This window comes from Sceloporus occidentalis, unplaced genomic scaffold (genome assembly GCF_023333645.1).
Source record: "Sceloporus occidentalis isolate IW3139 unplaced genomic scaffold, rSceOcc1.0.p SCAF_49, whole genome shotgun sequence".
NCBI lineage: Eukaryota > Metazoa > Chordata > Lepidosauria > Squamata > Phrynosomatidae > Sceloporus > Sceloporus occidentalis.
The window spans coordinates 4913851-4977703 of NW_028317029.1; the positions used below are offsets into that span (position 1 = coordinate 4913851).

The following is a 63853-nucleotide window of genomic DNA, read 5'->3' on the forward strand; positions in this document are numbered from 1 at the left end:
ACCCACTCACCTGTTTCACCCCAGGGCAAAGCACCCAAACACTGTCAGTCTTAGACGTTTGGCAGCAGACTTCCAGAGCTCAGACACTAGGTCCTAGCGTAAGCTGGCCACTCCGGCGGAGGTAGCAGGCGTTGCCACACCGCAGACAGAGGCAGCCAGGGGGGAGAAACTGCCCTTACCATTAGGGACATTTGATTCATGACACTAGCCAGGAAGCGAACTGGCATCGAAGAGACACTGGCACCACCACCAGCAGCAGCAGCAGCAGCAGAATTGGGAAAGGCGAATGAGTGGGCAATTGGCGACCCACTCACCTGTTTCACCCCAGAGCAAAGCATCCAAACACTGTCAGTCCTTGGCGTTTGGGAGCGGACTTCCAGAGCTCAGACACAAGGCCCTAGCGTAAGCTGGCTACATTGGCGGAGGTAGCAGGCGTTGCCACACCGCAGCAAGTGCAACCAGGGGGGAGAAACTGCCCTTACCATAAGGGACATTTGAGGCATGACACTAGCCAGGAAGCGAACTGGCAGAGAAGAGACACTGGCACCACCACCAGCAGCAGCAGCATTGGAAAAGGCGAATGAGTGGGCAATTGACGACCCGCTCACCTGTTTCACCCCAGGGCAAAGCATCCAAGCACTGTCAGTCCTTGGCGTTTGGGAGCAGACCTACAGAACTCAGACACAAGGCCCTAGCGTAAGCTGGCTACACCGGCGGAGGTAGCAGGCGTTGCCACACCGCAGCAAGTGCAACCAGGGGGGAGAAACTACCCTTACCATCAGGGACATTCGAGGCATGACACTAGCCAGGAAGCGAACTGGCATTGAAGAGAGACACTGGCACCACCACCAGCAGCAGCAGAATTGGGAAAGGCGAATGAGTGGGCAATTGACGACCCGCTCACCTGTTTCACCCCAGGGCAAAGCATCCAAGCACTGTCAGTCCTTGGCGTTTGGGAGCAGACCTACAGAACTCAGACACAAGGCCCTAGCATAAGCTAGCTACACCGGCGGAGGTAGCAGGCGTTGCCACACCGCAGCAAGTGCAACCAGGGGGGAGAAACTACCCTTTCCATTAGGGACATCTGAGGCATGATTTCAGCCAGGAAGCGAACTGGCAAAAGATACTGGCACCACCACCAGCAGCAGCGTTGGAAACGGAAAAAGGTGAATGAGTGGGCAATTGACGACCCACTCACCTGTTTCACCCCAGGGCAAAGCATCCAAAGACAGTCCTAGGCGTTTGGGAGCGGACTTACAGAGCTCAGACACTAGGCCCTAGCGTAAATTGGCTACACCAGCGGAGGTAGCAGGCATTGCCACACCGCAGCAAGTGCAACCAGGGGGAGAAACTACCTTAAACATTAGAGAGAAAAAATTTAACTTTCCAAGCTAAGAGCTGGGTAACCCAATTTGGGCAGATTGAATTTAAGAAAGGCAATCTGCTCCATCAGATGAGGTGCCATGCGTGAGCGCTGTGGACTCAGTATGTTTCCAGTCATAGAAAACACGCGCTCACTTTGAACAGTGGTTGGCGGACATGATAGAAGCTGCTGCGCAACCCATGAGAGTGCAGGCCACACACTCTTCTTTTCATCCCAGTAGCTAAGAGGATCAACATTAGGAGCAGAAGGAACTTCACAGAGGTAAAGTTTGACCATTTCAGCAGCACTACTCTCCTTTCTGCTGCTAGCTCTGTCAGATGGTCCAACTATACTGCCAAGTGCCTCTTCCCAAAACGCAGCTGCTCCACTCAGCTGTGTTGTGCTGCTTGTGGCACTGCTGCTGATGCTGCTGCTAGGGGTAGCAGACCACATCATCTCTTCCTCCTCCTGCACCTCACCCTCCTCGGACAGCATTCCCATTTTACGCTGCCAGTCACGCACCTTGTTGACCAATTGCTCCCGGTAGCTACTGAGAACATTGAATTTCAAAGCTAGCTTTCCCTTAATTCTTGGATCACAAAGGCACGCTAGCATCATTTCGGGACTCTCTTCCATTCGCTTGCGAAGGTGTACTTTTAGCAGATCCTTCAGCTTCCTGACTATGGCTGCTACGTCAGGATGTAGAGTGCCACCTTGAACAGCCTCACGGTTTCCAAGGAACACATCCATCTTGCTGCCTAGATGGGAGAACACTGGGATTACCTGGGCCAGACTGGCAGTGTTTGAGCTTAAATTTTCTGTGGCATCCCTGAATGGTTTAAGGACTGCCACTAGCTGGGCGATCACTGTCCAATCCTCCCTATTCAATGGAGAGGTAATCCCAATATTGTGCTCTGAGGCAAGATTATGGATTGCCCTCTGCTGCTCCAAAATCCTCTCTAGCATGTCTAACGTGGAGTTCCACCGTGTACTGACATCCTGACGTAGGCAGTGTACGGGAAGACCTGACCTCTCTTGCTCTTCCCTCAAAAGTTGGCTAGCCTTAACACTATGGTGAAAGTGCCCAGCGATCTTTCTGCAGCGGGACAGAACTACTGCTGCCACATTAGTTCCTTCTGACATTGCTGCCTTCACTACAAGATGGATGATGTGGGCTGCACAGCGCACACCAACAATATGACCATCTCGCAGCGCTTTCACCATATTGGCACCTCCGTCAGTTACCACAAAACCAACTTCAACATTGGTGCCCGCCTCTGCTCCCACCCAAAGGCTAAACATTTTCCTAATCGCATGCAGAATATTTTGGGAAGTGTGCTTTTCATCCATCACTTCTGCATGGAGAAGGAATGATCGGTAGCCTGCTGCAGCAACTTCCTTAGACACACCGGGCTGCCACCAGTGTGCTGTCAAAGAAAGAAAGGCATGCTGGGCGCTAGGTGCACTCCACAAATCTGTAGTGAAATGAACACACTGACCAGCAGCCTTGGAAAGCTCCTCTTTCACTGCTGCAACACAGGACCGATACAGCGAGGGGACAATGTTCCTGCTGAAAGTGGAACGTGACGGAACTGTGTATTGTGGAGCCACAGCCGCCATCAATTGTTTGAAAGGCTCCCCTTCAATCATGGAGAAGGATGCCCCTCCAACAGCAATGAACTGACCAATAAGTCGCGTTACTTTATTGGCCTGCTGTTTGGGCATCGTTCTCTTGGAGTGGAATGCCCCAAATTCTTCCAGGGTGGGCTGGGCATGCAGTGCTCCAACCTGCCTTGGTCTCTGGCTGCCAGCACTAGTTGCTGCTGCTGCTGCTGCTGCTGCTATTGGCTCAGAAGAAGAAGCTGTTGGGGTTTTTCCACGGCCACCAGCTATGCTGCCTGCACTAAGTTTTACCTCTGCATCTTTCCCCAATAGCACAGCGTTGTGTTGAGTGCTGAGGTGATGCTTCATGCTAGCACTGGTAAAATGGCCAGACACTTTCCCTCTGCTTATTAGCTTCCCACAATGTTTGCACTTTCCATAGCGCCCTTCTTCAACATTTTCAAAGTGCTCCCAAATTGGGGCGCGCATAGCCTTGGAGTGTGCCTTGGGTGCTGCTCTTACTGCTCGGGGTGGATGAACAGAGGCAGAACTAGTGGTGGTGGGACTGGTGGTAACAGTACTGGCCATAGTGGGACTGCTAATTGCTTTAGATTTGCTAGGTTTTGCTGCTGCTGCTGGTGGTGGTGATGGTGATGATCGTAGCGGAGAAGGTGGAGGCTCAGGGGAAAATTGTGCACTAGTCATTTGGACACTGCTCCCTGAGGAATCTGATTCCTGACCACTCATCTCCTCTACTTCCTCTGGCTCATAGTCTAGCTCTTCATTAGCCAGATCGAATGGAATTCCTGCTAGGCTGGAGCTAAGACTGATATCGTCGTGAGACTCGTGACTAGTAGTAGTGCGAGCAGGAAGAATAGACTCTGCACTTGGCCTCTCAGTCTCAGGCTCCTCTGCTACCTCGCTAGGTGGAGTTCCACTATGTGTAGCCCTCTCTCTAACTGTCTTTACAAAAATTTTGTAAGGACTTGGTGGCTTGCTAGAGGTACTAGGAGGACATGGCGTGGCGGTACCAGTGGGAACAGTAGGCGCAGCACTAGTGGTGGTAGAGGCGGGGGTGGTGGTGGTGGTGGTTTTCCCTACAAAGGAATGAGATCGCTTTGGTTTGGGACCCCTCTGAGTCTTGCTGCTAATTTGGCTCTGCTTGGTACCTTGCATGCTGCTGGTGGATGGGGAAGATGCTGCTTGGGGAAAAAGGCACTTCTTTTTAGTCACTGGGCTGGTACTACTTGTGCTACCCTTTAACTTTGAACGTGCTTCTGGTGCTTTAGGCTTTCCGTAAAAAACCATAGAGCTTGTGGGCCTAGCCGCACTACTACTGCCTGCTTTTGGTGCCTTTCCTTTACTTGATGATCCTTCAAGCAATGCTTCCCCAAATGATAAGCGAGAGCTTGGCCTACTTGGCCGACTAGACTGACGCAAAGGCTGCATCTTAGAGCTGGTGGTGGTGCTGGTGGTGGTGCTGGTGGTGGTGGTGGTGGTGGTAGATGGAGCTTGTCCCTCCTTAGTCCCAAAAGGAGGATCCATTTCAAATTTTGTGTTGTGTGTGTAGTGTAGTGTAGTGTAGTGTAGTGTAGTGTTTAAAAAACTATAAAAAAAAAAAAAAAAAATTAGAGGAAGTTCTCTTCAGTGCTACTGCTTAAAAAGTAAAACTATGCACTACTGCACTGTGCTGTGTGCAATCTGCCAAAATCCTAAAGTTATTGAAATTATTAACTCAAGATTAACTATTTAATAACTAGCAGTATTTTATTTTTAATTTGAATTTACACGGGCCTAAGAGCTTAGCCTACCACTATGCTAGCCTAAAGCTATATTTCCTTACTATAAGTCTACCTCTAGGCAGACGCTCTCAAACCCACTAAGCTAAAGTGAGGTTAAATCAGATTCAGTATATGATTTATTAATTAATATTAAGTTATATAATATTAATAGATTAGAACTAATTTACTTATATATTATGTATTATAGATAGAAGAATATAGATTATGAATTAGAATTTAGAATTAGAATTACTTATATTATAGATTATGAATTAGAATATTATTATTTATAATATATTATAGATTAAGATTAAAGAAGATTAGAATTATTTTAGTACTACAGCTAGTAGCTTGAAGCTTTGCTTAGTACAGCTCGTCACAGTCAATTTTTCTTGAAAAGAATTAGAAATAAAATAAAATGTCACAGCAAAACGGTTATCTTCACTGCTTGCTGCACTCACTAGCCCAACAAGTTCACTTCACTGATGGACTGAGGTGAGCAAAACACTAAGGATACTTTTAATAAAATTGAAATAAAATGTAAAATAAATGAGAAAATCTTTGCAAAACAGTTAACGTCACTGCTTGCTGATCAAAAAAAAACACAGCACTTATGCGGCTGCACTCACTAGCCCAACAAGTTCACTTCACTGATGGACTGAGGTGAGCAAAACAAATGAAATAAAATGAAAGATTAATTAAGAAAAATTGACTTGGTCTCTTACTGTTGCTAAAACAAAGCACAAACTATAGAGCTGCAGCACCAGTACTAATAAGATTAGCTGAACTATACGCTAGTAGTAATTAATTAATATTATTACTTTTATTTATAGCTAATTTAATTAACTATTAAGATAAGAAAGAATTAGAGAATTATTGATATTACTGATTTTAGATTAGACACTAGTAGATGTTCTGAATGTCTACAGTACACTCTACACTAGTATACTATTACTAACTATAACTGACAAATATATATATAATTTTATAATGAATTCAATTATTAATTATATTAATTAATATTACTGATTTTAAATTAGACACTAGTAGATGAATGTCTACAGTACACTCTACACTAGTATACTATAGTATATATATATATATGACTGACAAATATATATATATATAATATTATAATGAACTATTAAATTATAGATTCTATTAAATTGTAATTTATAAATTCTATTTAATTTATTTAAGCAGGACAGGCAATAGGCACTAGTGCCAGCCCAGGGCAAGGGCACCCCAGTGCCACTGAGGCACTGGGTGCACTGTCAACTCAACAGCACTTACACTAAAGTTGATGACAAATTAATTTTAAAAAAATTAAATTAATCAAATTATTATTATTAAATATATTAATTAAGTAGCACTGAAGTGAGGATGAAGTACACAGTGAGAAATGGCAGGCTAAGGCTTACCAGTCTCACACAGAACAGAACAATCTCTCTCTGTAACGCTCGGATGCAGCACAGCAGTGTTGCCAAAGCAGTCACAGCGAAAAATGAATGGATCTCTCAGGCAAGCTCTGGTCTTATAAAGGCGCCTTCAGAATTCAAAAAACAGCAGCACAAGCATTGGACGAGACCCTTAGCGTTACGTCACAAGAGTGAGCTGATTGGACAGACGAGGATCAGCTCACTCCTGTTTGAAATTTTGGCGGTTGCGCGGCAAAAACGAAGACGATCACGAAGAATCTTCGATTCTTCGTGATTGTGAGTCTTCGTCTTCGCCTACGGTTTGCCGGCACTGTATTCTGTTCTACGTTCCTTCGGAACGAACAAAAAAACGGCCTCTTCGTGCTCGTTTTCATGTTCGCCCGAAGACGAATGCACAAGTCTACTTTACACCCCTTTGCTTTAAATAGGGATTTGGATTTACAAGCTTTTTTATATATCTATTAGTAATTATTATATTAACTTATATATAACATATATTTAAGTATTTACATTAATATTTTATTATGTGATATTACTGGTAATCTATGACATATAGTATATATATATATATATATATATATATTATATATTATATACCATATTGGCTCGATTATAGGCTTTAGGCTTATTGCTATTTGAAAGAAAAATGTATTTTTTAAGAAAAAATGCACATTAGTGGAATGATAAAATAGTATTTTACCTAATAAACAGGAATACATGTAGTTTAACATTTTTGGTATCTATTATGCAGTTAGTCAGCATATGTTATATACAATTTTAACCCCATTAATGACAAAGCAGTTTTCAATAGGTTTAGGGACCGCCCATTGTCCTTTTTAAGGTCCCCAACCCCTTAATTCATAATAATCCTCAAGATTGTAAACTTGCAAGCCGGGCTCTCTCCACCTAATGTATCGGTTTGTCTTAGTCTGTCAATTCTCGTCTTGTCATACCTGTTGAATTTATGTATTGTATTAAGCTGTTGGCACTAAATAAATAAAACAATAATAATAATAATAATGCACCTTACTTATAGATATGCCACTCTGCCCCCCTGCTATGCTTTATGCCCCCCAGATATGCCACTGTGACCCCCCAGACCTACCAATGCATCCCCAGACTCCCTGGTGTCTAGCGGGGGCAACCGCTGCTGCTGCTCGACACTTCCGCTGGGGCTTCTATTCCGGCGCTCTGTCATAGAAGCCCCGGCAGAAGTGCCGACAGCAGCGGAGGTTGTCTATGCGCATCACACAGACGTTCACCGGCTGCCAGAGAGGAGCTATTTTAATGCACCTTACTTATAGATATGCCCCTCTGCCCCAGATATGCTGCCACTCTGACCCCCCCCCACCGATTTACCAATGCTTACTCCTGGCTGCCCGATACATGTACACAACTTCTCGTGCCAACAAGGGAGGTTGTTTAATCGCATCACGCAGACAACCTCCGCTGTCAGCAGTTCCACCGGGGCTTCTATGACAGAGAAGCACTGGTGAAAGTGCCGGCTGCGGAGGTTGTTTATGCACATCCCCGCAGGTGGTGAAGTCTGCGCCATGTGCTTCGACAACCTCCTCTGCCAGCACTTCCCACGGCGGAAGTATCGGAACTGGAAGCTGTCTACGCGTATTGCGCAGACGTCCAATGGCTGCAGGAGAGTAGGATCCAGTTCCCCTGCAGCGCTGCGGGGGATCTGGATCCTAACCCTGCTGCCTGCCGGCGCCCGGAACTACATGTGCCGGGTGTCAGGCGATACGAATTATACGCCTAAACCCCGATTATAGACCCACCCCCATTTTAAAGACTTAAAGTGTGTGTGGGGGGGTGCAGCCTGTGACAGGGCCAGGCTAGCTGGCTCATATGTCATATGAAGTTTAGCCGGGTCACGGAGCACTTTTGTGTCCGGTTCTGTATACTGTGACCCGGTAATATATTATATTGTGTTTATTGTGTAACCGGCCCAGAGACTGATGTGGATTCAGCCCCAGCCTTCAAAGAGACGATCCTATAATCTGGCTGGGGCTCTTAATCAGCCAACACAGCCCTGTCTGCCCAGACGGCCCCCGCACTACAGGGGGGATAACACAGGTGGGGGAACCCATTGTATTCTGTAATCCCCTCACCTGATACATCCCCTGTATACTGATGGGATTTGTGATGGGATGTGAGTGATGGGATTGGGGGTTGGGTTCGGTACACATTGCATTGAGATTGTATAAAGTTCTCTGTGTTTGTAATAAAGAGAGTTCTTCTTGTTTTACTACGAATGGTGGTCTGGATGATCCGTGGATAGCTGAGTGCTATCCGTATGAGGGACTGACTGGTGATTCCTCAGCCCTCAAACAGGGGTACCCAGCCTTGGGTACGGTGACCCTGTAACATTGGTTGGCAGCGGTGGGAAGAATCCCACGACTTGGGTGAAATCCAAACCACCAACTGGGATTGCAGACGAGAGACACCGAGAGAGCTCCTGGAGGTTTGTAGCAAAGGAAAGGCTACTCTGATTGCGGACTGCAGAGAGATGGACCGGCACCAGGATGCCCCAGAGGAGAGCCTCGGACTGAGTGCTCTACAAAAGAACATTCTATGGCACCTATCCCTGTACCCAGGAGGGGCTACATCGGAGCAAGTGACGGCGGTGATTAAAATGTGTCACCAGGAACTGAGCCAGAGTGGGTCTGTATCTCCCAGACTAGGGGAACAGACCACCAAAATATTGCACCAGGATATCCAACCCTTCCGAGAACCAGAGGGTGAGACAGACCGGGTTACAGCCGAGGTGTGTGAGCTGGAACACCAGCAATGGCAGTTAGAGTCTGCGCCCGCAGACTGGAGGGATGATTTCTCCCATCCCCACTTTGAAACGTACTGGGCACAGTACTGGACAATGTGGGATATAAGAGTTCCACTCCTGGGGGAGAACCCGTTGCCGGAGTGGGAAGACGAATTGAGGGGTCTCATATATGCAGAGCTCGACCTCCAGAGCCGCTACCAGGGATTCTCCCAGCAGTTAGCAGGTGAAGACCACAGCGACCCTCTGATGCTGTATAGCCCTGTCGACCCAGGACTGATATATGATGCCTTCCAATTTGACTCGTCCTTCGGAAGCCCCTGCCAGTACCGCAGGGATACAATCTGGGACAACCGTGCAGAAGTCCTGGTTTATGCTATTCCCCCCGAGCTGGAGGCTGTTATGGATTGCCTGGTCCAAGAGGAATGGCAGCTCGAGAGGGACTATAAAGAATTGCTGCGGAGAGTGGAGCTCCAGGAGTTACAAGGAGACTGGGAGCATGGTACTACAACTTGCGGGAGTGGGACCGAGGTCCTCTTCACCTACTCCGCGGCCCCTGCCCTGGCGAGAAGAACCGAGGTCCTCGCCAGCAAGAAGAAGCGGAGGAGGAAGCCAAAAGCTCCGACCCAAGTCCTCACCAACAACCCTGGCTGCTCTACCCCGGCAGAAGAGATGACTGTCCCCACCGCCCGAGTAAGTGGCACAATTCCCCTCACCAAACCCCTAGCTATGCCCGTAGAAGCCAGTGCCCCAGACTGTCCCCCTGATTTCCCGAGTGTCCTGGGAGAAGCCCGGGTCACTGCCCCAGAGGTTCCCACTGAAGTCCCCGGTGACCCGGTAGAGGCACCATTCCCTAACCTAGCGAGGACGCCAGAGGGGCTGCCGAGTTCCCTGGGTCCTCTCAGTAGCCTGGCGCAGGCCCTGGTTCCTATCCCTGTGTTCTCCGAAGTGATCCCTGGTTCCCGAAGTGTCCTCCTAGAAGCCCAGGTCACTGTCCCAGAGTGTTCCTCTGACTCTCTCCGTGCCCAGGCAGAGGCACCTGTCCCAGAGAGGAAGATCGAGGGTCTGCTTAACCCTCCCGGTGGTCCAGTATTGGCACCTGTCCCTGCCCCGGAGTATTCCCCTGGGTCCCCTGAGTACCCCGCAGAGCTGCTTAGCTCGCCCAATAACCCTGTAAGGGCACCTGTTCCTGTCCCAGAGTGTCCCCTAGGTCACTCCAGTGTCCCGGTAGAGGCCTCGCTTACTACCTCTACGTGTTTCCCTGGTTCCCCGAGTGCCCCCGGCCCGATCAGCAGGGCTTTCCTTCCATGTAACCGCCCTGGCCTGGCAGCTGCCCCAGACTCAGTTCCCAAGACTAGGGAGCAAGAGTCCCCACGTGCCCCTGTTACCCCGGTGAGGGGGATAGCCATGTGCCCCCGGCTGAGCTGGGACCGTCCTCCAATTCAAAGAGGACTACTGACTATCCTTTTGGGCAACCAGGGCCCTTGCCCACCTTCAATGGATGATTCTGACAAAGGGGGCCATGAACTAAGGCCTGCACCTTTGAACTTTGTCCACTCGGACAGCCTGCAGCAGACCCGTGTGGATCTGCCTGGTCTGCCGGACCGTTGGTCAAGGGGGAGATCTGTGACAGGGCCAGGCTAGCTGGCTCATATGTCATATGAAGTTTAGCCGGGTCACGGAGCACTTTTGTGTCCGGTTCTGTATACCGTGACCCGGTAATGTTTTATGTTGTGTTTATTGTGTAACCGGCCCAGAGACTGATGTGGATGCAGCCCCAGCCTTCAAAGAGACGATCCTATAATCTGGCTGGGGCTCTTAATCAGCCAACACAGCCCTGTCTGCCCAGACGGCCCCCGCACTACAGGGGGGATAACACAGGTGGGGGAACCCATTGTATTCTGTAATCCCCTCACCTGATACATCCCCTGTATACTGATGGGATTTGTGATGGGATGTGAGTGATGGGATTGGGGGTTGGGTTCGGTACACATTGCATTGAGATTGTATAAAGTTCTCTGTGTTTGTAATAAAGAGAGTTCTTCTTGTTTTACTACGAATGGTGGTCTGGATGATCCGTGGATAGCTGAGTGCTATCCGTATGAGGGACTGACTGGTGATTCCTCAGCCCTCAAACAGGGGTACCCAGCCTTGGGTACGGTGACCCTGTAACACAGCCTGTATTTGGGCAAATACAGTATATATGTTATGGTTTAAATAATGTTCATTTTTTTAACCCCTTCAATGCCAGGGGTTTTTGGTACCTCAAAGCCCGGAGCCATTTTTGCGCTATGTCGGTTCAGCGATTATTCACTTTTCCTGTGAATAGTGTACCCATGTAAACTATATATTGTTTTTTCAAGGAAAGATAGAAATAGGTAAAGTGACAGAAAATTCCATCCAAATTTATCAATTCAGGTGTCCTGATTTCAGAAATACCTAATTTATATAGAATTTTCATACTTTTCCAGCACATAAAGCCAACATACTATAAGGTGTTACAAAGCCGTAAAATTTTTACATTAGGTATGATGGGACTGTAACTCTAATTTTAAACAAATAAAACAAAAACACCCACAAAGGTATATATTTCTGTAAAGCAGACAACCCAGGCTATCCTATCAGGGGTATTTGGGCATTCTACATGCAGCTATTTGGCCACCAATCACTGTCAAAGGTGGCCACAGAAATTAGTTCCTGCACTGTTTTCAACAACGCGTCTTAGTATTTTGTAGTATTCTTAGTATTTTTTGCACAGGGTATGTGTTACGGCAGAGAAATCTATCTGATTACCTGATTACGGAAATACCCCACATGCCTAGTTTTTTTTTGGTTTTCTGGACATTACAGGGCACAAACAGGACCATGCGCGTTATAGATTCCAAACGTGAAATTTTCACATTTTGCTTTAGTAGACCTATGTTTCATTTGGGGCTGTTTAGCACCCCCCTAATTATAAATATCCCCATAAAAGTATATATTTCCGTAAAGCAGACAACCCAGAGTATCTCATCAAGAGCATTTGGACAATTTTCATACAACCATGTGGCCGCCAATCACTGCCAAAGTCAGCAGTAGCAATAATTTCATGCGCTTTTTTCGCCAACACATCTGTGTTGCCGAGGATATTTTTCACATGGTATATGTTATGGCAGAGAAATCCAGCCTAAAGTGTTCAGCCGCCTCTCCTGATTACGGAAATACCCCACATGCCTAGTTTTTGTGGTTTTCTGGACATTACAGGGCATAAGTTGTAACGTGCCGGCATACTGGATCACCGATTACGGAAATACCCCACACGCATAGGTTTTTTATGCATTTGGTTATTTATGGGTTTTTTTTAATTTGCAGGGAAAAAACTTATGGAATTGTGCCAATTGAAAATACCCCCCTGTGGCTCACCCTAACACAAAAAAAAAAAAAAAAAAAAAAAAAAAAAAGAAGTATAACGGAAATTTAATAATCTACTTTGGTGTGGTAGATCATGAAGCAGGAAGGGCAGTGGTACCTGGAGTCCTTCCTAATACCCTTTTTGTAACAGACTCTGCATCTTTTCTGAGGCTTCTGTTTGGCACCAGTGGTGGGGATTGTAGAAGGAAAATGCCTGCCGGTAAGACGCAGGACATTCTCATCCTGCACATGAGGGATTGGCTGCTCAAAGAGGATATCCCTCAGGATTTTGAGCTGGAACTCTAGGAAGGTGTAGATCTTCCCAGTGGCACATTTCTTGTACAACAACCAGCAACCTGGGTGAGGTAAATGGCCACCTTTTTGTACCAGGTCTTGGTCTTACGCAGCACCAAGTACGGCTGCATACACTGGTCAGAAAGATCTACACCCCCCATGTTCTTGTAATCGGTGATGCACTGAGGCTTGAGCCCCTGAGCATCACCTTCCCCACGTACACTGACAGGTACCACCTTCTCGTTGTGTATAGTGGAGAGGATATACACATCCTTCCTGTCAGTGTACCTGAGGGCCAACAGCTCCTGACTGCGCAGAGCACTGGTAGTGCCGCACTTCTGCTTTGGGTATGTAAGGTTTTTAGGATAACCCTTGCGGGTTGGCCTAACAGTGCCACATGCCGGGGTCTGCTGTAAAAATAAAAAATGAAACAAATCTGGGCTGGTATAAAAGTTATCCACCCAGAGGTGGTAGCCCTTATGTCCTTATTCAAATAGGGGGACAGCAGGTCCCACACTATCTTCCCACTAGTACCCAGAGATTGTGGGCAGCCAGGGGGATCAAGGTGACTGTCCTTCCCGTAGATTCTGAAGGAAACAGTATATCCCGTCCCACTCTCGCAAAGTTTATATAACTTTACACCGTACCTCGAGCGCTTGGACAGGATATACTGTTTGAAGTTCAGTCTACCCTTGAATAGGACCAGGGACTCGTCTATAGCCACATTTTTATCGGGGGTATAAATTTCAGGGAATTTACTTGAAAAATAATTAATAATGGGCCTCAATTTATATAAACGGTCAAATTGGGGGTGCTCTCTAGGGGGGCATTGGGAATTGTCACTAAAATGTAAAAATTTTAGGAGCCCAAAGTACCTTTTCCGGGGCATTATTTGGGAAAAAGCAGGGGTGGATATTATGGGATCTGTGCTCCAATATGATCGTATAGTGGGCTTTTTCACAATGCCCATCATAAGGGTCAGGGCCCAAAATTTTCTAATTTCATGGGGGTCAGTGGGGTGCCAGGTCTGGCTTCTGTCTCCTTGGTCAGCTGCCCGACACTGGGCTGCCTAGATGTTTGTTTGAGCTGCTAGCAGCTCAAAAAACTCGGGGGCAAACATTAAATTGAAAAATGACTTTGGCTCACTAGCATCAATGTCACATCTGATGCCAGGAGTCCCAGTAAAAGCAGGGATTACTGGGTCTATCATATTTGGGGGCACCCAATTATATTTAGAGTCAGGCTCTCCACGCCTGGCTTTAGCAGATGGACCCTGGCCATCATCTTCTTCCTCTGACTCGTCATTATCTGACGCACAGCTAGATTCATCAGATATTGGATCAATATCTGACGCAGTCAGAGTGGCTTCGTCATCAGACTGAGTGAGGAAGTCATAAGCCTCCTCAGCACTGAAGACAAGGTGCTTCATTGTACACGACACCTACCTACCCAATTTCTAAAACACTACACTATCCCCAATTCCCTCTAACCACCCACCAAACTAAACCCAATTTTTTTTTTTTTTTGAGGATTGTGGGGAGGAAAGGGTGGGTTGATTTTGGGTAAGACAGGTATTTGGGGGTTTATATATGATGTAGTTTAAACACTGCAGCTCTGCAAGATGATCTCTCTCTCTGATCACAATAATGGAGGAGAGAGGAAGAGCATCTGCAGTAACGGTCACATGATCGCTGTGATTGGTCATCACAGCGATCATGTGACAGCGACGTGGGGCAGTCCCCCAAGGCTAATGACACACTGGAGGGAATGTATCTGTAATAGTTTACCGGCATTCGTGCCGGTAACTGTTACAGCTCCCTCATCGGAGTGATCGGGTAGCCCAGCAGGGTCTAGACAGACCCTGCAGGGATACCCTGTCCTCCCGTGAGCTACCAGGTCACGTCAGTAGTGACGTGACCCGGAAGGGAAAGCGCGATCGCGCATTTCCAACTGTAACAGTTTACCGGCATTCGTGCCGGAAACTGTTACAGCTCCCTCATCGGAGTGATCGAGTAGCCCAGCAGGGTCTAGACCAGACCTGGGCAAAGCACGGCCCGCGGGCCACATCCGGCCCGCTGAATAGCTCGGACCGGCCCGCAAAGAGTGTCCTGGTGACTCACCAATGAGTCCGATGTCCCCCCCCCGCCCCGGTCACTTACCTTAAACTCCTGTGTTGGAAGCGTTTGTCTCGGGTGCCGGCGCTTTACGCTGGGCGCCGGCATATGACGTCAGACGCCGGCGATCAGCAGTGAAGCGCCGGCACCCGAGACAAACGCCTCACGCTTCCAACACAGGAGTTTAAGGTAAGTGACCGGGGCGGGGGGGGGGAGATCCTGAGAAGGGGGGGTTAGGGAGTTAGAGGGGAGATACTGAGAAGGGGGGGTTAGGGAGTTAGAGGGGAGATACTGAGAAGGGGGGTTAGGGAGGGAGGTCTTACTGTGTGTGTGTGTCTTACTGTGTTTGTGTGTGTGTGTCTTACTGTGTGTGTGTGTATCTTACTGTGTCTGTGTGTGTCTCACTGTGTCTGTGTGTGTCTTACTGTGTCTGTGTGTGTCTTACTGTGTCTGTGTGTGTCTCACTGTGTCTGTGTGTGTCTTACTGTGTCTGTGTGTGTCTCACTGTGTCTGTGTGTGTCTTACTGTGTCTGTGTGTGTCTTACTGTGTCTGTGTGTGTCTCACTGTGTCTGTGTCTCACTGTGTCTGTGTGTGTCTTACTGTGTCTGTGTGTGTCTTACTGTGTCTGTGTGTGTCTCACTGTGTCTGTGTGTGTCTTACTGTGTCTGTGTGTGTCTTACTGTGTCTGTGTGTGTCTTACTGCGTGTGTCTTACTGTGTTCATAGCTTATTCAGTTATTGTAATAAATATTTTAGCCCATTTTTTAGCTCAAAATATTTTTTCCTTTTTTTTCTCCTCTAAAATCTAGGTGCGTCTTATCAGCAGGTGCGTCTTATAGAGCGAAAAATACGGTATGCACTCCGAAGCCTTGTTCATTTTGTTCACTTCTGTGCTGTGCTAATAGTTATTCAGGCCTTACTTATTCAAGCACCTCTACCAATGACGTAGGCTTGAATAACTTTATTAAACAGCACATAAGTTAACAAAATGGACAAGGCTTCGGAGTTTGTAGTTTGTAGAGGTCTGGCCCTCTAAAACCATTCCAATTTCTCATGTGGCCCCATGGGAAAATTAATTGCCCACCCCTGGTCTAGACAGACCCTGCAGGGATACCCGATCCTCCCGTGAACTTCCAGGTGACATCAGTAGTGACGACACCTGGAAGGGAAAGCCCGATCGCGCATTTCTATCTGTAACAGTTTTCCGGCTTCGCGCCGGAAGCGGTTACAGGAGATCGGGTAGCAGAAAGCCAGCGACACTGGCTTCTTCTGCCAGGGGGGAGTCCAGGCTGTCAAACGACAGCCTGGTCTCCCGTGCAGCGGCAGGGATGTGTCCCTGACGCTGCACGAAGGGCTAGACGTACCGGTACGTCCATAGGGGTTTCTTAGTGGGCGTTTTTTGGACGTCCCGGTACGTCTATAGGGGATTGAAGGAGTTAATATGAGTACATTGGTAATTATATATGTTATGTTTGAATAAAGTTTCTTTTTGATAGCTATTTATATTTTAGATTGAGTCCAGCATCTGGGTTAGTCTGTTTATTGTGTCGAGTCATTGGTTATTGGTCATGAAATAGTGTATATCACCCATCTATTTAAATGTCTTCAACTCTGGTTTTTGCCACCGAGGAAGCTTTCTTGAGACAAAGTTTGCCGGCACTCCGTTCTCTTAGGATACCGAAACCTTTCCTCTGTACTGTTTTCCCGGGACTAGTACAGCTGAGCAGACGGAGGAGGTTCATGGACGTGTTCAACAAGATCTGTCTTTTGTTCCAAGACAAAAAAAATTATTGTCTGAATAGTTTTTGGATGTATAGGAGTACATTCTATTACTTTATACTCCACCTTTGCTGGATGTTCGTTTAAGGACTTGGAGGTCCTTTGGGAGTTTATTTTCCTCTTCCACGTCTGCTGTGAGGCTTTATTATCTACCACGCCTCGGTAAAGTAAAACTGCGTTACATTACATTTAAACTCCTCCTAGTTTTTGACTATTGCCCCTTGTCTAAACATTTCTCCTCGTTTGAAAAATCCCTTTAAGTGTCTAAATGTTTGTTTCATCTCCCCTAACCGTTCTTTCACCCAAGCTGTTCATATTAAGATCCCTTAATTTTTCTTGATCATTTTTATCCTTCAAACCACTTAGTATTTTAGTAGCCCCTTCTCAACTTTCTCCAATATGTAAATATCCTTCTGGAGATGGTCTCAAGAACTTTAAGCAATACGCTGAAATCCAGGTTCGTGATATCTACTTTCAGCACTGCGGAATCGGCCGGCGCTTTATAAATAAATATAATGTAATGTAATTTATGTAATGTAATCTACTGCTCCTCCCTGGTCCATTATGTTACTCAGTCAAATTAATTTGGCAAGATCTCCCATGCCGTTTCTAATCGTGCAACCCACTTGCATCCAAATACTTTTTAGCATGGTTTCAATTAATTTGCCAACAACTAAGTGAAACTTACTAGTCTGTAGTGAGCCGGGTCTTCCCCGCTACCTTTTTTGTGACCACGATCGCCAACCTCCAATCCCCCCCAACCTGCTCACGCCAAAACAGACCAGTTAAATACCAAAGATTTTGCCTGGACACTCCAAAACTCAATAACTTTGGGTTTATCCCAGCAGGACCCATTGCTTTGTCTGCTTTTATTTTGGCAAATTCAAGTAGGTCTACTTCCTCTATAAACTCTCCAAGACATCTCAAATATTTCAATATTTCTTGAAATCCATTTAAAGATGCCCATGCCAAAAGACTCATTTACATATCTTCCCATTTTCAAAAAACAAATACCGTATTTGCTAGATTATAAGACGACCCTATAGGAAAAAAGTTTTACCAGTAAATGTTAATTCATGTAAACTATTACATTTTTTAATAAAAGCTATGATTGAGAAAAATATTTTTTTGTTTTTATTTCCTTGTATTTTCCAACCTGCCCCCCAGTTACGCACATCTGCCCCCAGGCTTGCCACTCCAATATGGCACTGTGGCCCATGATATGCCTTTTAGCCCTCTATATGCCACTCTGCCTCTGGCATTTAGGGGGTTAAAAGGGGTTAAAAGGGGTTAAAAGGCATATCATGAAGCAGAGTGGCATATAGGGAGGTATAAGGCATTTCAGGAGGCAGAGTGGCGTTCAGGGGGTTAAAAGGCATTTCATAGAGCACTCTGCCTCCAGAAATGCCCTATGCCCCCATTTAACACCCCCCCACACACACACACTTACCGGTGCTTCCAATTTCCTGCTGTATACTGGGGCAGCAGTCTTCCTTACGCTGCAGCTGGAAGGAGGTGTGGCTAGCAGCAGGGGTTGTCTGCAGACCTTCCCCGGCTGTCAGAGATCAGGGTTCCCCGCACCGGCACCGGTGCGGGGAACTCTGATCTCTGACAGTCGGGGAAGGTCTGCGCGATGGACGCAGACAACCCCCGCTGCTAGCCACACCTCCATCCGGCTGCAGCGGAAGTTGTCTACGCGGATCGCGTGGACGTCAACCCGCTGCCCCGGTATACAGCAGGAAACTGGAAGCACCGGTAAGTGTGTGTGGGGTGGGGGGGAAGTGTTAAATGGGGGGGGGGGGGAGACAGAAGGATCCAGGTCCCCTGCAGCGGTGCGGGGGATCTGGATCTTAGTCTCATAGTCAGACCTCTATTTGAGGTCTGATTATAAGACGACCCCGATTAGAAGACGAGGGGTATTTTTCAGAGGATTTGCTCTGAAGAAAACCTCGTCTTATAATCGAGCAAATACGGTAATCTAAAATCTGAAAACTTTAGTTTTAATGCAGCGCAACACAACCTCTGCCCGTATATTAAACCACACTGTTTGAGGATCTCCGGAGCCCAATCTTCTATATTGTTATCCAAAGGTAAGTCCCAGGTGCAATGCCAGATACCTCCCTTTTCTGGTGGCCCACGCACAGAACTGCAAAAGATCAATGCCAGAGTAGGCAGTTATATGTATCTGAACCCACTACACTAGACAAGAACTTGAGGGAGAAATTGTTAGTTGAATGGAACGCATTTAATTTCATGCGGACTAATCCTGCCCAGAAACCATGGTGAGGCACCGCCAGACAATGGCATCCAAGAACAGCGGCTGCAAAGAATGAACAGGCATTCTATACCAGGGCACTGTAGGTCAGAAAAACGCGGAGACCCTTTATACAAAAGGACCATTGAGAAAGATGGCTTGTTAAAGGAGAGTAGGGTGATCACGCAGAGACCATCCACAGCAGTGATAAAGTATTGTCTACACAGAAGAGCAGCTGATAATTTTGGGTGATTCCTCGGTTGATCATTTGGTAGCTTTTTCCACAGTGAAAAGGTCTACTCATCCCAGCTATATGTGGACTGACCTAGCCCCCGAGACACGAACAAGGATTAACATTTGCCGCAGCTGCTTCAAAGGGCTTCTTCATAGATTCAAGCTTGTAAAGCATCAGAAAACGAGAGCCATATCATAAAGCGAAAGGGTGTATATATTTAGCAGCAGTGCCAGACACCATGTGCACTTCAAAGTCCAGGGAGGAGGACAACCCCAAGTACAGGAACGGCTGAAATCAAGGTATTTAAGTCCACAATAAGATTGATTTGAAGGCTTTCTGGACAATTAAGCTGGATATAATCATACAGGTTGCAAAAAGCACATTTGAAAAAAAGGTTCATGTGCCCCACATCATTGACGCCATTGCCCAAGATTATCCACAGGCTCCAAAAACATACTATAACCTGTGATATTTAATATTTTAATAAAAATGGTACACACATACATATGGTAAAATTCTATGTCGTTCTATCACCCTTCACTGGATGCCCGTGAAACCAGTTACAAAACTGGATTGGTCTTTGTGGTTGAAGGCGTTTTATTCCCTGCAATGTCAATACTATTTTTTGGATTGTTTTTAAAGTAGAAATTTCTCTATACAAACATAGCGGTTGGTGTTTACACTGTACATTTTATACAACTGTTAAAAAAAAACAAAAAAAAAAAAACACACACACACGGGAAACATCTGACAGTACAGTTAGCATAATGTTCACCACCTAATGCCTCAACTCAATAAAATAGTGTGTGTAAATTGGCAGCCACCCTCCCTTTTGGCTCCCAAAGGGTTAATTTGTATTGCTCAAACTAACAGTCCAACAGCGGGGGGGGGGGGAGTCTGGGGTTGTGCAAACAGAATTTCAAGAAGTACACTGATGTACTTGCATCAAGATTACCCCAGGACACAGTGGGTTATGATGTAGCTCCTACATGGCAGGGATCCAAGAGACTTCTTGTTGAACATTAAAAAAACGTGTTTTGGGAGGAGTACCAAAACCTTAGAATATATACACATGGAAATAATTTTTAAGGCAATGAAATGGTGACAATTCCTAAGATTCGTTTTAAGAAACGAATATAATATTTCACTTTTTGGGCCCAAAAGTAAAAAAAAAAAAAACACCAAAAAAAAAAAAAACATGCGAAGCTTGGTTCATGTAGACAAAATATTTGCACATTATTTCCTTTCTTAAAATGCCATAGAACGTAACCCTGGAATCAGAAGCGAAGAAAAAGTGTAAGGGGAGAAAAAAAAAAAGTGGTACTTAGAATATTCAGTCTAACAGGACTTTCCATATATAAAATAGGGGGTTGGATGCAAAAAAAAACAAACAAAAACAAACAAAAAAAAAAACTTTCAGGCAACGTGGCTATGCTTCTGACCAAGGGGTGGGGAAAGGCACTGCAATTCATTAGAACAGCGCCTATTTGATAGCAGGTGTATGGAAAGTTGTTTAAAAAATACATTTATCCATTCATCCAATAAAGCACAGAAATTGTGCTGCAGATATAGTCATATAGCTGAATTTAGCTCTAAAGTCCCCTTAGACACTTTTAAAACCACCCCGAGGATGCGCCTACAGGGCCTGCGAGCAGGTAGGGGGACCGACGGCTGTCAGCTTCTTCAGTGCATTTTGCGGAAAGGGCCTACACATGAGCCTATTATTTGACACAGAGGAGGCCCCCGACGTTGGCCATGAACTCTTCCAAGCTTTTGAGAAAAGACATCTTCTGCTTTCGGTCGAGAGTCGGAGGAGTACTGCTGGCTGTTAGTTTGTTGAAGGCATCTGCTAGCCGCTGGTAAATGAGAGGATCCTGCTGGCTCGACAATAACGTTTCTACCAACTCCGCATACTCTGCCTGCAAAATAAAGAGATTAATAATGAATTAATAATTCCTGCGCTTCTACCGCAATCGCACGCGCACAACTGTGGACAATCAAAGCATTCCTTGTAAGACGGATACAAGCAAACTTTTCCATGGTAAAAACATGTATTTCTGGGAAGCAGTACTGAGAATGTTTCCAATGTCTTGGTTATAAGATGTTTCAGGTGCTGTTCCACCTTCTCTGCTGAAGTTTCAAGAAGTGTGTTTTCTCTCGATAGATTTGCTCAATATGTTACCCATGCGTTGTTTCCAATAGTTTGGAAATGATTTATGCAGAAAAATGGCCGCCTTTGATTTCTATCCATCCAAAATATAGTTGAGGTTAAGAACTAAATCTTTATAACTACACTAAAAGTTGGGTTTGTGTAAGAATATTAGATTATGTTTCATGTAATGTAATATGGTCCCCTTTCTATGGATCAAATTTTTGTCACGCGCTCATCTACTTCTGCATTTCTTTTGATATTTAGACGGTAAAAGATCAAGGCAAACCGTGTCCACTTTACACTGCGGGTGATATTCACCACCTCGGCATAATGGGATGTGATAAAAGGTCAACGGGTTATCCGGTTAAATGCTACCAAGCAAAAATAGTGTAATATTTATAGCCCGGTTTAGTAGTCTGATTTAGTTGACGGATACTGCGCAGGCTCATTTTCCATCAGCGCTCGGGCATGTAGACTATTTGACAACCACCACCGAAATGCGTCTGTCATCCATATAGCTTTTAACATTAATTTATTAAAACAAACTATATGTGCTTCAATCGGTGTAATGCTTTTAGGTGTACTTGGTTTAGATCAGCAAAACATAATCCAGACCGGCTTCTATCAATGGAGATGGATGATTTAAAGTGACAGTAAAGTATCCAGTCTGGCATGGCTGCCGGGCATCTGGGAATAAACAGGTTCCTAGGATCCTTTGGGGACCAGTTAAGTTGTTGTGTGTGATTTACCCACTGGGATAATGGCATGTTACCCCCCCCCCATAAGCATATGTATATTGTAGGGCAGGTAGAAATGTGTGTCAAGTTAGCAGAATTCCAGAAAACAAAGCTTTACATTGTGTTCGTTATTTGCGGTTTTCCAGTGTGATTTACCACTTGAACCCAACACATTTTACTCTTTTTGCAACAATATGTGGCTTGCGAGAGGTCATTTTGTAGCATAAATATTTATGTACGACACATTCGGTGCCATTTTCTGATCCCCAAAAGGCTTCCTGGCTGTGAGAACTGAGTTCTTAAATATTAGAGGATCATAAGTAGGTCAGAACTTGCACGAAACATATTAACTTAGAAAGTAGCTATTTATGCATTATTTTGTGATAAATATTCCTTACAACCATAGGACAACAACAAGAGGATATGAAAGTATGGTGGGAGCCCCCTTAGAGAAAGCCAACTTTAACACGCCTACCGATTGGAAACAGATAATGAACTGCTCTAAGGTTTATGATGTTTTATATGATATTAACAATGGAGCAGATTTCTTACGTTGCATGAATAAAATGATTTTTTTTTTTTTACCAGAAATACTTGTTTCATTGTAATGTGATACGGTTTCATAACCAAACAGTAAAAACATTTCTTTAATAAAAAAATAAAAAAACTAATTGTTACCGGACTGCTAACGTCATTGTTAAACAATAAAGAATTCCACCCTGAGCGTAGTAGTTCATAAAGAGATGTACCTGATTTAGACACACAAGTGTGTAAAATGCTTCCCCCGCTGCCGTCGTCATCTCTGCGTTATGTTTTTGCAAGACGAGCATATCAAAAACCAACTGAAAAGGTGAAAAAAGCCTTATGAATATTATGAATACAGGCACCAGGCTTTTTCAGGAGGCCGATCACTGCGATTAGGACTCCTTTGCGCTTACCTTGAGGAAGTGCCGTGTTGCCGCCAGCAGAGGAGAATCATTATCTTGGGCTTTGGCACATTGTTCAGCCAACGGTGTTAACGCTTCAAGGCAAAGCTGGGACACCTCTGAACTCATTCTTATACGAAGAATTAAGGATCCGCAAACTAATCCCCGTTCAACAGGCAGATTACTTAATATTTAACAGGAAATTAGAGAATTCAACAGTAGCATCGCTTGTCGTTCATTATGATGGCACCACTGGCTCACCTCTGAGTATTGCCCTCTCACACATTTAGCAACAAAAATGGCACATAACTCCCCCCTCTAAACAGAGTTTCTCCCAAGTAAAAAGGATACGAAGTCATTCCTAGCTCTAAGGAATACATGAGGCTCTTGAATAGGTCTTCAGGAAGTTGGGGAATCTTCTCAGGAAAAATTTCACATATAAAAGTGATAAGCTTGTAGTACTGATTACATAGTGAAGGAAACTGGGGAAAGAAAAAAAAAGACGTGCTTAGCAGAAAAGTAAAAAAAAACAAAACAAAACAAAAAAACATTTTCTATGATGTTCTTATATATGGACTTGGGTTAGAAGCAGAGTAGGAAAACCCTAGAAGACTAGATGGGTCGAAGGTTCTTATCCACTATCAAAGTCTGTATGTCTGATATATTATTCTACAGATGCTTGACTGCAAAGGTGAGCTGAGGAGATCTGTCTGGAATGGAACTACTTGAGCTTTTCTTCTTCTTTAAAAGGACCCCCTAGTTTAAATGCCTTCTCTGCTCCTATAGAAATGTTCCACCAAATCCCATTACTATGCAAGATCAAACCAGCCTTGAAGGTTTATTGTATGTAGATGTGTGAAATAACCTTCCAGCAGACAAGGTAGAGGTTAATACAGCAAGGAAAAAATGGCCAGACTAGAAGGGATTGTATATATTCCATGTTTCTGTGTCACTAAATAGGTCAAAACTAGATCCAACAAGCAATGAAGGTTACAACGATCTCACAAGAACACATACCTTTAGCAGGTCTTGAGACATTAAGGGCAGCACGATGTTAACTCCATATAACACGACATCAGCTGCAGATACTGGCCTGTTGGTAGCTTGTCCTTGCTCATGAGGTCTAAACACCTCATCTAGAAGAAATCAGAGGATTAATATACAGGAGACAGACATTGAACATGTAAAAACATATTTTGCTGTATCTCAATATATGGATACCTGTATCACTAAAATCAATAAACTCTTTAGAGAGAAGGTTGGTGAGAAGCTCCATGATGAGCAGAAGGTCCTGGTACTGGTCCTCCTCGGCTGTCACGTCAATGCGTTTCCTGCCCAGGTTATTTTTGGAATATACTTGCAGCAGAGTCAAGCAGGCTTCATACAGGTTCATGGCTTTGGACTGAAGAATAATTAGAAATATGTTGAATGTTACTTTGAACAAGAAAACACTTTGACTTCGAGGATTAACTATTTCCTGGTAGTAAATGAGCTGTGCATTAGAAATTTAAAAAGTAGACGCATGCCAAATACAGACGGCGGAGTACCCAGGGACAGCAAAAGAATTCTATCAGAACCCAACCTATTACCTGAATCAAAAGACAAAGGACCACAGAGTTGCCAAGTTTAAGCATAAACATTTTCTAGAAGGTAACCAATGGCATCTACAAGCCTATTACCCATTTTGGAGAAGTTTGACCATTCTGGGTTAAAAGACCATTTTTTAGTTTAATAAAAGTTATGCCTACTGAATTTCCAAATAATTTGTAAAATAAGACATACGATTATCAGCTGTTTCATACAAACTGCAAAAGAAGTAAAACTGTAAACATATGTATAGGATGTAAATATGTTTTTGGTGTACCCCTACACTAGGTTTATGCCCCACTGTATATGCTTAGTGTGTTTCAACGGCCCATAAACAGGGCTCTCTCTGGCATATGCTTCATTGTTGCAGCGTGTGAAAGGAGCTTGTAATGACCTATAGGTTATCCTTAAGTTCTGTTGTATGAAGAAATCAACTATCTTGCTGTAAGTTGATTCATTTTCCCCTGACACTTGATACGGGGCACGGAAATGATTACATGTATGTCACTGTTACACACCTCTCCCAGATAGCAGATCTGTTTATGGGCAACTTCTACAAACACTTCTATAATTAGGTTCACAGTCTCTGGTGTGTTCTTGTAGACTTCCATTAAGCCGATGCAGTTCGTTAGAAAGTCCATTAGGAAATTGAAAAGGATTGCTACATTGTCTATCTGAGTGGCCTCTGCAATACCACAGAGAGCTTCCAGTGTGGCTGTGATCTCCTGCTTCACTTCTTCTTCTTGGCAAATCTGCTGGAAGTTCTCTTGATTTATCACATTCAAAAACCTCTGCTGAAGAGGCTGTAGGACCTGTTAAAAGAAAGGAGCCATCTTCAGTGAATTGGTTCAAGGTAAAATATTTGTGCGTTTCAGTGCTAAAAAGCAGGTAAAAGTGCTAATAAGAAGGAACTGTTTAAATTACTGGTAATGGTATAACTTAAGCCCCAATAAATGTGACCGATTCACTTCTGACATCTGCGTGCAATAAAGGATTTTGTGTGGTCTACAAAAATAACCAGTGCACCAAAACACAGGAAAACCCATTACAGATCAGTTAAACCATTTTCACGTAGGCGTAGAAGGCACTGTATACGCATGTTTTCTTACCTCTGTCCAGTACTGTTGTTTTGTGTCGGAGTCCATTTGAGCAAATCCTCCAAGTACTAGAGCCTTCATCAGGGTCCTCTGCACCGAGCTGGACAGCAAGTGGAGGGGTGGGCTTCTCCGTGCAAACTGTTTGGCCAAGTTCCACCAATTCTCACACTGAATCACCACATTGGCCCTTTAAAACCATAAGTGTCAAGCACATTAGAGAAATTAAAAAAAAAATTGCCATGGCAACAAGACCAAAAATGGATGTTATCACACATCTGCAGCCACTCATACTTACTGCACATCTTAACATTATAAGCATTTATGGCACAAAAACAAATATATAGCGCCTCAAATCTTTTCTATGGGCTGGATAACAAAAGCTGTATATGAAAGAAGCGTATTTACAGCATCTATTAGAAAGTACCCACTAAAATACAGTCTGTGGAAACATTCTTACCGTTCTCTCCTTTCCACCAGAGTAACCAGTAACTGGACAGTGTCATTTGCCAGTTCCTGCTCCGAACTCCACACGGAAAGATTGCTTATGACTTTTTCTAGAAGGTAACCAATGATCCACTGAGAGCCTTCTGTATCTGCCCCAAACGCTGTATTAAATGGTAGGCTGATCTGCAGTAATTGGAAAAGTAGTCGCATCCGTGAGTGGCCAAATGAAGTAAGCAAGGGGAACTCATCCTTTATCGCAGGACACATTTGCTAGGGTAATCGCTCATAATTCACAGTCCTCCATTATTTAATGGATGAATAAACCAACAACATTGCCTCAACCCTGCCGATCACACAAACGTTCAATCTCATGGTTGACATGGTCCCATATTTCGCACCTACAGCTCTAAACCCCATTCGCATGTCAGTTCCAGTCACATGTGGTAGTTCATAGGGGAGGATGATAATCCAGAAGAATTGCCAGGATCCCCAAGAAAACAATAAAAGGGCAACTTTATAGCTTGTAAACGATGAACTTTGGATAGTGTTACAGTAAAACACAGGAACTCATCAAACAGCAATTCACCCACAAACTGTAAACCTCCAGAAGAGCTGTGCCATTAAGTGAAAGGATCCTCTATATAATCACAGATCAGGTAACTTGTTGGAGGTTCCCATCAGATGTCAGGAAGGTGCAATAGGTGTACACTTCCTTATACATTTTAAGCCCAACAGTGCTTATCTACGTGTGAAAGTCTGAATATTTTGGTGATCTTCACACTATTTGATTATGTGTTTAAGGTAATTCTTACAAAATGTTAACATCTGCATCACAATACTTCTGCTAAAGGAAACTACCGTTTGAGGAAGGAAGAAAGCTCATGTACGTTACCTGGTCATACAGCTTTTCATCAACAAGAAGGTAGGTCTTTGCCCATCGCTTCAGGAACCATACAATATCTTTTCCCATCTGGGGGCTTAAGAGGTGCGTTAAGTCTGCCCGTGTGGCTCGAGACTCTACTTCGGATACCCTCAGAACCGCAGATACCAACCTGTACAGTGACAATGGTGTACAGTTATTCATCTAACCGCTGTTGCCGCTATAGGGCTTCACATCCAACATCGTACACTTAAAAGAATTAGTTTCTTCCTACCGGCTCATATTAAAAATAACAGATGAGTCCTTAAATAAAATCTGAAGAAATAAATGCCCTGTGAGATTGTTTCAAATGTTATATAGGGACTATATTGCCCCAAACACCAGAGATGAATGAATACTAAAGAATTTGCTAACATAACACAAAGCGTTCTGCAGGCTTACCTGATAACGGAATCAGTTCTATTACACCCTGGTATAGATGAGGCTTTCTCTCCAGGAGATCCCAGAATCTGCAGGGTTGTATTGATATCCACCTCTGTTGACTGCTTGATTGAATATTCCATTACTTCTGGAGGTATTAAAGGAGTCTCTCCCTGAGTATCATCTGCTAAGAGGTAGCCTAGTTTGGAAAGGGAGGAAAATAATAAATAAAACATTTGGGTGCCAAAGGGTTGTCACTAGCATTCAGCACATCAAAAGAACTAAGAACTATTATCATCAGCAGTGATACATCTCTATCTCAATACACCAAGGCCTAATTAGGAGAAAACTGATTTCACATTAATGGCCCAAAACATTCATGTGTTAATGGCCCAGTGTGGCTTTGGATGTGGGTTCAATGCAATATTGGGAAAGTGAAATGGTGATGGATTATTGTAAGGTCCAAGAAGTAATCAAGGTTGTCGCACTTACCTGTAACTAAAATAAGCCAGTGAATGTCCTCGTACAGGTCATCCAGCACGTTATTCTCTGAAGAGCCTGACCCAGGAGAGGCCAGTATGTGTTGCTGGTGCCTTTGCAGCTGCCCATGAAGTCTGGTCACTCTGTCCTCTAACAAGCTAAAAGTGAGACACGACAGCTACGAGTTATCTCCCACATCAGATTATCTTCAAGCAGACTTCTATTAGGCGTTAACAGCACAATAAAGGAGCTGAACCCTGTCTTCCCCAAGATGGTGTCTGACCCATGAAATGCATCTCTTTTAAACTACAAATACCACGGTCAATGATTTCAGAAAGTTACCCGATTACATATAAAGGAAGGTCAATCCTTTCTGGAAAGATTCTACACATGAGTTGAACATGAAGGAAGAATCTACCCTTGTCTTTGAGGGTACAGGAGGATACCACCAGTACATTAGTTTTGTTTTAATAGTTGCATTAACCTAATCTCAAATGTAACCCCCACCCTGGACTGAGTATGGTACATCAGGAAGCCTTATATCTGCCTTTCCCTTGCCAGCATGCAGCTACACCAATAGAAAGTTTCACTGATTTCGATGGGATTTGTTGATAGGATTGTCCTCTAAATTGCACACTGCCTTTGTACACAACAATCATGAGATTAGCCTCAAATGCATCAAAAGGATACTCAAATCTAGGGCTGCAACAACTAATCGATAAAATTGATAATAATCGATAATGAAAATCGTTGCCAACGAATTTCATTATCGATTAGTTGAATCGATTTTTATCGATTATTAAATGAGGGTTTTTTCAGAGCAAACGCTCTGAAAAATACCCCTCATTATATAAACCGTTTCAGTGACTCACAGCAGCAGCTCTTACTTACCAGCCCCTCCCTGTAATCACTGTGACAACTGGCCCCGCCCCCTTCCTTCTCCCAGAAGGCCAGAACCACATGGCTGTGACACTCATCTAACTGTAAGTATCAAATTAATATTTGGGCTGCTGAAAGTTAGGGGAGGTGGGGTTTAATTTAGGGGCAGTTATGGTTAATGGGGTGTTTAGGGTTAATTTAGGGGAAGATATGGTTAATGGGGTGTTCAGGGGCAGCTATGGTTAATGGGGTGTTTAAGGGCAGCTATGGTTAATGGGGTGTTTAGGGTTAATTTAGGGGCAGCTATGGTTAATGGGGTGTTTAGGGTTAATATAGGAGCAGCTGTGGTTAATGGGGTGTTTGGGGTTAATTTGAGGCAGTTGTGGTTAATGGGGTGTTTAAGGTTAATTTAGGGGCTGTTGTGGTTGATGGGGGTCTTTAGGGTTAATTTAGGGTAGTTGTGTTTGATGGGGTATTTAGAGTTAATTTAGGGGTAGTTATGGTTAATGGGGTGTTTAGTGTTAATTTAATGATGAGGACTGAGGGTTAATTTAATAAAGTTAACTTAAGGCGCAGTTAGAAGTAAAGGGGGGCAGACTAAGGGGAATCTAAATCCTGGGGGCAGTGAAGATTAACCCAGTACTTATTTATAAAAGTATGGTCTGTGACTCTGAGGGGACTATGAGATATCTGGGGGTATAAGGCATATACGATATATAAGGCATATGTGGGGAGGGCAGCGTGGCATGTCTGGGAGGCAGTGTGGCATGTCTGGGGAGGATGGAGTGGTGTATCAGGGGGTAAAGGGCGTATCATGCACAGTGGCATATGTGGGAGGCAGCGTGGAGTGGTATATGTGGGAGGCAGCGTGGAGTGGTATATGTGGGAGGCAGCGTGGAGTGGCATGTCTGGGAGGCAGCGTGGCAAGCCTGGGCTCAAATGTGCATGTGGGAGGCAGCGTGGCATATGTGGGAGGCAGGGTGGAGTGGAATATGTGGGAGGCAGGGTGGAGTGGAATATGTGGGAGGCAGGGTGGAGTGGAATATGTGGGAGGCAGGGTGGAGTGGAATATGTGGGAGGCAGGGTGGAGTGGAATATGTGGGAGGCAGGGTGGAGTGGAATATGTGGGAGGCAGGGTGGAGTGGAATATGTGGGAGGCAGGGTGGAGTGGAATATGTGGGAGGCAGGGTGGAGTGGAATATGTGGGAGGCAGGGTGGAGTGGAATATGTGGGAGGCAGGGTGGAGTGGAATATGTGGGAGGCAGGGTGGAGTGGAATATGTGGGAGGCAGGGTGGAGTGGAATATGTGGGAGGCAGGGTGGAGTGGAATATGTGGGAGGCAGAGTGGAGTGGCATATGTGGGAGGCAGCGTGGAGTGGCATATGTGGGAGGCAGCGTGGAGTGGCATATGTGGGAGGCAGAGTGGAGTGGCATATGTGGGAGGCAGCGTGGAGTGGCATATGTGGGAGGCAGCGTGGAGTGGCATATGTGGGAGGCAGCGTGGCATGTCTGGGAGGCAGCGTGGCAAGCCTGTGCTCAAATGTGCATAAATTGGGGGGGCTGGTTGGGAAATAAAGACAAGAAATGCATTTAACATCATTTGTTTATTAAATTATTTTAAATAAATGAAAAATGTACATTCATTTTTTTATCCGATTAATCGATTAATCGAAAAAATAATCGGCCAACTAATCGATTATGAAAATAATCGTTAGTTGCAGCCCTACTCAAATCATAAAAATAGTTATATGAAAGGTCACGGAAAATGTATTTATCAAACTTAGAGTTGGGACTGAAGTCTACCTGGTAAGCAGGGGTATGCAGTGTTCTGCTGCTATCCGCCCAAGCATTCCCACGCTTGCCAACTGGTCGGAGAATAAGTCGCGGTCATCCTCCTGGATTTCATTTATTTCTTCCTCCTCCCGGGAGGCTACACCATTTGCAGTCTGAACATGGAAAAAGGGTAGAAATCGGGTATGAATTGCATGCATTTAACTTAAAATTAAACATGTCATAGGAAGTAATACTGAACGAAAAGATAATCCACTATAAGAATAAATAGACTCAACAAATTATATATTATAACTCAGACTTCCAGGAGATATCAGGTTTATGGAATTCCACAATGAAGCATTTAACATCCCAGCTTAAACTGTTAATAACATCCTAGAATGAAATAAACTGAGTTAAAAAAATAAATAAATATTATATATATATATATATATATGTTCTAGGTCTGTTATATCAGCCCAGTCTTCAAAACAAAATACATTGACTTGTGGGTAACTGAGCTACGTTCCTTTCGCAACCAACCTAAAGGATGACTGTTTCATCTGAGAGGCACAAACATTTTTCAGACTCCTAAATCTAAATTCTAAATCAAACACTGAGAATTAAGTTAGGAACCAACACCACAATTGTAGGGGCTCCGGCTTAAAGGATTTGCGAAGCCCTGCCTTTATGAAGCGGAAGAGGGGCTAAGTATGCTAGAGGGGGCTGCCACACACTTTAACGCGGCTTGCTAAAACACACTTTCCAGATTCCGAGCTCTCCTTAATCTAAACCACCAAACACTTCTCTTTTGGCGACTTCAAAGCTGCAGCTGGCGCTGCCTACAGCTTCACATCTATCCTTAAAGCTCTGACCACCGCTTTGAATCCAAACAAGTAGAGAGCTGGAATGTCAGCTGTGCTTTAATTTGTTACTTTGAGTTAAATATCTTATTCAGATGAGATAGGCTTGAGCAAGCTATGCCTTGTGTACAATAACATTGAGAGTTAATGACGGTAACATCTGATTTTACTTTTCGTGGGTATGTTTTTCAGGGATAAAAAAGCCCAAAACAGAAAACTTTGTATTTCAGATAAAAATTAGATGAGAGATTCGTTGGACGTAACCGACAGCGCCATTACTGGCTGCTCATTTTCACCATTTTTCCCTTTGTAATTTGTTTTAAGTAATTGATGTTGAAATCAGGAGATGGAAGGCTTGCCTCTTTTATAGTGTGAATCGCTGAAAGTCTGAACGAGGATAGAACAGCTAAATTATTTAAGAATTTAACTATAAGTCATTGGCTTATTGCAAAAGATACCCCAAAGTGGGATTTCCTCAGGATACCTACAGCCCTGACATTTTAGACAGCCTAGAAGTATTGTCCTCTTCAACCAAGCAAGGTACAGAGCTGGAAAAAAAAAGAGCCTCTCATGCCAATCTTTATTTGGTGAAGTTCCTTACGTACATACCTGGATGGCATACCAGATGAACATAAAATGAAAATAGTCCAGAAGAACATAAATATTACTAGGTTCTAGGAACATTAACAAACTTACCAAGTTCCTTGTGCCCTCAGGAGCTGCCAGGTGGCACTGGATATAAGAGTTAAAGACCTGGACAGCATGTTGGGTGAAAAAGCCCTTGTGGAAATGTTTATCGTCTTGTACCAAGGTGAGCCAGGATTCAAGCAGCTTATCGTAGGCTTCCATGTACACCATGTCATCTTTGTCAAGCTGCAGGAACAGAAGACAAAACGTCAGAGGTGCTCAACCAAAGTTTAATAGAACTGAGAAAACGGTGAGTTGGCGGACAAAACAAAAGTCTTTGCATGGTTTATTCCGTATGCTGTAATAGGAATCTTATTTTTCGCCCGGCCAAAGCGAATGAATGAATTATCCTACATAACGACAGCCAATTAAGTACTTGAGATCTACGTCCAACAAACGGATAGGGATCGAGCCTTGCTTGATAACCAGGGAGTGTGCTCTTTTGACAAGAAAGCCCCTACTCATGTTTTATTAGTGAAACTCATCCTAATTTGACACCTTAACCCTTTCCAAAACATGGGTAACGATGTGTTGCACACACTTGCTGATCTAAAACCAAGTTACATCTTTAAGCATAGAATGACTGCTGATAGGAACGTTGTGACCCATCTAGTATGCCCAATCTTAACACTTCCCACATTGCCTGGTCCTTTGCTAGAAGGTCATGTAATTTACCTACAACCTTCTTAGTGAAGATATATATATACACTATGATTATATTGAGGCGTACAGTGCATTTTTAAACTTCAAAATTGTAGATATCTGGCAGCAGTAGTCCACTAAATTATTCTAGGGTCAAAACATTTAATAGAGTCATGCGGAGGACAGTGGCTTAAGCTAAAGATTACAAGCTAAAAATATAAATGCTCGAGAGACTGAAACTTGCAGTGCTGGGGGGAAGCTGCAGCATACAGCAGCAAACCCATAAAGCCTTTTTACTGTACATCCTACACAGAGAACGGCAAGAACGGTGGGATATTCCGCCAACAAGAGATGGCCACCACTGATCTATACGCTCCAGGAACCGCCATGCGTTCCAATAGGAATCAGACGTCTTCCGCAGAACCAGGCATGTCATGGTACCCAGCCAGGCCGTTTCACTCCCATACTGTATTCCAGTCTGCTGGCACTCAAAGCGCTTGGATCTTGTAATATCCCTACGACTACCAGCAACTGCCTAGTTTTTTTTCTTTTCTTCAAGGAATATCATGAATCATATTATATAAAACGACGATAAGATGATTTAACAAAAATAGTCACTAAAAATAAAGCACGGTAAACACAAGCACATCAGAGCAGTAGATTTAGTTCCTTTCTTCACTAAGCAGTTCCATACGATCCTCTCTGGTCTTTCGAAATACGTTAAGTTGTCGTCGCCTTGATTGGTGGGGCGCATAGGCTAAAGGGACCTAGGATGAACTTTGAGGAAGCCGCAGCAACCTCACATATCGCTGTGTGTATATAAACATAAGGGTGTTGTCTCATAGCCCTTAAATCCTATGTGCTTGCCGTATAATCTCCACGGTCTAGACTCCCTAGTTCAAAGCTGGAGTGATTCGGTCAACAGATCATATAGCAGAAGTGCGTCGAGAACCAGCAGCTGGACAGGACTGTCAAGGCTACAGACGCTTAATAGGCAGCTTATTTCTTAAATTCTTTTTATAGCAGCTTTCAGATTTCTAGCCCCGCGAGTATTCTATACATCAGTAAAACGAGGTCACCCACAGAGCGGAAGGTTTACAGTACAGGGTAACATAGGGTTTTACCACACTGCTGATGTACAGGTGTCTACAAACGACGGGCAGAGAAGCATAACCTGCGGGTAGTAAACTTCTATTTTTCAGCTGCATCCATATTAATGGAGATCATTATATCTTGTGTGTTTCTACCTGATCTAGCGCTCACATTATGAAGCATAACTCACAAATCATACTTCTTAAGTGTTTTCATTTTGTGTTTTTTTTGGCTGGGCAACCTACACCAATACATTTTAAGTATCACAGGGTGACGGCAAGTATGCAAGAACAATACAGAACATAAGATCTATTTTTGATTAAGAGCCGCTTAAATAAAATAAAAAAAATAAAAAAGATTTCTCCGTCATATCCAATATCGTCTTGATATCCACCTACCCTGCAACACGGCGATCCGTACCGAAGCAAAACCCTTTAAACTGACCTACGTTCAGACGCTATGCAGACTCAACCCAAATGAAAATCCGCATATTTTATAACTTTATGCACAAAATAAAAATCCCTACACTGCCCTGATAATACAATGATGAGCTTCGGATGTAAAGATAAAAGGTGTGGAAAGGCCACCGATGGAAGTCAGTCACTACTCCGCACACCAGGTCATTCTAAAAGCAGCAAGCAACTCATAAAGGGGTCAGAAGCACAGGTTATCGATCCTTACCACCTCCTCCAGAGCGGCGCTTCGTCCAAAGGAACACGTGAGATGCGTGAGGCAGTTCACAAACGACGAGAAGAGATCGCTGGGAATGGCAGTCAAAATACTGCGCGGAAAAACGGTAATCAAATTGCTGATTATATTGGAAACGCCCACTGCTTCGGAATCCTCAATTTCTACCCTAAACAATAAAATAAGACAGTGATAAGAATTACATCGACTCCAAAACACACGGAGTATATAACTACATTAAATTCATTTTATACAGACCTTCAGCAAAACAGGCGCATAGGTGTAGACCTACAATCTGTGTGTGTGTGTGTGTGTGTATATATATATATATATATATATATATATATATATATATATATATATAGATATAGAGAGAGAGAGAGAGAGAGAGAGAGAGAGAGAGAGAGATTTCTGTAACAATTGCAAAGGGGGTTTTCTAACGATCAATTAGCCTTTTAAACAAACTTGGATTAGCGAACACAACGTGCCATTGGAACACAGGAGTGATAAAGGTCCTCAGTACGCTTATTTATTGTTTCATGTAGCACCATCAGAATCCACAGTGCTGTACAAAGCGTAGTCAGGACATAATTAGTAACACACCAAGATGACATAGAAACAGTTCAGGAGGGCCCTGCGCAAAAGATTTTCTGTTATTTTAATGAACAAAAGTTGCTTTTCTTTCAAAAACAAAATGACCCCAAACTTTTGAATGATAGTGTATGTACTACATATAGCAAGACACCGGACAGAAAAAGGAACCACGTGGAGGCGAATTATATTTTACTGGCAGAGAGGTCCATATAGAAACCTAGTTTAATAGAATTTGAAATATACCCCCATTAATTTCTTTACCCTAATCTAAACGATTTATTAGAAAGGGAGCTTTCGATAATTAGAAACAGTACATTATTATCCATAGGTATAGGAACAGAATTAGGGAAAATTACGTTAATTATATAAATAAGTAAATTTAAAAGGGATGTATATACCAGGCTAATAATAAAGACCAGAGCTACGTACCCATTAATCATATTAAGTAATCCTTCAATGAAATGTGCCAGATAGTCCACCTGCGATCCCTCGTCGGGGAAGATGGGTCCGTGGAGAGACGCGAGCTGGGCCAAGCATTGGAGGGAGTCCTGAGCCATGTCCGAATCCTCTCTGATTTTGCGATGTACCTGCAATAAACACATCATATTTACTAGCTGCGGCGCAGAACAAACACGCGCAGAACACAGCGACGCGTCTTACACGTTGGACGATAACGGGGCAGCATCAGCCGGTCTCTCCGCCGCACCGGCTTCTCCAGCTGTAATGTTTTGCATCCAGCACTGGACACATGATTTAAGGATTCTGGGATCTACCTTCATAAAGAAGGCCGAACTATAACAGATGCCAGCCTCAGACGCTGCGCTCCTTCTAAAAACAGCAACCATGACAGTCATCTGGATTATGCCAGCTATGCCTGGGCTACTGCGTCTGGCTAAACTTAGCCGACAATTTTAATCAAGAACGTACGGATGCGGGGCTTTGGTGGAGGTAAACACCACGGGAACAGGGGGCTCGATAGCCCGCACCCAAGCCATACACGTCAACCGGGCCACACAGTCTCACACAGCCCTATACTACCCCCCCTCTTCCTTTATAAGTGCACCATATACCTGGGGCAAATCTTAACAGGAAAGGCCCACCAACTGTACAACGTACACATATATACATATATATATATACATACACACACACATACGGCACTAAATATGTAAAGCAGGCTTTTGAAAAGCAGTATATAAAGTTGGGAAGCGAGTAAAACACGCACGCAACAAATGGGTTTTGCACCAGCACTAAAGAGCCGAAACAGACCAGGATTTAGGTCAGTGGCGACTCTAGAAACAATATATAGGGGGGGCACACAAGATACCACAGTCAAACTGGGGGGCATTCATAATTTCCAAAAGTAATGTGCTATGGAATTATACTTTTGTTATTGGGCTAAAATAATACTTGATCATTCAACATGGGAAGCCTGAAGCCACAATTGAGTGGGACTAATCCTTGAAATAAATATTATAACACAATAAATAACTTTTCCACTAAATGATTTCAGGGCCTTGAACATTTTGTCCCCTGAAGTCACTACAACTTCAGGAGTGCATTTTATCTCTGGATAAATATAAATTAAATAATTCCTACTGTAAGTTAAGTGCCAGGAAACAGATGACCAAACACACACACCAGGACAGGCTCTGCCACACCGACAACCAAACACACACACACACACCAGGACAGGCTCTGCCACACCCACATTCAAACACACGCACACACACCAGGACAGGCTCTGCCACACTGACACCCAAACACACACCCTAGGACAGGCTCTGCCACGCTGACAACCGAACACACACACACACACACACACCAGGACAGGCTCTGCCACACCAACACCCAAACACACACACACCAGGACACCCACAAATACACACCCGAGGACAGGCTCTGCTACACTGATAACCAAAAACACACAAACAGCAGGACACAATCTACGTCACAGACATCTACATCAGGATGGATTTTTCACGCTGCATTGTCGTTTATACCCCCCTTAGTGTTTTTGCCCCTTGTGTATTGATGCCCCTGCTGCCCATATATATTAATATTAGCCCCAGTTGCCGATAGCAGGTATAGATCAACACATTAACACACAAACCAAGCTTTGCATGTATAGATCAACTGAAATTCACTTGTGATCTCAGCACTGAAGGTATATATCAAATAAACAGAATCAGACATACAAATCCTGTATTTGCAGGTATACAATAGTATATGAAACGTAGCATTGCAGGTATAGATCAAATAAATACATGGAAACAGCATTGCAGGTATTAATCAACTGAATAAGACATACAAACACTGTATTTGCAGGTATACATAAATAATGTATGGAAATATATAGAGATGGATCTACAGCAGGTATAGATCAATTGGAATTCACATAAAAACACGTCATTAAAAAGGTATATTTAAAACCCCCTAAATTACAGGCATAGATCACAGGTTGCACACCCCAAAGCCAGCCCTGGCGTCCACACTGCCCACACAGCAATCATACTCCTGTCATACCCAGGCAACCAGTAAATGCTGGTACCTAGGCATGATGGGACTGTGCTTGCTGTTAGCAATCACACTCCTATCATGCCAGGTCAGCCAGTACATGCTGGTAAAGGGTGGCTGTAAGTGATGTGTAGACCCTATACTGCTGGCAGCATCAATACACAAGGGGGGCAGCTAGCTAGGTTTCAGCATGTACTGGCTGACTTGGCATGATAGGAGTGTGATTCCTAAGAGCAATCAAAGTCCCATCATGCCTAGGTTTCAGCACTTACACATCCATGCTATCACACACACACTCATTCATTCCTATACTCATTCATTCACAGATTAATTCCCTCAATCACGCATACTCATTCAAACACCATCCCCACTCCCTTACCTGCACTGCAGCTCCTCGATGCCGCTCACAGACTTCAGCAGAGGGCATGGCCTCCCTCTGCGTTCTCTGGTACTGCACAGAGGAAGTAGGACTGGAGCAGAGTCATGTGATGTCACGTGAACTCTGCTAGGTTCCGCTTCCTCTATGCAGTACAGAAGACCCTCCCACAGGTAAGTAGCAGGGCTCGAGGTGCAGCCCTAGTAACATCGGTTGCCCTGGCTGCCGATCTTACGCGGGCCGCACCCTCTCTCTCCTCCGCATTAAAAAAAAAAAAAAGACGGGATTTAAAGTCGCATTGCGACTTTATTCCAAATTCGGCAGGGGGGCAAGAGGGGGGCAAGGATTAACCTAGAAGGGCCAATTGCCCCCCCCTTGCCCCCCCTGTAGCGACGCCACTGATTTAGGTTAATCTTTGCTTTGAACAAGCGATTTAAATCGGTTCCAACCATTTTAATTGAGCTGTCCGTGCTGGGAAATCCAGAGAACGTGGACTAGTTATGGCCCACAACTCAATGGTGGTTCTGGCATAACATATATGATATAAGAATAGTAATATCCATAATGTTCTTAATAACCACATTCATAATCATAATATTATAGTAATATATAGTAATAATATAATATGGTGTATAGTAGTCTCTCTCACTACACCAATACAAGTGACACTCCATTTTCTATCTCAGTAGTCATCCTTCACACGCGTGGCCATTCGGTATGGAATGCCGAGTCTCCATGTATACACATGTAAAAAATGTGGACTAAAAATGCAGAGTGAGAACGATAGCAAATACTACTAATTTGGTGCCTTAGCATACACTATATAGTATGTCAGAATACGAAATTTCTATATCCAGCAGAAAAATATTATACATAACATACTCAACTTAAAGCTCGTGTTTTACATATAAAATACACCCCAACTCCAAGTGTGCTAAAACAGGGGAAAATAAGATTACACACGGGACTCCGCTGCAGATTATTCTATTATACTTTAACATCGTTACCCCCTAAGCCCCGCGCAGCAAGAAAAGCAACAACTGTCACGGATTTGACTGTTTCTTAGTTCTGTAACAATGTGTTATTTTTGTTTTTATCCATAAGTGTATCTAATATTGACATTTGTCACGCATGGCCGTTTAGGAGATAAATTACGGCATAACGTGGGTGATTTCACAACACAATTTTCATCACTTAGTAAATCCCTGTTGGAGATACTAAAGCTTTACCGATGAGGACTAAGCCACAGACATTGTCACCTAATCAAAATACTCTGGAAACGTGATCTGTTCACACAATGTGCATAATGAGAGCCGGAATGCCACCGGGGTCAGACAACGTCACCCCCGATCCCACACACAAATAAAACGGGTGCCAAAGCCACAAAACACCACAAAAAAGGAAACTATACATCTAGAAAAAGCCGGCTGCGTTCTCTAATAAAGCAGTTTCATTTCACAAAAAATACACACCAGCTGGGAGAATCTGATTCAAATCAGTAAGACTGGATTCAAATCATGATTTTTAAATATAAAGACTTATTCTGTCTGGTAGTTCCAATCTTTAATATTTGTAACCAGATGAAGATTTCATATTTATAATAACCTGTCAGATAAGTAAAAGGCTATATCAGAACTGATTTTAGTTTAATAGGTTAATTACTCTTATTTGGAGAGCTACTTAAATTGAATGAAACATTATGTAGCATAAATATTCTTGTATTTGCTTAAATGCCAATGTTTAGTAACTGAAATGGTTAAACAAAATATTTATAAAATAAATTAAAAAAAAATACATAACTCAGCTCTATTTCAACTATAAAGGTTTCTTAAATTGAAAACAATTTCATTAAAATAAATGATTAAAAAAAAATAAATTAAAAAAAAATAATCGACCCTTCACACCAGAAATAAAAATAATCCTGATTTCAGTTTCTATCTAGATTTCAAATCTAGAAGAAATTTTTTGGAGGAAAATAAAAAACAAAACAAAAAACCCTTTTCACCCAACTATATTTCAATCACTGTCAAAGTGTCTGAACGCAACTGCATTGCAGCAAGATTTATTTAGCCAGCTGAGTATATGAAACGTTAAACTTTTTTTATTTTTTTTTTTATCAATTTATCTTTAGGAAATTAAATTATGCTACAAAGTGCTACATTTGGACCAATCAGCAGAAGCTTCCATTTTCCCCAATAATATTCTGCTATAGCCTTCCTCCTCAATAGTTCCTCCTCAAAGTGCTACTATTCATCTTTGAGATTATTTCCAACCAGATGCCATGGATAATGGTAAACTTCACCATAATGTCTATTATATATATATTTTGTAGAAGGTTATTTTATTTTTAGAGTTGCAATAGCACTAGTGGGCAAGGCATGGGCAATACATTAACGAAGTGGAAATAACACGGTGCATTCTCGAAACAAAGATCAAAGTTGTCCGATATCACAAGCCGATGGATTATGCGCACTCCACGAATAAAAAGGACACATGCCGCTCCTGCAACTGCTGCCTCGGAGGAGACACGGAAAGGGTCACCATTGATTAGACATAAAATATGGTGCACTTGTTATGAGGTGTTTATATAGCGAGTTGGATTAGCGTGCCATGGAAACAAAAATTCTCAAGGAATTAAAAACTGAAGGGGCTGTGAAGGGTTAACTCGCAGGGCCGGAGGGTATTTGGAGTTGGCTCACAGCCGGCAGCAGCAGCTGTTTAAATGTCTACTCCACAGCTGTTCAGTGTGTGCTTCTTACCGCTCTTCTGGCAGGTTTTGCACCTAAATCAAAAAGAAAATAGGCGGTAAATTCACATCTTGGCCGCCGCGCACGCTCTCCTAAACAGCGCAGAATCCGTGAGGAACACGCAGCTTTCCTGGACTCCACATCCTTTGTATTTGGCATGTTTGACATCTTAAGGAAAGCCAAGGATCCTGGCAGCACCATCTTCATCAGGGACCATGGGCTGTATTCACAAACAATCAAAGGGAGTGAACCTGCGTTGCCCCGTACTCCGTACAAACACCGCCATTTGTCATAAGAGGTCTACAGTAACATCGGTACTCCGTTCATCATACTTGCAGAGTTAACGATTGCGCATTATAGGCTTTTGCATCCATTGCTCTGATCAGAACAGATGTGGGAACCACAGATGTAGACATATTAACCCCTTTTGGGCCATGGGAGTCTGGCATGAGAAGACAAGGCTGAAGATCTAAGAGTGTCTACCACATGATGGAATGTACTGTACTTGTTCCCAGTCTTAGGTCTGCCTGGGTTACATCCATGAGAAAGTGTGTCTGATGCGGATTGTTAGCCCGTGCCAGGCCACTGAAGTCATCAAACACCAAAACAGTTGCACTAAAACCAAGGCTCAAGGAGTTAATACGTCTAAGGGTTAAGATGAGTTTTTAGATAATTTCTATTCATAAAACGCACACCAACAAGAAACATAAAAAGGTTTCGGGAGCCTCTGCTGGAGTAAACTGGAAGAAGAAGCTTTCACTGCACTGAACAATTAGCTCAGCTACAGAGAACGGGGTTCCATACGTTCTACATATTACTCTCCATCATTGGAAGGGACACTACTCTCTACACTAGGTCTCTCACTTGCGTCTCTCTCTCCCCCCTCCCATACACCCCTCTGACTCCTCCCCCTCCCATACACTGCTCTGCCTCTCTCCCGAGTCCCTGGTGTTTTGTGAACCTCCGTTGCTGACAGGCACTTTCACTGCAGCTTCATAGAAGCCTCAGCGTAAGTGAAGGACAGTAACGGAGGCTGTCTGTGCGCATCGTGCAGACCCCCACCGGCTGACAGAGAATCGAGGTCTCCTGCAGAGGATCATCCTCTCTGTCAGCGGGTGGGGGTCTGCATCGCACAGACAGCCTCCGTTACTGTCCTTCACTTACACTGAGGCTTCTATGAAAGTGCCTGTCAGCAACGGAGGTTCACAAAACACCAGGGAGTCGGGGGAGAGGCAGAGTGGTGTATGAGAGGGGGGAGGAGTCAGAGGGGTGTATGGGAGCCACCCTCCCATACACCACTCTGGCTCCTCCCCCCTCCCATACGCCACTCTGCCTCTCTACCCGGCTCCCTGGTGTCTTGTGAACCTCCGTTGCTGACAGGAGGCCGAGTGGAGTATGGAAGGGGGGAGGAGCCAGCGTGGCGTATGGGAGAGGGAGGAGCCAGCGTGGAGTATGGGAGGGGGAGGAGCCAGCGTGGAGTATGGGAGGGGGAGGAGCCAGCATGGTGTACGTGAGGGGGGAGGAGGCAGCGTGGTGTACGGGAGGGGGGAGGAGGCAGCGTGGTGTACGGGAGGGGGGAGGAGGCAGCGTGGTGTACAGGAGGGTGGAGGAGGCAGAGTGGTGTACGGGAGGGGGGAGGAGGCAGAGTGGTGTATGGGAGGGGGGAGGAGGCAGAGTGGTGTATGGGAGGGGGGAGGAGGCAGAGTGGTGTATGGGTGAGTTATAGTGGTGTATGGGGGTATAATGAATTTCAGGGTAGCAGAGTGGTGTATGGGGGTGTAATGAATTTCAGGGAGGCATATCTGGGGGAGGCAGAGTGGTGAATCAGGGAGTATAATGAAATTCAGGGTGGTGCAGGGCATTTATGGGGAGCGGAGTGGCATATCAGGATGCACAGTGGCATATAGGGAGGTATAAGGCATAAATGGGGGCGAGTGGCATATTGGAAGTTATAAGGCATATAGGGGGTATAAGGCATATCGATATTAGGCATATCAGGGGTGCATAAGACATATCTGGGGATAAAAGGTATATCAGGGGGCTCAGTTGCATATCACTGGCATATAAGGAATATAAGGCATATCGGGGGCACAGTGGCATATCGGGGGCACAGTGGAATCTCTGGCGTATAAGAGGTATAAGGCATATATGGGGGCAGAGTGGCAAGCTGGGGGTCAGATGTGCATAAAAATATAAACAAGGCTTTTTTTCTCAGTTTTTATTAAATATGAAAAATAGTTAACATATGAATTAATATTTACTAATAACTTTGTATTAAAACCTAGTTTGAGAAACACTGTGTTTGGGTTCTTGTAGCTTTTATTATTATGTCAGTAAAATAAGAAGGTGAATAGCGAGAGGCCATTGCAATAAAGAGATGAAAGTGTAAATTGTACGTTTTTTATTACATTATTTTAAATTAAAAAAAAAATTGCATTTTTTAATCCGATTAATCGAAAAAATAATCGGCCAACTAATCGATTATTAAAATAATCGTTAGTTGCAGCCCTACTACGGTGTATATTACAAGCGTTTACAAAAATTTATTAAACGGTGTCCTGTTCTAAGCAATGTACAAACATCCTAACATATATTATGTTTAAATAAAAATACATTGACATTTTATCACTTCAAAAACAAAGCAACACACGGGTGGGAAATATATAACGGTTACAAAGGATAGGATAGTAGCCGTTTGTGGGCTCATCAACTCATATATTGGGGGTTTTGATAGCACATGCTAGTTTTTAAATCTGCCCCTTAAAATATATTTGGGTCCGGAAAATGTAGAAATTTTTTTAATTGTGTACCAGGAGATGCAGATCTAAAATTGCTCTGAATACACCAGAAAAAAAGTCCAAAATAAAAGCAAACTGGAATTTCTGGCAGCTGCCGACTATACAATGCTGATATTGATATGTAAAAATATAATTGGGGGGGGGGGGGATATGGCCACTCAAAATTCCATTCTTATATTTTTTTCTATTTTTCTATTTTTTTGGGGGTAAACCAGTTATACCAATTTTTTTAATTTAATTTTAAGTGGAGAAATGTTTAAAGAGATTTATTTTCAGGAGCTCTGGTCAGATATGCTAAATATAAAAGCACTCAGCCACTAACAAGCAACTGGCATATTTTTCCATTTAAAGAATGTTTTCTTACTGGGATAACAAGACCAGTAAAGACCAACAATACAGCTTGTAGAGTGTCCACAGATAAAGCCAACGCCACTTACAACAAATCTACCGCTTATGGAAGGACAATCGCTTTTTAAAGACCACACTTAAAGCAAGGCTAACCAGAACAGCCAACTATACTTCCTTCTGTGCAAAGTAAAACACAGACAAAAAATTCAGAATTCTGCAAAAAGACTGGATGATAATTATTCTCATTCATAATAATTCTATTATTCTCATTCATAATAACTACTAATACAATATTTATTATTCTTATTCAAAATATAGAATAACACAAAATAGCCACATTTCCCTATTTGGTTAACCAGCTAATGTTGCTCTTGGATTTTGGAGATCACATTTGCATGCACAAAGTTTACATAGACGATAATGTAACGTATGTATGGGCAAAGGGTGACGTCAGCTAAAAAGCTTTGGAAATGGCTATACGATACAGTGCCAACACACAATGGTGCACCTTATCAACAAGGAAAAGCCTGAATCAGTATTAAAAAAATATTCCCTGCACGCAGGACCCATAACGTTACCTATTCCTGCTCTAGGTAGGTAATATAAAAAAGCCTTAACATGCAATTTATAGGTCAGTAGTGCAAGATTGCCTGGGGGACTGACGCATTGAGAAGCCAAACCAGTACACCTGCCACAGACAGATCATGCGGTAGATTAGGATTAGATTTTAAATATACGTACAAAAATGTACAAATGAAAATTTTTTTTAGACAAAAATGCTAGTCCACTAACGTATATAACAATACTGTATAGCAACACTCAATGACTTAAATAAATCTTTTGAGCAACTATACAGTTGGATTGTTCACAACGTTTTTTTATACAAAGTTTCTCAGTTATATTTAACACCAAGAAAAATTTATTAATGTAATACTTCGCAGAAACACAGAAGGTGCCAAGCGAGAAAGAACATTTAGCGGCTTGCTTTAAACCTCTTGAATTATGGGTATTTAATATATTTAATTATGTGTTTGATACATTATATTTAATTTACATTTCATACTTTTACATTTTTTTTCTAAATTAGCAGCTATTATAATTTCTGAAGAACATTTTATTTATATATTTTTTGTATTGTTTGGCTCTAAATTACTCCTAAAAAACATCCTTGGTGGAACAAATAGGAAAATTCATTTTTTTCTCTTTTTACTTGGTCTATTTTCAGAACAGATCGAAACAAAAAAAACCAAACAAAAACTTGCATGTTGAAGGGCAATAAATGGTATTGCAGAGAAAAGGCAAATATAAAAAAAGGGATTTGAAATAAGATTCACATTTTTAGATATAACAAAAAAAAAAAACTGTTTAATGAATGTGATAACATTGGGCAAACATACTGAAAGCTACTACTTTAAATAGAATATACTGAGAAATATTTGAAGAAAAACAAAAGCCTCAAATCAGAAACACATTACAAAAACATACAGAAAAGGAGAAAAAAGATGAAGCTCCTGTCTATAATATATATATATATATAAAATAAATGTATATATGTTAATAGAAATAAGCCATTTAAAATGTACATAACTTGAAGGCACCAGCAAAGAAAGGCTTACAAGCAACGCTAGATCCGTAGATCACAGACTCTCCATATAATCAATTGGTGATCACGTTGAACAGTTCCCCGGTCGCTTCTTACATACGATCAAATGCCTTTCGCAGAAGGAAGAAAAAGTAGTAGAGAATAAATGACTTACTGTGAAGAAAAGCTCCATGACTCTCCTGTCTAGGAGGGTTTCACGCCAGGACTCGGTTGGCTTTAGCATCACATTTTGGGAGGACTCAAACATAGCTATATAATGTCTGCCCAGTTATCTGGTGTCAAGGTCAACAATAACATTCCTACTAGTCTTTAAAGAATGAAAAAAAAAAAAATCCAGCCCCTGCATTGGAAGCATCCACCACCAAAGAATGCCATCGAAACACGCTTTAAGCCCCTCCACATACACGGCATAATTCATGCATGAGGCCAAGGAATAAAAGGTATTAACGACGGAAAAAAAGAAGGCTTTCGGAATGCTAGATAACAGTTTGTTCATTATTACGAGGCATGCCATAGTGATACCATCACTTTGATAACCAGAGGACTAATGTGACAGGATGAAGAGGGGAAACTAACCGCACATGACAGCTGCTATACTTTACGCAAATACTACTTTTCGGTTTTACGTTTATCTGGCCCCCAAAAAACCCTATCTTCTCTGAAGCGGGATACACGGGCTTTTAAGATGTACATTCAGTGCGTTTCTTAACGTTTTAAACCACCGGAAGGCTACGAGAGAAGATACAATAGGAAGTAATAGCGTTGTATTTATAGACGTGCTGGTAATGAGGAGATGACAGCCAGAGCACACAAATGGATCTAAAACTGGAATGTCTGGGCTTCTGAAACCCTTCACTTTGTACACTTACAACCTCATGATTGTCTGCTAATTACGGGCTTCCCGATGGCTCGGAGTCGCTTGTTGATTAAATGTTAATAAATCTCACTCAAAACTGAAGAGGCCATGAAGTTAACTGCTGGCTCGCAGAACGTGGTGCAGAAGATTCGGGGGAAGAAGACACCTTATTTTGTGATCCCGCGCAACCCAGTCTAGCAAATGTACAGCTCCTCAGTTTTAATGAAAGCTGTATTTTTTTTTTTGGAGAACAAACTTTCATATTCTTTTAAATAAATATTGCCAAGTGCCAAAAACTGAACAGGATATAAATTTATTATGGCTGCATAAAACAAATTTAAGAGTAGATTACACCAGAATAGAGTCATGTTAAGACTGGGTGGCAGCAGCAAAACCTGTATAACATTTTAAATATTTTATAAAGGGCCAAAATTATGGGCCAGGTTGTGTAAAGCAATTACACACATACAATTTTATTTTTCAATTCATAATCCCCCCTTGACTTTATTCCATGTTTAATGAGTTTTAAATGGAATGAGCTTCTAGGTTATCGGTAAGAACGTTTCAGTACATCTGGATTTGTGTAATTTTCATTCCAGAAACTATCCCAAAACAACATCTTACAGACACAAACTTCCAGAAGGCAACATTGAATATGAACCTGGCCGAGGAACACGCTGCCAGAACACCAGCTGAACGAGAGGTTCCGGTAAAGGACGGCTGGAGACGCTCAAGCAGAGTGAGTTTTACCGAAGGATTCACCAAACTGAAGACTTCTGCTCTAAATCTTTCCCACGAACATGCATCTCGTGCTCCCAGCTGCTTGTCTTAAAACATCCCGATGCACCATGACTAAAAGGTAACTCATGGCGTTACAAGCTACACTCCTCTGTATTTACACGGTCCTTCACACTCACTATCTCCATACTCATTAGCTAAGTGATCTGTTGAGTGGTCTCCTGCTGTTTACTACTACAGCACAGTACAAGATCCTGCCAGGCAAACAGTATACTTACCATACAACATCTCCTAAGCCATCATACGGATCCATTAATGAGCTCTCCCATTTAAAATTCTCCATCCCATTACCGTTTCTCCATTCTACAGATCCTTTAAAGGGTTCCTCCTCCCCACGGATGACCTAAAGACACTCCCATTACTTTCTTTCTCTAGAATATCCACGAAATCCCCATCATCTCCATGAACTTACAAAAACTCCCTCCTGGGACTTGTTCCTTCACAGTACGTTAAAACAACAACTATTGAGCTTTTTAGAAAATTCAAAAATTGGTTTTAGTGTTAAATGTACCCCCACATTACAGCTACATTTAAGGTGTGACCTTACATATACATTCGAGATATATATACATATACTTCACATATATATCTGTATAATTTAGACATTCTCACCATTTATGACATACGGCCAATATTTTTAATAGAGATAACTCACTGTGATTTTAAGGAACTGACTAAATTGAAAAAATTGTCACTCCCTGAAATAAACTTCCTACAAACTCCCCTAGTAAATTCACTTTGAGTCTGGGACCCGGATACCTTTCTACCGATCTTACTTCTGCTCAGTTGAATAACTTTTTTTTTTTAAATAACTTTTTAATCGTATAGCATTTAAATGACCAGTGCTGAATAGATAACACGTGTAGTCATTTCAGAACTCATTGTAATCTTATTTAAAGGAAGAATCAATCGAATCTTCCTTTGTCCCCAACGACCTTCCAGTAAAGCACCGGAGCAGAGCGGCGCTTGTTAATGACGAGCAGCACCCCCGAACATTGCAGCGCTAATATAGCCGAGCCGTAGTTCGCTTTAAAAGGAAGAGTTGTGCTGCCTGCTACATTCCCGGCGCACAATGAAGGCTGCCAAACGCCTCTAAAGGATGTTGAAACACAATAATATCATAAGGGCTTTGGAGAGACAAAGGTAATATAATACCCTGGAATACTTATACCGGAGGTATGGAAGTCACATCTCTTATAAACATGTGACATCAGAGCAGGACACGCATGTTCTATCCAAACAAAAGGTTACAAAGCTATATTCAGATAATACTGCCCCGTATTGTATTCCGTCCATTGAAATTACACATCTGTGCGCTGCCAATTATGATTAACTGTCAGCACGTTGGTAATGCAATAAACAAAGCTAAAGGGGATCACAAAGATTTTTGGGATAGCCAATAATACGAAGCAAGCCAAAAATAAGATGATCAAGGCACCAAAGCAAGACCAAAGCATGTCAACTTTTTTTTTTTATGTCGGAAAATCAGGCCACTGATAGATTAAAAATAAGTAAAATTAAACATATTAATAAGGCAAAAAGGATATAATTTGGAGGCAGGAAATTCCAACTTAGAACTTGATTAGAAAGTGCAAGGTAACGCTGGAACACCGAAGACATTTGTGCATTAAGGTTTTCCCTTCGGCTAAACTCTTGGAGCACCTCTATCGTCAGCATGAAGATTCGCCGGAGGTCTTCTTCCTGAAAGACAATACAATATAATACAATATGGCTACGGACTGTAAGAGAATGGAAAGACGATCTGGTTCAAGAAGGCTCCAGACTTCATGTTATCCGACCACGTTTCTACCAATACATCTTCCTCTAAATATTTAGCGATTTGAAAAAAAAGACTGCCCGTGGTCTGTAAATATACAGAATTATTTACCAATTCCTTGAACTGGGCAATGAATATTCATTATGAACAAAGTAATGACTGGCTTTACATATTGCATAGCACTCCACTGAAACAATACCATCATATAAAACTGTATAGATAGTTTGCGGGGGGGAAAAACTACATATAAAATATATATATTTTCAATTTAGTCTTTTTGATGAATACAGCATACATGTGTTAATAAAATAATTAATGGAACACCTATTTTTAAAGGCTCATTCACATAATATTGAGTTTGTAAAAATTCTTATCACCAGGCATTACAAAACTCAGATTCAGCAATCTCCCCCGCAAAAACAGGCTCTTCAAACGGCATATGAATGATAAAACCCTACAATTCACTAGCAAATACACTGCATGATCTGGTTTATTACTCATTTTATTAAATTACTAGTTTATTAAATACTTGCATCCTGGAGGACAAAACGTGACCAAAATTTTTTTACAATTTGGGGTTTTATTGAGATTTTAATAAAAAAAAACAAAATCAGAATATAACAAATAGACATGGGGAGAAATACAGAAGAGACAAAGGGAAAGGGGAGGGTGATAACAATATATAAATGAATTATAATGTTAAAGCATGGTGCGTTCACTGCAGGATTTTTGGTTATTTGGGGTTTTTTGGGGACCATTTGGCATTCAAATTATAAAAAAGTAATGCAGCACCCCCTACACAACTTACCTAAACATTAACTTCTACAAAGATAGGTAAAAACAGAACTGCGCCCGACCTGAGCTGAACAATACACTAAGGACAAGCAGAACGCCTGCTTAAAACCTCTAAACAGATAGCGTTGGCTCGTCTCCAGAGTTATTTTAGGGAAGGCATTGTTATACAGAATGTATAAGCCGCCTCTCCGGGTAGCAGAGTAGGGCCACCAATGGAAATAACACAAGGATCGAGTGTCGGGTAAAAGAAACAGCGAGAGACCGTGCAGACAGACAGGGTTTGAGAACTCATTCTTTCTTAAACTCCAGTAAGTGGCCCGATTTCCTCCGAAACCGATGCTTAGATTATTATTATTCATTCACACGCCTGCCGAGTGGGGACGATCCCGACGCTCAGTCACTCACCTGAAATATCCGTTTACAGCTGCCGTGGAACTCCATGCTCAGGCCGATGTTACTGGTTTTGCTTGAGCTGGAGAATTCTATGAGAAGTGCGGTTAAGATTGAACAGGCCAACGTTTGCTGCAGAAAGAAAAGACAAAAAACATTAACAAAAATGGGGTGTATGAAGAGCCCCCCCCACACGCCCTACCAGACTAACCATGCTGTTAAATACCCCACGGTGTTTTTTAAAGGGAAAGCTGGTGCTGCCAACAAGAACGTGAACTTATGAGTTGCGGCTCATTGAAACATAACCATAGTTAACGCAGTGTCTGCACGAGGGATTCGGGGTATATTGTAGGGCACCATCCGGTCAGGTTAGGGGTATCTGCTTCCACTACCTATTTAGTCCAAATGTCACTTTTTGACTTTTTCTGTAGAGATTTCTCAGAAAAATCAGAAAAACTCAGATACAAGATGGGATTCACCAATAACGTTAAAACAGAGGGTATTGTGGGGGCTAAACAGACCAAACATTCGCAGAGATCGCTCCAGATTCAGCTCTATACACTAAACGTCTTTATAAATATAGCGGGATTTATGGGCTTTCCAGCACTATAGCCAGGGGACACCTAAATAGTTTGTTATAAACACATGCCGAGTATTTAATAACGCTACACTGTGATTAAAGTAAATGAAAGAAGGTATTAATAGGGGAATCTCTCACAATAGTCTGCTCTCCTGGCTGAGATTAATGGGAGTTCCCATCCACACAGCCAGGACACATCATGGGCAGTTCACGCAAAGGAAAATATCTGAAGTGGACTACCCATAAATTTTCCGATAAGATGTCACGGAAGGCTCGTTGACACGTGCAGCCTGTGCCCCGGCAGCAGTACGTTCCCCTCTTCGCGCATGCTTCTCTCCTGCCTAGAAGAGCTTTTCCAGCCAAACAGCAGAGGTTTCTCAAACCTGTTACCTTTTCAAAAAGGCAGGCACTTGGAATTAAGCCAGGTTTGCTTCATTGTGTCCATAATAACAAAAATTTGAGCATTTCGGTGTGAAACACAGATGCGATTCTCCGCCAGTCATTAAGTACTAGCAGATTGTGCGCAGGCACCAGAACGTCCGGACAGACGAACGGTTATTGTCACCAAGTTCAGCAATAAAACCAAAAAGGGCCCAGAGACCAGAGAAGCAAGAAACAAAAACGGCGTCACTGTCCAAAAAACTTAACATTACATTTATAAAATGCCATAATATGTATATTTTTCCTCCCCCCGCCGGGGATCACATCTGAGTGAGTGCAGGCCACGAATTTGCAACAAATTTGGAATAATCAACTCCTACAGTTAATTCCACACTTTTTTTCTCATTTCCAAAATCCCATACCGGCTGATAGCACACAAAAAGCTGCCCATCGTATCAAACTGCTCAAAAATCCCGTCATCGCCTGGCTCGAAGGTATTTTATTTCGTTCTAAACTTGGACATTTATATCGTCTACACATTTAGCAATCAAGAATCAACCCTACCAAAAATATGTGAATATATGCACAATGTCTAATCGAATAGGTCCCAAGGGTTAAAACGTGGATGGATGTGCAAAATCAATATAACCTCCAAAACAGCTGGACGATCAGCCACAGCAGCCTGCCGGGACATCAACTCAGAGCCACCCAAGCTGCCGCCGGCAATAAAAAGAAAAAAAACTAATATATATATATATATATATATATAAAAATAACTTTTATTCTATATCATTCAAAACAAAAAGTCTTCAATCATTTACTTTCAGAGGGTCTTTACATTCATATTTACTTTCGGAGGGTCAATAATATCATAGACTGAAATTGATTGACTAGAAACCAAAACAATGTAAATCCAAGGATAAAAAGATTGCGGACACGTGTCAGACGCAGGCAATAGCTGAGCGGCTGAACATAAGTACAGTGCCTCGCAGCACCCAAAAGATTAAAGATGAGATACTATTTATGCCGGCTCACCCGACAGCTGACAGTCGGGCCGTATAGCCACCAACTGCCGTGTCTTTGTTCCTAAATGCCTCTCGTGTCAATACCTTGACCTTAGAGCCGCTTGTTATCTTAGCTCGCACGCGCCAAACTTAAACCCCTTGTTGCGCAATACCCAGACAGCTCAAACCCGAAGAGTAGAAGCGTGCCGGTGACTACGGAGCAGCGACTTTCGCCAAAGGCTCTACTTAAGTAAAGCGACAATAAGATTCCTAAGCAATGGCAGCAATGTGAACCTCCTGGGAGGTTAATACAAACTGTAAACACAAGCCCAGCCGCGGTGGGTGCGGAGAAGAACGAAGGACGGGAAGATGGTCCTTTCCGAAAGTCTACGCCGAGCTGATGCCAACGTAGCATTAACCCTTTAAAGATAACAGCCTGCCGCTAAATGCAAATCGATCAAAAAAACAACGTGGCTTATAACTAGAGCCAAGTATGCATTGGTAGTATTTAGATAACGTGCTTTAGACTTGAGATCAATTTTCTGTTGCAGTTTATCTCAGTGCGCTTGGATGAATCGCAAGAGAAAATTATTAAGTCTAAAACATTGAAACACTCCCACGGTTAGTGAATGCCGATTCTCTTTATAATGGAATTGACCGAGAGGCTGTTTTTTTTGGTGAAATGTTACTTTTAGGATTTTGGATATTTATTGTATTTTTCATAACTTGTATTTGAATTTATTTGAAAATATACTGTAAGTTTTGGTACAATTCTAAACACGCAGGCTGTAACCTGAAAGCCTCACACGCAGTAGCACAATAACACAATTTTCATTTACTGTATATATCTCTCTCTCATATATATATATATATATATATATATATATATATATATATATATATATATATATATATATATATATATATATACACACACACACGCATATATGCATACATAATATATATTATATATACATTATATATGCATATTATATATAATATATATTGTATATATATACACACATAATATATATATATTATATATGCATACATACACGTTTGTGTGTATATGTGTACACAATATTTATATATCATATATATTCATATATACACACACAAAGGGTATCACACAACACACTAGTTCAAAATATTTTTTGATGATAATTTGCCATTTAATGCTCTAACGGGTACTTTTTGTGAAATTGAAAGTCTCCCCCACAATGCAGAAAAAGCTCATTCCTAACTTGTAATAAATCAAATGCTAAACCCAACCCACAATACCACCTGCAGAAACACAGCAGTCACAAAGCCGTCTTTCATCCATCACAATATCTATATATATGTCACAACACAAAAAGCCAGTTAAAAAGACAGGAGTTCATTTAAAACAAGCCGCACATGCGACGGCAACAAGTAACAGCTGAGAGTCTGTACGTGCGAGTATGTGGCGAGTCGGCCCCGCGGAGCCGGTCTGTGAGCGCGAGTTATAGTGGGTAACGGAATCATTTACTGTAGAGACGGCCATCGGCAAGATAAATTATCTCCCTGTCCGCAATAAAGCGGCAGTACGTACTACGACAAGGCCCGGGGGTACACTATGGTATACTATATGCTTTAAGAGCACGGGTAGGGAGTGAGCACTTGATTTAAGTATTTTTTTTAGTAGCTATAATTCAGATCGAGTTCTGCGTTTGGTGAATAAGGAGACAGGACGTAGAGGACAAAAAGAAGAAGGTTATCTAGAAGTGTGAAAACTGCTTTCATCTGACCCCGACTTCCACTAAGCTGTTTGGCAGATAAGGGCAAAAATACCCAATGATCTCGACACGGAAATAGGAGTCGCGTATCTGGACGTGCGTCCATCCACCAAACTCCCACTGGGAAAGAGGCCGATGGAAGGCTTTAGGATAGATATGTTACGGAGAAGTCCCAAACTCTTTGCGTGGAGTTAAAAAAATAACTATATTCTGGCCACTTCATATCTTTATTCTAGAAAAGGCTCTGGTATATTTCCACAAGCTGGGACAGTCTGATGGCTTTGGATGTAGAAAGCGCTGCACCTGTTCTCTCGTCCAGAACGCCAGGATTACGCCCCTCAAACCAGTGAAAACATAACGCTGGACTTTAGATCCTTATCAGTATATTAAAAGCAAATACCTAACCAGGTGGAGCGCTTCCAAAAAGCACAAGTAAAGAAGAGCCGTCCCCGTTCTCCTGCTAATCCTCCAAGTGGTCCTCCTGACAGCTTGTCACGCTGTCACGTAATTCACAGCAGCTCAAATACAAAAGCTACACATTCCACACGACCTGCCTCCTCTTGTTCTAAGATCAAACCGTCACCAATAATAGCCTGGCACAGATCCAAGCGTATTATACCCCAAAATAAACTCCACGAAAGGTTACCGCAGACAAAGGCTTTCAGCTGCTCTTTTATGGATCATCAGTGAAAGCCAAGCAGAAGGTAGATCTGTCACTCAAAGTCTATCGACCACTGCCACCTATACAGTGCCCTGAAAGAGTTAAAAGTATGTTACAACGGCAGCTGTTTACCATGTCTAATATTCAGCATCTTGTTTTTGTTAAATAAAGCAGATTTTTAGAAAAAAAAATAACCGTGGGTTACGGATTCAATGTTATGGCAGAGTCTTCTGTCATAATTTGGTCAATTTACTATCTGCCAAAATTTATTTTATATCTAATATATTAATAATACATAATATATCAATATATCGGCCTCCGACTGTTAATGAATATAAGAATACCGGGAGGGAAGAGACGAAGCAGGGAGAGAGATAAAGAGGGGAAAAAAAAGGATGACGACAAGAGGGCAAGGAGGCAACACGGAACTGTGTGACAAAGCACCCTAAAAATATATTAAAAAAAGGTGGAGCCTGCCTAACCGAGAAAGGGTATCTTACGGCAAAAAAGCCTGCCAGGTTTTCTGTAATAGCCAGAGTCTAGGGGAGTACATAATTTGACTTGCCTGTAGCACAGATGCCTAGAAAACAGGGAGCAGAGGTCAAGAAATGAGCCGGTGACTACCAGCCAAGTGCGGCTGCCATTCAGAATCATAAGGGTTGCCCAATAGCCACCCATAATATATATCTATATATTATCTGTCCATATTTTATCCTGAAAAGCTGAAAATCAAATACAATTGTTTTATACAATACAGAACATAAAACAACCCTCCAAGCTGGAGCACATCAATAAAAAGGCAGCGGCAACGAGCGGGACATTTGTACAGATGTTCCCAGCTGCTCAGGCACAAGACATTTCATCACATCGTATCCTCTGGCCTCTACCAGTGAAAGGACTAAGGTTTCTCAACCTGTCGCGGGGCTGTTTGTATAGTATTCCCATCTCAACCGGAAAGAATTTGGATTGCATGCTGTGGGTCATATGACTGAGCCTACAATGAGAGCCGAGGAGCAGGCAAAGCTTCAGAAGTGTGGGAACTCAAACATACGCACTATACCTTATTTAAAACAACAAGAAACTAAACATGAAAGGATATATAGTGAAACTTCTATTATAATAATCTGAAATAGAAAGCCCATTTAAGTGTTTGATATACACATCTCTAGAGGTCCCCACCAGGATTGGTGAAGAACCGATACTCCGGAAAGCAGTGCAGCTCCTTTAGGGTAAATGGATCACAGGGGGGGTATTTCCAACCTCACTAATATTACCTGCTCCATGTAGAATGTTAAATAATTGGTAACAGGACAGTTTTATTTACAGATTTTCCGTGTAGATACCTGGGAACTCTCTGGGTTTGGCACGGAGTCTCGGGGGGGGGGGCTGACACCCCCCCCCGCCGCCCTATTCTCTCCCCCTCCATACAAATGTAAGCTACCCTTATAGGTGAGCCCCGTCCCTTGCTTCGCCACTTTCCCCAAACAGCAAGGGCTCCAGGTAGCCTTAACCTGGCAAATTCTCAGCTATTTAAGGTTTTTAACACAACTATATCTAAAATACCTTTATTTCCTTGTCTCTTTTCTAAAACTTTTCTCCCTTATTTGTTCACCTTTCTTTATGATGTACCAATTGTCACATGCCACGTGCACTTTCTACCATTCTCCCCATAAGACTATCCCCACAATAGAGCAGTACAGAATGATAAGAGTTCCTGTCTAAGCAGAAGTACAATTCGTCTAAATGCAGTATTTTTTTTTCTTATCTCAAAACCAAAAACTCATGTATTTTACCCAGAAGAGCTGTAGAACACATCAAGGCTGATCTAGGCTGAAACAATCAGATGGATTACAAAGTCTTCAGCATTCGGTATCTGTACCCTAACAGCAGGCGCTGTACGGCACAAATTAAATCTCATGCAAGTGATAATCTACACGAGAGGCACTAGCCTGCTGCCAGACTAAGCCAGCAGGAAGCGAATGGAATATCTTATGCCGGTCGTATCCCCTTCACACCCAGATCAAACCACCACAAATGTACCAGTGGGGTCTATTAAAGAATCACAACACAGTGAGTCACGACCTGGGCACCACAACGCTGGCACAGAGACGGCAGCATGCGAACAGAAAATTGTGGACGATGCAGCCCAACCTGGGGAATCCATTGAAGCCACCATGGAAAGCTGGGTGGATTTCGGAAACAATTCACAAGAGATGGAAAGAAGAACCACAACTTTTTTTTAGAAAGTGTTTTAGGACCAAGCTGTCACCGGTTACCGTGGCCAAGGTCCTAATAATGTCAGTTGGAATTGGGGACACTTCAGCCCCAGTTTCAGGGAAAGGTACATTGGAGTCTGTTGGGGTAGGATCAGCCATCACATGAAACATAAAAGTGGCCACCATTACTGTAAAGAGAAGCTCAGCTAGCAGTACACATGCTGCTTTGAGGAGATATGGTTGGGGGGGGGGGCAATGAAATGGGACAAACCTCAAAATTAGCTAAGTTCAATATCTCCAAAATCTGCATGTTGTAAGATTGTCCCTTTTATACCTGCTAGCACTTTATGTTAAAAGTATTGTTGGAGTAGAGACTTGCACCAGAAACCGTTGGAAGAAAATGTCTACAAGCGGTTTATTTACAACATAGGGGCAAACAATTCATGAAATCCTATTTGAATGAGTTTACGCACCTTCCTTTTGCATTATGAAGTGCACCTGAGCTTCTCTTGCAGGAAGGGTTGAGGCAGTGGCACTGATGGGTTAGTGAAGTGGCTTGCAAAGACTCATTATAATCAACTATGGCCTTTGCAAGGCAAGCTCAATAGTGCTTTACTCCACTTCCACCAAACCCCTAAACATCCCAGGCAAAGTATAACCACAAACTTGTGAATTCAAAGATAAGAAGCCAACAGTATTCAACTCCAACAAGCTCTACCTAAAGTAAAGACAACTGAATGCTACAAGAACTTGAGAACCCCCACCCCCCCGACACAAAATCCTGCAAGGCAACCCGGGGTAGGTTAACAATGGAGCCGGTGAGTATATATTTCTGTGGGTATGTCTTTATGAAAATGTGAGGTTGTGCCTCTTAATCTATATGTTTGCTTGTATATGTACCATGTCCTTGTATATGTACCATAAGTCTGTTGTCATGCCCAAGACATATACTTCCAATATTTTATATTATCTTGTCTTAAGGGCTCTTGATAATGGTTGAACATTAATTTAGTTATAACGTTGTAAACACATACTTCAGAGTTTGCACAGTGAAAGCCAACACTCGATAAATGATAAAGCGGGCAGATCACATCTGATGTTTTATATTCCCATATGGATTTTTTTGTACACTTCCCACCATCTGGGTGTTTAATGAATGCAATGCCAACAGCAGAGAAAGGATAAATACTTACTACTACGGGGTTACAACTGCTTATTAGATGGCTGACTTCATGGAAGATGCTTTTGCAGTCAATGGATTTATCTAAAGAGCCTCGTTTCACTATGACCGCTACTGCCAAAAGAATTTGTTCTCGCACGTACTTTTGAAGGCTGCAAATTAAATTCAAACGATATGTTAGATAAGACCAGAGAAGACCTGTGAACAAGCATTTATGAATCATCTGAAAAACAAATCTGACAGGGACACCTACAGAGCTGTAAATCTGAGCTGGGGCTCTACCGGAGCATTATCTAACAAAAAAAGGCAACAATGACAGCTACCAGTGAATCCCATACACGGAGAGACGCCATCGTACAGCATACTATAATCCCGTATGATCCGTACATCCAGGTGCATGAGATCTGCGGCGGTAAAGACAGCTCCAACCAGGGCAGTTTCTAGGTGCTCTGAATAGCAGGGGCAAATCGGGCTGGGAGCACAGTACGATGAGTAAAGTCTCCCTATCTTCCCTGCTGACTTCTCCAGCGTTCCTGCCAGCTCTGCTGCTTCTCTGAGAAGCAGACAAAGAAATAAGACACTGGGATAAGCAGCCAAAGTCAGGCTATATGATGATGAGAGTGAACCTGTGCCACCATCAGTTTCTGGCTCAGCATATATTAATAAGAGTCATGCTGTACCACCTGGATCACTATGGAATTACAGGAGTCATGCGGTTCCATTGTCTGGCTTGCTATATAGCAATAGGGGCCATGCTGTACCACTGTCCGCCATGCCGCATATTTTCTCAATGAAAAACGTGTGGCTCATGCACGCGTGCATTTCGGAACTGGCCCACTGCAGGTAAAATGTACTCTCACCATCCACATAGTACTCACTTCGGCCTCTGTAAGACATAAGTTAAAAGGAATGTTCGGAGTGACTCAATGCTACTTTTTTCCAAGAGAACCCATTCTCGTACAACGGCTTCCATTATCGCTGTGGCAGCTTGAAAAAGGACGTAATCCACTTTGCTAGTTTCTGTGAAAACCAAAGAAAAACATCAGGTAAGTCATTTTCGAAAAAAAAATAAAAAAAGTGACCACATATTGCCAAGTGAAATAAATGTAACCGGCCAATATATATAATTCCAGAATTATACTTGTTTCTTATGGCATTGAGTAAAGCATAAAATGTTATCTGAATTGCTTACATTCTAGATGGCACATAACTTTCAAGAAGAGCCCTTCACTTTCATCTGATGTCTAACCTTGCCTTCGTCCCAATCAGTTTTATCTCGTGTAACCAAAGTGCATTGTCACAAACAGTGACCGTTCTTAGAAGAGAACCATAAATTGAACAACCTAATAACTTCATGATAAAATGCAATATGCACTTTGTGTACTTTAGTTGATTGCGACAAATAAAAAAAATTAACAATTAGAAACGCTAAATTGTTGTAGGCCAACAGACAGATCAAGTCCCAAGATAACGCCAAGCAGAATGGAACTACCACCCCCTAGTGGATGAATTAAAACTAACATTCATTCTATTCTAGGGGGAAAACATGAACCTTCATGATTCGTGCTGAAGCCCCCCCGAGCAATATTTAAGCGTAAGCCCTATTAGAGGTGCCCCTTTAACTGCACAAGGTTTATTCGTGTAGGGACCAGTGAGACAAACGGTTTCCATCACTTAGGACCCTGGAACACTACATTTCATAGCCCAGTAGGTTGGGCTGTGTATGCTTTTCACGTAAAATGACTCTAGAGAGCAAGGGAAGCATACAAGGACCGAGACTAAATCACAAACCAGTCCTATTGTTCTCGCCATAAGTATATATTTATATTAAGATACCTGCCCCAAAAAATCGAAACCAAGCTCACAGGTTTGTGGCCCTAGTTCGCATGTAGCGGTTAAAGAGATACAAGCACCTCACTATGCCATATAAAATCCGGAGGACGCAAACCATGTGTACCACCAATCCTGACACTGGCGCTAAAGAAGCATGTCTTCCAAAAAGTACACACACGTATATGATTTACCCAATATATGCTTGCAGACTGCAAACGGAGACTTGGATTTTCTGAAGGACAGGAAGATGTGCTCTGCATGCTGACGCTGTTCATTATTTACCATGGATGGCGGGGCCTGAAAATAAAAGAAGTACATGTAAGGATGATGGACGCATCACAGCCCTATCCACAACAAAGCTTTAATACCAAAATCTGAATGATAAGATCTCTCTCCTATGTCTGTAGTTTCATTTACCAAATTACTGAAAGGGGCAGTCAGCAAAGGATCAGCAATCCAAAGATCCAGAGTAAATGTCCTTGTCACTAGAGCAGCTAGAACAAGCAGCTCCATCACTATGCACCAGCGCATGGTTAACACTCCTAGATCACCACCACCACCACCACCACTGGGTGCTGAAGGCTTATGTCTCAAACGTTTTACCTACTTAAAAAGGCATCATCAACTAAAGACTCCATCTTCCCTCAGACTAATGCCAGGGATAGACACCAACATTGCTCATGGTGGACATTTACTGGGGTCTCTGGTAGACAATTTAATGATGTTCTACAGAACTTCACAAACCTTGCCACGGACACTGGTGTCCTTGTATGGGCACCTTGCCTATCCCTTACTAACGTTACTATATTCATTGTCCTTAATGTGGTTAAAAAAAATAAAGGCGGGGGTGTTCAATGTTAACTATCAACTAAAGTTAGAGGACAGTGCTCTGTTTCAACATTTCTGTTTGAACCTTAAGCGAGAGATGTGGCCTTTATTTAAACGCTTAAGACCACCAGCACAAATTTTCACATCGCATTTCTTCTCCGTATGGCGTCGATGGAAGACGAGCCATCTGCAGGATCACGGTTGGTAACGCTGCTCAACGCGACAATAGGTGAATACAGTCATACACAAGTATTGTTGTAAGCTTTCTTTTAACAGCAGCCCAAAACAAATCCATGTTTACCAAGCTATACAGTCTCTCACTAATGAAATAAAAGCCCAACCAGGTTCTCCATCAAAAAAGCCATTTCTCAAAGGGATTCATTTTAACCAAAAGATTTGACTTTACAACAGGAATGAGTCTTTTCTCTCGAGGAATATCAACTCGAACAACCCAGAGGATTGCATGCTAAGCCCTGGACATCTTAAGAGCATTCCTCGGAGCATAAACAAGTCCAGCTCGCCCATACTTTCTAAGTTATCTTTAATTTCTTTTCATTAGGAGCACATCCAAGTACTTTATCGTTTTCCCCTCAAGAAAAATGCCACGCGTTTAATACATAAAATACAACAGACTGCAAAAAGATAAGCCCCAAAAAGTTTAAACTGTTTATATAAATTAAAATCGGTATTTTTAAAGTTCTAGTAAAGCGTGTTCACAGAAGAAAAAAAAAAAGCTAGAATAGCAGCTAGAATAGTACGGACTGCTTGTAGCATGGAGCAAATATCTAGGAGATCGCTTATGTCACACACCAGCGGGCAAGAATGTCCTCAACAAATAGTTGAGCCAGCAAGTTTACATATACACGGACGAGGCGGCTTGTGCGGACATGGCACCAGTCATCTGTCTTCATTGGGCAAGAAGAAAGGACGAGTTCCAAAACGTGTACGCGTGAGAGTTACTGGCCACCAGGTAGAAACAGGAGACTGTTTCATTAGTACTTTAAACAAGTAAATATGGATACCAGATGGATGCTCTCAAAATTATGTCTGCTTTGCCAGCATATTATATTTTATACAGCATGAAACAACCACTTCAACCATGAGAGCAAACGGGGTAGGAATCTAGAATTAGAAAGGTTAATGACCTTCACACAGGAAGATGCTGGCCGGTCGAAGGATGTCTAAGTTAAAGGGATACTCCAGCCATCACAAACTTTTCATGGTGTCCCACTTGCAAATGCACTGGGGGGGGGGTTCTGCAGAATGCCCCCACCCTCAGCTAAATGCTGCACAGGTGATGTTTTTGGCAAATCACCCCGCATATTACATACTTTCTTCCAGTCAGACCCAGTCTCTTCACAGAAGGCGGTCTCTCCAATTTCACTGATAGCACCGATTGTCTGCTTCAAGCAATCAGTGGCAAGATTTCTCTGAACACAGAAGAGGAAGGTGGCAGCTACTATATCAGGCAACTGCCCCCCCCTGTACTCAGAGTACATTAATATGTATTCTTTGGAGGGGCTGTCAGGGACAATAAACTATCATTCTGATCACTACAGTTATCACTAGCATTATTTTTAAACTGACAAAAGGGTTAATACAATAAGGGCACACATTACAATGTATTATAAAATGGTTCCAGATATGTGTACAGACCAAGATACAATTTTTTCAAATTATTTTAGCAACCGCTGCATCTCAGTTCAAGAGTTTGGCTGCATTATGAAACATGCGCTTCGGTTAATAGTCTTCAGGATACGATGCAGCTCTTAGCACGTCAAAGACCAGTTTTTAATCACTGGAAGAGGGAGAGGTTTTTTGGCACGTGCCGATCGCATGAAGAAGAAAATGCATTTTATTAACCTATTTGACTATACATTCAGATCAATAACGTTCTAAACTCATTTTTCCTGTATACATTCAGATCACCAACGATCTAAACTAACTTTACCCGATGTAAAGACCCAGACCTTAATCAGCCCTTGCGTCCTAGAGTCATGATAGCTTTCAAGCCTGTCCCATGTATCTTTAAACTCCCTCGCTGTTTTAACCCCAATTTAGTTATAATTAGTTTAATAATAAGCTCTATGGCACAGGCTGGCAAAATGAGTATTAACTAATCAATACCCGGTCTCAAAGTTCTCTGCCTTTCCTCAAGGTTGCATCTACCAGTCAACAGCAATCAGCAACTTAATACAGAGATAATTTGATGATGATATATATTGCTTAGTTTAGACAGAAAATATGTCATGGGTTTATAACTTTGATCATGTAATAATTTAGGAGCAGAGGGACAGATGTGCTTTACCTGCTCATTGACCTTTAAGTAAAAGCTCTTTTTTCCTAGAAGAATTGAGGTCTTATTCCCCATTTATTTAGTGCGGGAAAGGGTATATTCCTATTTACAGTTCTAGACATTTATATAATATTACCTTATTCCCTTTTTTTGTTTACAAAAAAGCCTTCAAGTATCTTCATTCTTTCTTTGTCTCCTTTACATAAATATTTAATAAAAGTCTTAATACACGGGTAACTATACACTTTATTTGGCAAGGTAAATTCGAGTGAGATCCTTTCGCCCTCCATAACGAGATTTAAAGAGACGTCATCAATACTCTGCTCTAACACCTTGAACTGGCAGATCTCAACCACGTTATTTTGCCATTTAAAGTTTATTCATTTTTTTCCATCCTCCCAGAATTTGTAATTTCTCTGTAATAGCGCAAAACACTTTCAATCCACGCGTAGAACGATCGCTCCAACGTCACTAGCCTCAGATTGGTTTTTATTCCTCCCCAACTAGTTGACACATATGGGCTATAGCACTTACCTTGTAGTATATTGGTGAATAGGCCAACTGCCTTTGATAACATTTTTGGCCAAGATCTTTGAACTTCGTTTGGTTTCTTACCCCTTCCATATAAAACTAACAAAACTAGATTGGACCATACCAATACTCCCCCACCATAAGAACTCCTTGATTCTCTATTCTTTTAGATATTCATTCATCTTAACAGTCTCAGAAAGTTCTCCATTATCCTACTAACCTAACCCATAATCTATATACCCAAGTAGTTAAAAGTTACTTTTTGAAATGGACATTTTAGGTCGACGTCTTGTTTCTTATGTTAATTGCTAGGGGTTCAAAGGACAAAATATATCGAAGGGGAGATAGAGGGCAGCCTTGTCTGGTACCGTTCGAGAGACGATACCAATTGGCGCAAATATCAGGACCTACCGTTCAAGCTGTAGGCCTAGTTTGGCTCTATACATCAGCCCCTCTATGCCAAAGGAAAGAAGGGCATTACTCACATATTGCCAATGCACCCTATTAAATGCCTTCTCTGCATTTAGTGACAGCGAGTAGGGGTATATTTTTTCTCGGCCATGTAAAGAAGTCTTCTTGTGTTGTTGCAGGACGATGTTCACTTA

General features: G+C 42.6%; 1 protein-coding gene across 1 annotated transcript; it reads right to left on the minus strand.

Moving 5' to 3' along the window:
- Positions 1 to 20760: 20760 nt before the first annotated feature.
- LOC149288944 (exportin-4) lies at positions 20761 to 59884 on the minus strand. Its single transcript, XM_089491227.1, has 22 exons — positions 59785 to 59884; positions 58639 to 58780; positions 57774 to 57912; positions 49997 to 50113; positions 48567 to 48720; positions 45520 to 45632; positions 35406 to 35563; positions 34377 to 34551; positions 31971 to 32147; positions 30445 to 30587; positions 27775 to 27920; positions 27304 to 27481; positions 26875 to 27034; positions 25996 to 26165; positions 25551 to 25725; positions 24960 to 25253; positions 24076 to 24256; positions 23872 to 23990; positions 23206 to 23336; positions 22867 to 22984; positions 22678 to 22770; positions 20761 to 20958 (listed from the first exon to the last, which is right to left on the minus strand). The coding sequence occupies exons 1-22, from the start codon at positions 59876 to 59878 to the stop codon at positions 20761 to 20763; spliced, it is 3375 nt and encodes a 1124-aa protein (XP_089347353.1). The 5' UTR covers positions 59879 to 59884.
- Between the last annotated feature and the right edge of the window lie 3969 nt (positions 59885 to 63853).

Excerpts from the sequence above, each read along its gene's own strand:
- LOC149288944 (XM_089491227.1), bottom strand. The coding sequence starts at position 59,878 with ATGGTAAATAATGAACAGCGTCAGCATGCAGAGCACATCTTCCTGTCC. Across the intron at positions 34,552-35,405 it reads TTACTTAATATGATTAATGG|GGTAGAAATTGAGGATTCCG; the intron begins GTACGTAGCTCT and ends TTTATTGTTTAG. Across the intron at positions 32,148-34,376 it reads GCGCCGCTCTGGAGGAGGTG|CTTGACAAAGATGACATGGT; the intron begins GTAAGGATCGAT and ends CTGTTCCTGCAG.